The sequence below is a fragment of the Saccostrea cucullata genome, unplaced genomic scaffold, assembly GCF_032062105.1.
Source record: "Saccostrea cucullata isolate Sc308-1 unplaced genomic scaffold, CSIRO_AGI_Scuc_v1 ctg61, whole genome shotgun sequence".
NCBI lineage: Eukaryota > Metazoa > Mollusca > Bivalvia > Ostreida > Ostreidae > Saccostrea > Saccostrea cuccullata.
This window is the reverse complement of record NW_026937101.1, coordinates 293,623-365,711: the sequence shown is the minus strand read 5'-3', so window position 1 is coordinate 365,711 and position 72,089 is coordinate 293,623. Positions and strand designations below refer to the sequence as shown.

At 34.5% G+C, this 72,089-nt stretch overlaps 5 protein-coding genes across 7 annotated transcripts in view; 3 read left to right on the top strand and 2 right to left on the bottom strand.

The window, feature by feature from the left end:
- Positions 1 to 13,691: 13,691 nt before the first annotated feature.
- On the bottom strand, positions 13,692 to 16,116 carry LOC134247310 (heat shock protein 68-like). Its single transcript, XM_062729678.1, has one exon. The coding sequence runs from the start codon at positions 16,039 to 16,041 to the stop codon at positions 14,167 to 14,169; it is 1,875 nt and encodes a 624-aa protein (XP_062585662.1). The 5' UTR covers positions 16,042 to 16,116; the 3' UTR covers positions 13,692 to 14,166.
- Positions 16,117 to 18,378: 2,262 nt separating this feature from the next.
- LOC134247290 (cysteine and tyrosine-rich protein 1-like) lies at positions 18,379 to 20,986 on the top strand. Its single transcript, XM_062729656.1, has 4 exons — positions 18,379 to 18,491; positions 19,740 to 19,797; positions 20,436 to 20,617; positions 20,844 to 20,986. Exons 1-4 carry the CDS (start codon positions 18,440 to 18,442, stop codon positions 20,984 to 20,986), a joined length of 435 nt encoding a protein of 144 aa, XP_062585640.1. The 5' UTR covers positions 18,379 to 18,439.
- A 20,869-nt stretch (positions 20,987 to 41,855) lies between these two features.
- LOC134247309 (nitrilase and fragile histidine triad fusion protein NitFhit-like) lies at positions 41,856 to 46,637 on the top strand. Its single transcript, XM_062729677.1, has 11 exons — positions 41,856 to 41,914; positions 42,143 to 42,383; positions 43,133 to 43,288; positions 43,460 to 43,666; positions 43,865 to 43,975; positions 44,208 to 44,309; positions 44,485 to 44,647; positions 44,852 to 44,961; positions 45,358 to 45,543; positions 45,946 to 46,014; positions 46,311 to 46,637. The coding sequence occupies exons 2-11, from the start codon at positions 42,171 to 42,173 to the stop codon at positions 46,401 to 46,403; spliced, it is 1,410 nt and encodes a 469-aa protein (XP_062585661.1). The 5' UTR covers positions 41,856 to 41,914; positions 42,143 to 42,170; the 3' UTR covers positions 46,404 to 46,637.
- Positions 46,638 to 48,989: 2,352 nt separating this feature from the next.
- Positions 48,990 to 62,186, bottom strand: LOC134247308 (protein sll1483-like). 3 transcript variants are annotated; one of them, XM_062729676.1, is made up of 6 exons: positions 61,964 to 62,186; positions 50,417 to 50,634; positions 50,099 to 50,288; positions 49,907 to 50,008; positions 49,704 to 49,811; positions 48,990 to 49,209 (listed from the first exon to the last, which is right to left on the bottom strand). In XM_062729676.1, exons 1-6 carry the CDS (start codon positions 62,106 to 62,108, stop codon positions 49,076 to 49,078), a joined length of 897 nt encoding a protein of 298 aa, XP_062585660.1. In that variant the 5' UTR covers positions 62,109 to 62,186; the 3' UTR covers positions 48,990 to 49,075. The 3 variants fall into 3 exon arrangements, with proteins under 3 accessions (XP_062585660.1, XP_062585659.1, XP_062585657.1); XM_062729675.1 differs by lacking the exon at positions 61,964 to 62,186 and adding an exon at positions 51,695 to 51,893; XM_062729673.1 differs by lacking the exons at positions 48,990 to 49,209; positions 49,704 to 49,811; positions 49,907 to 50,008; positions 50,099 to 50,288; positions 50,417 to 50,634 and adding exons at positions 58,776 to 59,297; positions 60,256 to 60,363; positions 60,446 to 60,547; positions 60,649 to 60,838; positions 60,969 to 61,186 and having other exon boundaries at positions 61,964 to 62,181.
- A 6,489-nt stretch (positions 62,187 to 68,675) lies between these two features.
- The window catches only part of LOC134247317 (uncharacterized), a 7,949-nt gene continuing 4,535 nt past the window's right edge, over positions 68,676 to 72,089 (top strand). Inside the window, exon 1 of the mRNA XM_062729684.1 lies at positions 68,676 to 68,958. Within this exon, the coding sequence (XP_062585668.1) occupies positions 68,678 to 68,958 (281 nt within the window). The 5' untranslated portion in view covers positions 68,676 to 68,677. The remainder of the gene's footprint in view (positions 68,959 to 72,089) is intronic.

Here is a 72,089-nt window from a genome sequence, read left to right as displayed (position 1 = left end):
TTATTGTACAATTTATACATGTAGATTGAATTAGTGAAATGCAAATGCTTGATCAAGAAAATTAATGTTCTTGTCATGCACAATTTGTATTAATTAAAAAATGAGATATTAATTAAAATCAAACCTCATTTAAAAGGTAACTTGAACAATTGAATACCTGTTCCAATAATGTTACAAATATTAGGCCTAAAAAGCAAGGATTTTTTTCATAATTTCTTGAATGAATGCATTTTTATTTTTTGGCAATGTTGGGATATTAGCCACATCCTGACATCCTTGTACCGTTTATTCATCGTTTTTAAATCTGTAGTCAGAAGATCATTCATAACTTTCAGTAAAATGAATAGTTAAATAATTACCTGATGAAAATACTATCAACAATCAAACTGTCAACATCATCATTGGACATGGTCAAATGCACCGTGACTTTTCTTCCCTGTTCGGACTGCATAACTTTACAGGATACTCTCAGGTCTTTTCTTTTTTCCTTCCCATTCTCACTTAAAATTTTAGTGTAGTGGTGAAGCGAGAAACACACAACAGCACAATGCGTCGATAACTTTCTTCTGATCGGAATGGCCTACAACTTGCCACATTCCGTATCGAAAATAAACAAGTCCTCCTTTATTGGTTCATCCACATGCATCACGCTAATCTCAAAGGCTTTTAAGATTCCTATGCTTTGATTTGTTATAAGACTTTCTCCTGAAAACGTCCTTTGTTTTTAGTCCTAACAATAAGTGACAACAAACATCAAGTATGACAGAGGAAATTCGTTACCGAGATGCTTAGCATCGCTGGTTTAAAGTCGCCTGTTTCAAACGCTTTGGTGATTCGCAAGAGTTATCTCCCTGTTAACGCAAACCTTACCTTAAGGTCAAGATCTAGTAAATAACTGGAGATTACTTTTTGGTGCTAGATCCATTATGACGTCATAATCAATTTCAACTTTCTTTTTCCCGTACTTTACGGCCTTAGCATAATTCTGTAGAAAATAGGGTATTTTCATGACATTCAAGTTGAAATCATATGAAAAGTAAACCGGATACCTATATTAGATTTGATATTGATTTAAAGAATAGGCCATGAACATACTAATTACCGTTTTCTGAGAGACTGTAGGCAATCTGGATACATTTCCTTTGTCGAATATGAGAAAAACTCCTTTATTCATGACTGGTTTTCTTAATTTTACATTGAAAATGAGAGTTTAAAATACAGTTTTTCATCTTGTTTATCTACAAATTATGCCCCGAAACACCTTATTTGACCAAGCTAAAGTTGTAAAGCATCAATAAAGGAATTTATTTCTCAAGTTTGATAAATCTGTAGGCACCTTTCATTTACTAGATCTTGACCTTAAGCCTTTTGCTCAGGTAGGCTAAAAATACCACAGAGTCTGACACATGAATTTGTGGAGATAGCGAACAGTATTCAAGCTCACAAGTCCATTTAATAATTCAGAATAAGAGCAAAGCAAACAAGGACAGGTCTCCGAAACATCAGAGGTGGGATCAGGTGCCATAGAGGAGTGAGCATCCCATGTCGACAGGTCACATCCGCAGTGTGTTCCTTGTCATGATCAGGATATAACACAAAATCTAAATAGTGTTTTCTTTTGAGATGTTTTAAAAGTGAACAAGATAAAAACAGAACAAAGTACTCAAGATTACAAAAGTCGGGGGTTGAATACGATTCTTATGAATAAATAGGCTTAAAATCATCTTGGATCAAAACAATATTCTGTGGGGTAACCTTTAGAAAATTTTTTGGTTGCCTTCTCCCGACTTGGTCTGATAATATTGGGTCGGTAGGTAGGTTAGATTTTTTCTCAGATAATTTCAATTTCAATGTTTTTTTTTTAATTCTATTTTAAAGAGTGCTTTAAAAAATTAGTTGCTTCTTGGGGGTTAAAAAAGTCTCGACTAGGGCCATTCTTAGCCAGTCAGTTGGGAGAGGGTAACCAAACAATTTCTTAAAGATTGGCAGGTCAGGATTCTAAATGGAGATCATTGGTTCAAAATGCTTTCAATATTGAAAAAAAAACTATTAAGGACATACGCAACGTACCTTACCTACTGATAGCTTTCCAATATATTCAAAATTTAAACTTATAATATGATTACATGTTCATAGACAAAAAATCAGCATGCCTTACCAGAGGTTTTGAAAAGATACGGAATTTTGAAAATTTTTGCATTATTCAAATAAAAATGTACAAAGATTATAAAACATAAATTTTAGATTTTTTTCCTTCAAAAATTGTTTAAGAAGAGGTGTACAAATTCATTTATAGACATTAAAATTACTGCACACAGGTCCTTCATTTAGTGGAACTCTTCAACTCCAGGGGAGAACCCAAAAAAGTTCAAACTACGTTGCGTATGACCTTAAATACTGGTTCAAATTATTTTGAAGAAATTTGTTTGCTGGGTATGCCAGAGCATCAACCATAGCTGGAAGCCTGTGTTTGAGGTCAGTGGGCGGGGACTATTAATGTTAACATGGGAGGTCTCTTGTAATTTAAAATCTACAACATTTTAAATCTAAATTTAAAATTTATTTTTTCACAATGAATTGGAAATATAAGGAATCACCGTATAGTTTGTTGGGTATGCCGGTGTAAAGACGAATAATGACCCCCATCGAATAATGACCGGGTGTCATTTTTCAACAGCGAAAAATGATCCCCGGTCATTATTCGACGTCGAAAATGACCCTTTTGCCCGTAGAAAAAGTGTCACCACCCTAAAAATTTGCAGAACCCACGTGAAGAAAAATGACCCCCGTAGAAAAATGACTCCCTGCGGATTAAAGCTGAATTTTTTAGGGGGCAAAAAAAAATAGATAAAGAAGCATATTGGCCAAAATGCTCACCTTAGTTAATTGGGAATAAATTGAGAATGTGTTGATCTCATAACATTATACAATTATAGCTATAATTCAAAGTCAATGCGATGATTCAGAATCTAAAGGAGTAAAAGATTTATCGAGCCTAAAGGGTTAGGTAAACATTGTTTTTCGATGGTGGAAATCATCGTACTGACAGAAAAAATCAGCAGTATTATACATGATTATATCCTCCGCTTGAAAAGCGGGAGAATATATAGTGATCGGGCTGTCCGTCCATCCGTCTGTTACGCATTGGGGTATCCATCTCTTATCCGCAACTCCTCTTATATATAAAAAGATGTGTTTCTGAAACAGCTATGCCTCTGTATGGCAACATAGCGAAGATTAAACTTTTCTTAAATATAATTTAAATATATTGGTACCCAAAATAGGGTCTTCTCACAAGAAATGCAATTTCAAAATAGGAAAGCCCAAGCATCACTTGTTCAAAAGTAATGGCTTAGGATAAGTTTTTGAAAGGTAGCTCATACTCAAGGGTCAAAGGGTCAAAGTTGATGGTTTCTTAAGAAAGGTTTAATGTAACAAGGATTACATATAACTCATTCTTCGATACTGGTGATTTTTTGAAAAATATTTCTTTTCTCCTTTATTTTCCAATAAATAATGTGTATGCAGACGTAAATAATGAAACTGACTATTTTAAAAAAAAAAATAGCCCTTTGGTCACACATCTAAATTCAGTTCGGAAGAATGAGTTATATTTGAAGTATGAAAACCCTATAGCCCTTACTGTTCAAAAGTTATAGACAAGGTTAAAGTTTTTTCATAACTACGGAAATCTCCAAGGTCAAGGTCAAAAGGTCACAGTTTTTAGTATCCAATGAAAGGTCATGCCAAAAAAAATACAAATGTGATGTATGAGAGTACTAATATCTACCGTTTAAAAGTTACGGCAAAAGTAAATGTTTGGCATTTTTGTGTAAAATGGGATAAACTCCAAGGAAAAGGTCAAAAGGTCAAATTTGGTGGTACCCAAAGTAAGGTCTTGTCACAAGGAATATCAAATTAAATATGAAAGTCATAGCTCCAATAAATGAAAAGTTATGGTCAAGGTTAAAGTTTTTGCGGACAAACAGACCGCCAGATAGACAGACAGACATACAGACAGACACGATAAAACTATATGCTCCCGAATCTTCGATTACGGGGACATAAAAAGAAATAGTCTTCAATTAATTTTTCATATTATGATACAGCATGAAGAAGACGTTACAAAATTGAAAATGTTTGTTTTGATTTTCATATTAAATTCTCTGAAAAATATACTCAGAACTGAGAAAAAGGGTGGAGTAAAACAAGAATTAAGAAATGTAATGAATACTGTGTGCTAAATCAAAAGGTTATGTCTACATGTATAGTTTTTTTTTTGCATTAGAATGTGTATTTTACACTAGCCCATAGCTTTACAGAGCATATTTTAGGTGTTATACCCACCCAACCCCCTTACTTATTTAGGAGGAAGTCGATTATCAACAAAAGCAACAAAAATACTCTTAGGGGCTAACCTTTATTTTTCTATAAGGAGGGACTAAAAATAAGCTTAAAATAATGTACTATTCTACTAATTCTCAACTGTTACTTTGCCACAATACTTTCAAGTATGCCCCCACCAACATTTAAAGTATGCTTTAATCATGGCGAAGTTAATTATGATATGATAGTACTTGTGTGAAGGCTTAACTCCATTTCAATATTTTATCTAGAGCCTCTTTCAGTATTATTGAAAGGTATGGAGTTTTGTTTATGTTTTTGCTTTTCATTTATTTTTATTATTTTTTTTTTTTTTTTGATTTAACTTAATGTTCTTTTTTTTGGGGGGGGGGGGGGGGTATAAAAATTTCCTCCTCTTTCAATGTCAAATAGGATTTGCCAAACTTATACAAGCTAAAAGTTGAAATGAAGGAAAAATTAATTTTTCCTATTAAAGAGTATTTAAACCTGATTGTTGCATGGTTTGATTTCTAAAAAACAAGTGGAATATCATTCTTTAAGCAAACATTATAAGGAGGAATATTAATTAAATAGAAATTTTATTTATTTGACAATTAAAGAATCTCTTTTCAAACACAATTTTAGCATTGAAAGACTTTGTGAATCTCTTAATTGTTTCATACGAGTTTTTGTATTTTTCTGGTTACAGAAAATGTAAAAATTAGTTTCACCTGTTATAAATTTCGTATCACTTTAAAGGGGTCATTTTTCAATGGGGGTCAATTTTTTATAGGACTAACATATAAAATAATGACCCCTAGGACTCTTTTTCTACAAAAAATGATTTTTTTCTACGGGTAGGGGGTCATTTTTTGTCGTTGAAAAATGACCCCCGGTCATTATTCGATGGGGGTCATTATTCGTCTTTACACCGGCGACATCAACGATAGTTGGAAACCTGGGATAATTAATGCATATCGATCGAAGGCCGTTATGCCAGTTATCCCACGTTTCCAACTGCCGTTGATGTTCTGGCATTTCCAACAAACTAGACATCGATTCCTTAAATATGTTTACTCTTTTGGCTTTAATTTAAGGAAACTGTCTAGCTTGTTAAATATTCCAGGGCATCAACAGTAGTTGGAAACGTGGGATAACGGGTTTCGCTCGTTACGCAAAGTATCACATGTTTCCAATTATCGTTGATGCCCTGGCATACTCTTTTTACTAGATAAGATAAGATTATATTTATTTAAAGTCGGGCACATCAACAAAGAACATTAGCTCTGAAGAGCTATTTTCCGACTAATAGCTAGACAGTGATGCCTTAAATTTCCATTTTATTTCGAAATAAAATTGTAATTTTAGATTTTAAAATGTTGTGTATAAATAGATTTAAATTACACGAGGCCTCCCATATCAATTTCCATATTCCCCTTCCATATACGTCAGACACAAAGACGGACGAGGTTGACATGCATATTGGGCCTCCTTAGCTTTTTACATGGTTGCTTGGCAATATTGACATTCGGTAGAATTATCAAGAAATCAGATCAACTAACTTTCAAAGAACTATCACTGACAGTGTGACAGAGAAAACAAATAGAAATGGAAATACCGGTATAACGTTATCATACTCTCAGCTCAAAAACCTTCCTTGACTCTGTGGTTAGAAGTGGACAATAGGTACTTACTTTATTAATAAAGTTTTGAATTTAAGTAAATTTATTTGGCAAGGTACAGAAATAAATTAAATTGCAAAGCGACGTAAGGAAAAACTATTTTAAAAATTCTGCTATCCGTTAAAAACTTTCGAAAAAAAGTAGCAATTCAAATACTTTTAAGAAGTCAAAACCCATCGTGGTACATATACGCTTAACAAAACTTCTAAGTGTTCAATGTAATAAATGTATTTATTTAAAAACTACTTTTTAGAATGGAGTGATATTTTCAAATAATTAGGGGACGACCATTTGATTCTGGGTGGGGGGGTGGCAGATTTTGGAAATAAATAATCTGTCCCTGAAAATTTTGAAAATAAATTATCTGTCCTCCACTACAAACAAAATAAATAATCTGACCTTGACTTATCATATTTAATGTGAAACATACTTTTTTTTATTTACGTGTAATTAAATCTCAAAAATCTTCAATTCAAAATTTTTTTTGGCTCGCTTCGCTCGCCATTTTGGAACCAAATAGTATTTAAAATCAGATTACCAGACTGGATACTTGTAGTCAGTTTATCAACATGATAATGTGCACTTAGTAGGTGTGATGAATCACTTTAAATACAAGTCAATTCTTATACACCGCAAAAGTTAAATTTTCTTGTCAAAGAATTACACTTCCCCGATAAGTTAACATAAAATATACACTGGCGGATTTAAGGGGGACGTACATGTGTACGACCCCTCCCCTAAAATTTCAAAGTATGATACGAATAATAATGCCATACTTTGGGACAATACCAATATTTTTGTACCCAGTTTCACTCTTAAAATACACAAAAACCCAAGAGCTTTAGGGGGCTTCGCCTCTTGGGCCCTTTTCATTCAAAGTATGATATGACTAGCATTAACAATGTCATATTTTGGTACATAACTAACCAATTCCTACACAATTGTGTCTTGTTGTACTCTTTTATATACAGAAAAACCCAAGAGCTTCAGGGGGCTTCGCCCCCAGAACCCCCTTAATTCAAAGTATGATTTGACCAGTATTAATTATGTCATACTTTGGTTCATAATAACCAATACCACTATATAAGTGGCCGGTTTTACTCTTAAAATACACGAAAACCCAAGAGCTTCAGGGGAGGGGGGTTTACTCCCTTGGCCTCCACAAGGGCTTCGCCAAGGACCCACTGGGGGCCTTACGGCAGCCCCAGACCTCTTGCCTAAACGAAGTTATACACGCCCTGTCCCCAAATTCTGTATCCGCTAATGGTATATAAATGATTAGTCTTTTAGAATCAATTGATCAAGGTACCGTAAGGCAAAGAAGAAAATAAATAATCTGTCCTTGATAATCTTGAAAATAAATAATCTGTCCTCGACAGGCATGAAAATAAATAATCCGTCTCGAAAAAATTTGCCAGCCCCCCCCCCCCCCCCCCCCCCCTCAGGATCAAATGGTCGTCCCCTTACAACAAATGAGTCTTCTCAACATTTGTTGAAAGAAACTCAATGATCACTGATGAAAACTAATGTTCCGTGACGAGGCTTAAAAACAATAAATATGTACTTTGCACCACCTGTATTTCGTAATTAGCATCTTTTTGTGATCATTATCAAATTTTAAAAACTGGTTCACTAAAACCACAAAACATTAGCAAAATGACCATTGAGAAAGGAGAAGCCGTTGGAATGTTGATATTTGGATCATCCTTGTACGCCGTTTTACTCACTTTTATTTAGATTTTTAATTGTCCTTGATATTACTTTTTAAAATTAAAAACCAGTGTCAGAACCCATTTAAACACATTTTCATCGCCAAAATATGAAAGCTTTGGACAAAATTTGACCAAACCGGAAGTGACCTTAATCTTCGTATGAGGCAAAGGTTTCGCGTCATGACAGGTTAAAAGAGTGTTAAACTGTCCTGAAACAATCTTAGAAACATGAAAACAAACACTTTCAATCGTATGAAAAAATAAGAAATCGGTGCTTGTAGTAGTCTAACATCACCTCAATCAGTCTGAATTATCCTTAAAGCGGTGCACTTACGTGCTAAACGCCCAAGGACATTGACCAAAAGGCCTCTGTGTGATGAAGCACTGTCAAATCCCCGGATCTTAATCCCATTGAAGAAATTAGGGATTTTCATAAGGAATGTCAAAGCCCCCCCCCCACTTTCCACACAATTTCATCGGGTTAGGAAGATCTATGCAGTAGGTGTGGCAGCAGATGGGTCAATCTCCTATACAGGGGTATATGGTATCCAACAGTTAAAGGATATCTTGCAGTAACTAGAGCGAGTGAGGGTCTTACTCCATAGAGATTATTTTGTGTGAATTTTCATTTTTGAGGGTACACCATTTCCTTGAAACTTTGCTTAAAATTCTGACGAAATACTTACATGAAATTTACGCAACATCGAACTGAAATATACATCATTAACCATGAATTGAAGAGATTATTTATGGTTTGCATTTGTTCTTTTAAACTTAAAAAATGTTAGGTGAACACTTAAAAGTTTGGTTCAGTGTACAGCTGTTATGGATAACTGTATTATAATTTAATGTGGTTTTTTAATTTAAAAAAAAATACTAATTTTAACCAATTTTAAGACATTACTTCAACATATTAATCCTTAAATATGAATATTTACCTCAGGAATATCAAATACAAGAAGTTTTTTTTTCAAGATTTTAAAAGGTTTGTCTCTTGATAATATTTTCAAACTAATTTGAAGATTTGTTAAAAGTGATTGATTGAAAGTTGATAAATTAGGATTAACTACGAGAATTTTGACATCAAACGTTTTCTCAGTGTGACATGATAAGAAAACCCACCAGGAATCGAACCTGGATCCCTTGCCGTCTAAAGAGCAAGTATGCTAGCCTTTACACCACAGGATTTGTACATGACACATTTTAAAAACGTCGTAAAATTTAAGGACGAAAGGAAACTGGCACTTCTGTGTACACCGAACTGTAGCTTTTAATCTCCCGGGATCGAAAGACGCCGGAGGAATATTGTTTTTGTCCTGTCTGTCTGTCTGTTGTCAACTTTAACCTAGCCCATTACTATGGAGTGGGTGGAAATATGGCTTTTATATTCATATGTGTATTCTTTGTGACAAGACCTTTCCTTAGGTACCACCAAATTTGACCTTTTGACCTTAACCTTGGAGTTTGACCTACTTTTACAAAAAAAAATTCCACACTTTAACCTTGCCCGTAACTTTTGAAAAGTTGAAGCTTGGGCTCTCATTTCAGCTGGTATAAATATTTTTTACCTTCTGACCTTGACCTAAGAGTTTTATCCACTTTTGAAAAACGTTAGCCTTAGTCATAACTTTTGAACAATTAAAAATACGGCTTTTATATTTCACAGGTGTATTCCTTAAAACAAGACCTTCCTCAGGGTACCAACTTTTAACCTTTTGACTTTGACATTTGAAGTTTGGCATGCATTTGAGAGAATTCAACCCCTGTCATAAGCTGCAATATAGGGGCATCAGTGTTTTACAAACATCCCTTGTTTTATAGTTTATATCGGTACCATGTTTTATAAAGTACATTGCAACGGCACATGTTACACAAGTAAGATCATACTATTTGTCATTATTATAATGCATGTCCTAATGCTTTAAGATGTCTGCAAAAAAGGGCCGATCGTCTTTACATGTACATATCAATTTTTGCCAAAAATTATGGTAAAGATAAACGTTAGTATTTCTGGGTAATTTTGTCAAGATTTTGCACAAGTTTTTACATAAAATGTTCATTTCTTTTCCTTAAACAACTGCAATATGAAACGGTAAAATGAAATATATGGAGATAACAAATGCTATTCAAGCTCAAAAGTCCATAAAACAATACGAAATAGGAGCAGAGCAAACACGGACCTCCAAAACATGAGGTAGGATCCTGCAACCTCTCACATGAAGGTTTTTTAAAAAATATAAGAACAAGATGTGTTTGTGAAACACGATGCAACCGGCAGCAACAAAGTTCGAAAAAGCTATTTTTAGCATATAGGTCACAGTCACGGTCACAAATTAATTGACCTTGATGTCATTTGAAAGAACCTAATTAGTGGAGTATGCATACAAAATATGAAGTCTCTATCTCCTAGGTTTCAAAAGTTAAAGCAAAGGTTTGAAAAAGCTATTTTAGCATATAGGTCAAAGACAAGGTCACAAGGTCATTTACCTTGAGGTCATTTGAAAGAACTTAATTAGTGGAGTAAGCATATCAAATATGAAGTCTCTATCTCTCATGGTTCAAAAGTTTTGGCAAAGGATAAAGTTGACAACAGACAGACAAACAAACATACAGACAATCATACAAACAAACAGGCAGACAAGACAAAAACAATATGCACCCCCCGATATATTGATCAAGGCATATAAAAAGTACAATACTTTTGATCATTCACCATTTTTATTCATCCTGAGCCTTGCATTTAATATATAATACAAAGGTTTTGACAGAAATGAATATGGAATGAATGGATTGACATAATCACTGGTACATTCTACAAATTCAGTAAATGGAATATAATTTTCTCCTTTCAATTACATAATACCTGTCAACCACCCAGACATAGGGTTTTTTATTCAAAAACTTTTTACTCAGAAACTTAGACATATGATGAACATGAAGGAGGCTGGGGGTCAACAAATTAACCATCTGACATGACTTTTTTTCTACATATATATTATGATATCTTAAGCTATCAACAATCATTTGGCAAAAAAAAAATTTGTACATTTTAATTTTAAAACTTGATCATTTTTGTAAATCTTTGTATGGGCCTCTTCTTCTAAAGGATATCAAATAAAATTCCAAATTAATTTTGTAACATTCAGAGCCCCTCCCCCTTCAAAAAGAATTAAGCATTTTTTCAGAAAAAATGAGTAAAAATCAGACATACATGCACACATTGAGGTTCTCTCTCTGATGAACAAAGAAATCATATACTGCAGCAATGCAAAGTCCCTAATTGATATATCTTGAGATTAGAACATTTTTTAAAAAATATTTAATAAAATGTTCAATGGAAAAATTATGAAGAAAGTAAAATCAAATATCTATCTATATAAATATTTCATATTATAATTTATAATATCCAATATGGGGGAGGGGCTCCTGTGCTATGAAGCTTAGAATTTAAAAAAAAAAATACATGTATAATTACAAACTTACAATGCTCGAGTATCACATCAGGTTTGAATTCAAAGATGAAGGACAGATATAACAGTTGCTACCCCTGATTTCTTATTATGGAAGAACACTGAATTACAATTTCTTAAATCATTTTTGGGTTTTTTCTGTTAAAAAAAGAACCTTCTGTCTACATCATTCCTAAAATTAAATAACAGTTAATGGCCTTATAATACTGTAGATCACTAAATTTTCCTTATTTTCGCGACATTACAGTTGATTAGCGAGACAAAATTTTCACGAATTATGGTTATTGCTCTATATAATCTTAAGGAATGCTATTATACGCGAGAATTAAATTTTCGCAAGCACATTGTCTCGTGTAATTACGCGAAAATAAAGTTCTCGCGAATAAAAGGTGATTTACAGTACTTGTAAATAAATGAGCAGACGTGAACTTCATAGAAAATAAATTAACACATCAAAATTCAGCATATTGATGCATCAAATCCCTTAGACTCAATCTTACAAATACACTAACAACAACTCCCCTTGGTATGGGTATTCCACAACTTACAAAAAGTAGTTTTTTTAATTTAAATATTAAAAAGCAAACAAAAAACAAACAAAAAAACCTATAAAATTGTACAACACACATAACTCCGAGGTACCAAAAAAAAAAAATCAGTATCAAAAGATAAAGGTACTGATATCTCAAGAAAAATGTGAGGTAATATCATTTACATATGGCACATCTATTTAGCTGAACACATTTATTGGAAAAAAAATTATCATGACCTCATTTTGATAAAAATATTATTTCCAACTGACCAAAAAAAAAGAGGGAGGGTGTCTAACTGGACATGGCCATTTTTTTCTCCATACCATGAGAAAAAAAGACTAAAAATCAAAATGTGCTTTTTGTGTCCATCTGCTGAAACTTTCAAATGAAATTTCAGTTACTTTAACTGTCACTGTTATTTAAAGATCTCTTTATTTGTACATATGAAAAATGTACCGAAGATTGCTTACATCAAAAACATAATATCCATACACTGTATCTATACATCAAATAATATACTAACAACAAAACCATGCATGAAAAAATGCAAAATATAGTATATTGTTAATCATCTTAGAATATGTTTAGTTTTTTTAATTGCCCATAAACTTTCCTGAGCTTTTTTTTTTTAATTCAGTTTGTGTCTGATGTGCAGTAAGTGTTTTACTTTCTTTCAAACATGTCAAATCAGTAATTTTTCAAATGTGTTTTAATACCAAGACATTGTATAAAGGCAAAAAATTATAAAAAGAGCAAGAGCCATTTTGGGCCTTATTTGGCCCTGAGAATTTCTGAAAAATCAAAACCGCTAGGTTTAGGTTGCGAATGCAGTCTTTATCACTTGGAGTGTTGGTGACTACGTATCTATTAATCATGACATAATTTTCCCTGTAGTTAATGCATTATGACATCATAAAATGCATCATTTTCCTCATATCCTGTCAATTCCTTTGAAAAGGGCCTAAAGTTGAAGTATATTTTCTCAATATTTCATATAGAGCACAACCTCTGATCCAAAATATGCAAATACATAATGAAAGATCCGTTTCTGAAGATCAAAAAACATGGCTGTGCTCATATTTCAATTCTTTGCTGAAGGTATTCAAAATGTGCATGTTTTCTGCAAATTTCAAGAACATTGCAATTTCTTGAAGCCTGTTTTCCAATATCTGGATTCTCAAAAAGAAATTTTATTATAGGAAATTAAATAAAAGCACCAAGTGTCTACTTTATTTTGACACATGAAATGGGAAAGATAAATTTTATGCATAAAGTGAACCTAGCTCTTATTTATCTTCTCTTTATAAATGTATTTGGGCAGACTTTGACCTTTTTATATGGTAAAAAGGTTCTGCGCCTTTTCAGTTGGAAGCATGAGCAATTTTAAAAATATTGCATGAAGACAAAAATATTTTACTTTAAATTGTGGCCCCATCTTTTTATACACATTTAAAACTTTGGTCCAGTAGTTGACTTTTTCAGGGTTGAGGGAAATGTGAATTTTCTACTTGACCTGACCTCCATGCAATACTCATGCAGCAATAGTTCAAGTTGGTGAAACTAAAATGCATTTGGGAGCTTCTCAATCTAATTAAAATTAGATGTTCCAAATTTGCTACCACTTCTCAAACTGCTCACCTACAAGCCAAGATTTTGGAGGCTACGATTTCATTGGCTAATCAAAAGGTTGCTCTGACGTGACCCTGGATGGGATGTTGTTGCAGTTGTTTGAGAAGCAGTAGCGGATTCTGAACATCTAATTTTAATTAGATTGAGATCTTCTCCACTGTTGACACTTTTATCCCTCCTTCTTCCTCCTCTTACACTTCCTTCTCTTACACTTACTTAGGCAGTTAGGGGAGGAGGGGATTTATAAAATGCTTTGTGAAATCTGAAAAAAAAAAAAAAAGAGTAATGTCTCAGAAGAGGTTTTTGAAACCTCTGGACTAGCTGAATTTTTTTATTCAAACAAAATTGCTCAATCTTATTGACGAGCTCAAGGAACAAAAAATCCCAAGCATTTCTGTGCTAATTAATTTGATATGGAAGGACAAAATGAACAATCATAAAGCTACTTGCATTGGACAAATCATATTTAAAAAACGGGGGTATAGAGACGATTCTTCTCTTTCAAAAGTAAATTTTCCAAAAAATATACAAAGTTCAAAGGGAAATTAAACTCTAGTGCATCATATTCACACTCTGTAATATGTAGGACACCCTCCCACTGTCCAAAAAAAAATATATTACAACAATTACACATTATACCAAAATATTAGACTTGTACATCAGTGTTTTGGACATAATCACCGGGACAATTAATTGCTTTAGATTAATTAACAACTGTAGATAATGGCAGATTTAGCTAAGAAAAAAAAAAACAGCAAATAATATTACATTGTAACATATGAATTTTGGATTGTGCTCAAGCAAATTCTATGCTGGTAAACTGCTGGATTTGTGCCCTGCACTGAAGTTTTTCAAGGATTGGTGAGCACATTTGCTGTACGTCGAGTAACTTCTGCTGTAATGCCATTAGGTCCACTGGACCAGTACCATCCAGCCAGGAAAATGTGTCCCTATACAGTAGAGAAATGGTTCTTATTTCTTCTAAATGCACATTCCCATCTGCATTCCGTACCTGTTCCTGCACGGAAATCAAGTACGACTCTAGACAGTTTCTGATTTCTACACGCTGACGTTCAATTTCATCATCCTCTTGGTACTTTTTTGCTTCGTTCATCATGCGGATTATTTCATCCATACTCAGCTTGTTCTTCGAGATCGTGATCTGGTTTGATGTTCCCGTTTTCTTGTCTCTAGCAGTCACATCCACGATTCCGTTGGCATCAATGTCAAACGAGATCTCTATCTGGGGAATGCCACACAAAGCTGGGGGAATGCCTTTCAGTTCAAACTTCCCCACACAGTTGTTATCCCTGGTCATGGCTCGTTCGCCCTCAAAAACACCAATTGTCACCCCCTTCTGATTGTTGTAGAAAGTTGTAAATGTCTGCAATGCCCTCGCTGGAATTCTGGTATTTCTGTGAATAACCTTGTCCATAAATCCCCCTGCTGTCTCGATGCCCAGGGAATAAGGAGCCACGTCCACAAGAACAATGTCTTTGAGCAAGTCACCTCTGTCTCCAACAAGAATGGCTGCTTGACACGCTGCGCCATAGGCCACAGCTTCTTCTATGTTTATGGATCTCTTTAACACTTTAACTCCCATGAAGTCCTGAAGCATTTTTTGGATTTGTGGAATTCTCGTTGATCCCCCCACCATTACCACCTCATCGATCTGGTTTGTCTCCAAGTTAGCATCTAATAACGCCCTCTTCACTGATTCTAGGGTTTGAAGGAACAAATCATCACAAAGTTTTTCAAAAGTTGCACGAGAAATATTGCTGTAAAAGTCAATGCCCTCAAAGAATGCGTCCAGCTGGATGCAGGTCTCTGTACTACTCGACAGGATCCTCTTAGCTCGCTCACAGGCCATTTTCAGTCGTCTCAGTGACCGGCTGTTGCCTGTAACGTCCTTTCCGTGCTTCAGCAGGAATTTTTCCACGAAATGATTTACTAGGACATGGTCAAAGTCTTCACCTCCAAGATGCGTGTCCCCAGCAGTAGACAAAACCTCAAAAACAGAAATATTGTCAATTGTAACTATGGATACATCTAATTTTCCTCCTCCTAAATCATAGACCAACACATTTCTCTCACCTCTGTCATTTTGCTCTAGTCCGTATGCAAGGGCTGCAGCAGTTGGCTCATTCATAATGCGAAGAACGTGAAGACCCGCGATTGCACCTGCATCCCTGGTAGCCTCCCTTTGCGCGTTATTGAAGAATGCAGGCACAGTTATGACGGCATCTTTAACTGTTTGTCCAAGATATGCTTCTGCAATCTTCTTCATTTTCACTAGGACCATAGAGCTGATTTCTTCAGGCGTGAACCTCTTCATTTCTTCCTTGTAAGATACTTCAACTTTAGGTTTCCCCAAGTCATTAACGACCCTGAACGGCCAGAGTTTCATGTCCTCCTGGACCCTGTCATCGTTAAACTTGCGTCCGATCAATCGTTTCGCGTCAAAAATCGTGTTTACAGCATTCATAGTTACCTGACTTTTGGCTCCGTCTCCAATGAGGCGTCCCGTGTTCGAGAAAGCAACATAACTTGGTGTTGTGCGATTCCCTTCGTCATTTGCAATAATTTCCACTTTGCCGTTTTGAAAAACACCAACACACGAAAATGATGTCCCCAAATCAATTCCGATTGCTGGCATTTTTCTTTTCTCCATTGAATAAACGTTACTGCAAGTTTCACGCTGACATCTTCTGAGGCTCGTTCGGTGTTTTCCATCATGACTGTCGCTCTATATATATATAAGCTTTGATGTGTGTTTACGCGACCTTGCCAGAAAGTTCGTCCAGCTATGTAAACAACTTGTTTTTTGTTTATGTTGAAGGAAACTTCTAGAGGACTAGCGAATGATAAATTTCGGAAGGCCTTGGAAGTTAGCCTAAGCATTCGAGTGTTTTCTTGACTTTTCATCGTTTTACATCCTTTGACGTTCGTGAATTCTAGATTTTTTCGTTGTTTACGAATACTAACTCTTGACCTCATTCATTCAATAAATAACTTGTTTACAAACATAACCTGCATATTTTTTAAAGATTCGATGACTTGTTCGTTATCAATGTTGCATTAACTCTTCAATATATTATTTACTTGTGTAATAAAAAATGAAAGTTTCCACATAGGCCCTAGAATGTATTTTCTTTTTATAGAATAGAATATAGAATATCATTTATTTCCAATTTTGGGCCCATGAAGGGCATTCAAGATAAATACAACATAAATAAAATATAAAGCTAAAGAGAGGAAGAGATCCAAATGATAGTTGAATTCATATGCAACAATGAATATGTATAATATATGATAAAAGTACACAAACGCAAATATTATGCCACATCATGCATAAATTTTAGTGGATATATCTACCTTGTCTGCATATTATATCATTCTCGACTTTCAGGAACATCCTGAGACAACATTGGATCTTTTATTGTAACATTTAAATATATATTCTGCAAAACTATTTATTATATCACTACTTTCATTTGACATTAGCCATATAAATTTATTTCTATTTGAAAGGGAGGAGAAATTTTTTTATATGAAAAAAGCACAATGGTTATCCAAAAAAAATATATTTCTCAACAAACATGCACCAGCAGGGGCCTATTTATATACAAACTATAACTAGTATATAACATATATATAGGTCCCTGGTATAACTGTACGTATAACTATAAGTAGTAATTCAGTTCGTCTTCTTTTGTAATTAAGGACAGATGATACAAACAAATTTTTTCTTTGAAAAAGATTAAATATCATGTCCTAAGTTTAGAAAAGTGGATGGTTCTTAGAATTTTTTCTCCGAAGAACTGGAAAATGAAATAGATTTGGAAAATATTAGTAATATTTCAATAAAAAAAACGAATATAGAAAAATCACATTCAGTAAAGGTTTACAGGTGAAAATAAATTTCAGAATATGTTATCCTGGCGTTAAAAGTGTAACATAAACCTTAGAAAAATATACCAAGCCAGGTGAATTTTAAGAGGAAGATCGAAATGACAAAAAATTGGCAATATCACATAGGCTGATTTTTACTATTTAGCTTTTCCTAATAAAATTCACCTGGCTCGGTATATTTTTCTTACGTTTATATTACACTTTCAGCACCAAGATAACATATTCTGAAATTTATTTTCACCTGTAAACCTTTACTGAATGTGATGTGTCTATATTTGTGTTTTCATTGAAATATTACTAATATTTTCCAAGTCTTTTTCATATTCCAGTTCTTCGGAGAGAAAAAAAATCTAAGAACCATCCACTTTTCTAAACTTGTGACATGATATTTAATCTTTTTCAAAGAAAAAATTTGTTTATATCATCTGTCCTTAAAATACAATTTTATTATATCGTGTATAGGGCCATTCTTAAACGTGAGAAAAAGTAAAATCTGCTTGCATAGAACGACATATAAAATTAATGTGTTTGACGAGGATTTTTTTTTTTTTTTTTTTGAAATATTGTACACTCATACATTTTTTTAAATTAAGAAAATGGGGGGGATATCCATATTTCAGGCGCCTGTTTTTTTAAATTTGATATAGCAATTCAACTAAAATTTAATGATTACAATTTATGCGCGTTAAAAAAAAACATTAGTCTTTATCAGTTGTTTATGGGCGTGAGATCAAATGAAAATGAACTTTTCTACCTTAATTTGTTTGCAGAACTTACACAAATTAAGAAATTTTTCTTTTTCTTATTATTTTTTTTTTCAGTTTTACATTGAATAAAGTCAGGGACGTATATACTTAGTATATAGGTCCCTGATAAAGTCAAGAAAAATATGTTTATGGTCAATGAAATAAATCGATGGAAAGTCGTGTAATAAAGAATATTTTTTAACACCATCCAGATAGGCTAACGGACAACAAAACGCTAAATGAGTGAGTTAATGATTTCTAGTTAATCCCACGACAAGAGCTTTAATCTTGATTAATTCATGGCGAATAGAGTTCATATTGTCTCCTTTAACGGGTTACATGATATTGTCTCACTATAACAACTGATCATGTGTTTTGAACTTTAGAAGAGTTTAGTCTTAGTACACAAGCATGGACTTCCATGCTATCGCGGTGTTTGTTTGTTACATAGTTCTATTTCAAGGTACGTGCCTAAAATTTTCTTTTCAATCATTTTCATTATTTGAAATGAGTTTTGGATATGAACCCGGGACGGGACAAGTTTCATAATTTAACATTTTTTTCTGGCAAATGGGTCAATTACAGTGTATTCAAATAGTGTAGGAGAAACAAACATTGCTTTCAGAAGGAATTTTGATATGCATATTTTTCTACCAGGTAAATTGAAAGTCCCTGATTTTCTGGTGTAATCAGATCTAGAGAACTTGATTCTGAAATATTTTGTCTCAGGTATACATGTTACATGCGCGACCCCCCCCCCCCTGGAATTTGCAGTTATTAAATGCATATACGAAATCAAGTAAAAGTGACATTAGAATCCCCCCTAGGAAACGTGGACCCCTCCTCAAAACGGAACATCTATGTGAAATTGGAATGAAGAGTCATAGGTCTAAAACTTGAATGCCCCCTCCCCCCGAAATAGGGTTTTCACGTCTGGGAAATGAATCAAAGTTTGTTTATTTGTTCATTTATTTTTTGCTTGTCAAGAAATTTCAGGATTGGAAATCTTGTTTGACTGGAAAAAATTCCTGGATCCGTGCCTATACACATCATTTACATCCAGACAAATATGTAATCGTCAAGCATTTGAAAACGTCAAACCAGTATCTCATGGGCAGATTCATGAACTTTTAGGGAGTAGTGTCAACTTGATGAATGTTTAAAAAGTTGACTTGGAAATAACATTTCCAAAAGTATATCGAAAGGGTTGGGGTAGACCACAGGCACTTGTTTCGTATACAGGTATACGGGGTACCCCCTACCTATATTTACCAAATATAGGTAGGGTGTACCCCGTATACGAAACAAGTGCCTGTGGGTTAGACACCCGCTTTCGTATGTACATGTATACAAGAAAAGTACTTGCTTTCCTGTTTCTAGGGAGGAGGGGTCTAAATGTCGTTATACTTTGTTGTTTTTTTTTCCTTCAAATAACAAACTGAATTTTTCATTTAGTGTTGAGTTAGTTATTTATTTACATGGTTAGACGATAATTGTTCTGGTGAAAAAAAATTAATACAGATCTGACTTTATTCTTTGAGTGCATCTTCGCAATGCCAGAGGTTATGAATCAACGTGTCAATGTGAAAATTTGAGTGCATTAGATGTAAATAATTATATCTTGGGAATGCTGATAATGCTCCTACATTCGGCTTTCCAAAGTATTCCTATTTTAAGACATTTCATTAATATAAATATTTTTCTGTTCCAGCATCATCAATAGAATGCAACTACCATCTCTCTTATTCCAACAACATCACAACATCAGAGTAAGTAGTACTGTATTAATTCTCATGATTCTCCGTGGGAAAATGGCGAGCATAGGCGTCGGAAGCAAATTGAAAGTGGGGTGGCTAATTGAAAGTGAAGGGGGGGGGGGGGTAAACCAACCAAAAAAGCTTAACCCCAAATTTCAATGCCTAGATGTTATGTCTATCTTTGCTAAAAAAAATTGGGGGTGGGGGATGGGGGTGGCTAAGTCCCTCTCCCGGTTCCGACGCCTATGACGAGTGTTTATTATTTAGGTGAGAGCGTTTGCAACGTTGTTCACGACAGTTTTCTTAGGGTAATATTTTTTCTATGTTTTCTATTGTATCTGGTTTCGAAATACAAGTCAGTGATCATAGGCGTTTATCCTGTTGTGCAATCATTTCAGTGATTTCGATTGAATAATAAAAATATTTTAAATCAAACACGATTCTCGTTTTGCGAAGAGAAAATAATCAAATGAAATAATAATTTTTGAAGAAAGCTTGTGCCATATGTTCTTTAACTGATATTTTCAATGGTGGTGAGTAATATACATTTTATCTTTTTTTTTTTTATCTTGATCTGATATCTTTGGAGAACGCTTTAACTGATTACAGCTATACTTGTAATATAAGGTATAATTTTATCATATTTTTAGCCAGGAGGCTACAGTAGCCGGTATTATACTGGGAGTCTTATTTACCCTGGGGATCATGATATCTGTAGCAGTGTGTATCGCCCTATTCTGCTGTAAATCTAAGAACGGCAGTAACCGACTGGTCAGTCATAATGACGTCAGACACTCCTCCCCCACCACCGTCACTTTTGTCACCAACAACAGTAGGTGTATCTATCAGCACATTTCTATATACTGTTCATTGTTTCCTAATAATTGTCTCGGAAATTTATTTTTAAAAGTTCCGTTCAGTGATTCTAATAAAGTTAAACAATTAATGAAACAGAATATTGCGCTTCAAACATTTTGAAATCAAAGTTAAAGACATTCTTCAAATAAAAATGAATTTAATTTTGCTTATTTAATACAACCATTTCCTTTACACTTTAGGTCCTTCTAGCCCCGGTCATTTCCCGGTCTGTGCCGAGGGACCCCCTCCTTACCGCTCTTTATTTCCGAGGTCGCCACCACAAGGCACCACGCCACAGCAGACGATACCTATTTCACCACCACCAATGTATTCAGAAACATAATAAAAAATCAATAAACCACTAACGTCTCCTGTTCATGTCTTTACAAGGCGTATTACATGTATAGGGTGTTATTGTATGATTTTTTTTCCTTTCGAACTGACATTCAATTTTTTAAATAAACTCTCAAGCGCTTGACGTTTCTAACCTTTCTTTTTCATAAAAAAAATTCCCTATATACTATAATAATAGCATAATTATTATAGTATGTGGAATTTTCATCTTCGCTAGCCAAGGGTTTCCGATCCGATAAATCTTCTACCACAGAGTATATTTCGGATCGGGAACCCTGGGAATTTTCTATATTTATGAAAGGTCAAGGCTAAAGCGCTTTGAAGAGAATCTATAGATAATAATCACAGGCACTTGACGTTACTTATCTTTCTTTTAATAAAAAAAGTATACCCCCTATCTAATAATAATTTTATTTATTAGGTAGGGGTATATTTAATATAAAAAGAAAAAACAAGATGTGTTTGTGAAACACTATGCGCTCGGCGGTAACAAAGTTCAAAAAAACTATTTTTTGCAGATAAGTCACAGTCAAGGCCACAAGGTCATCGACCTTGGTGTCATTTGAAAGAACTTTATTAGTGATGCATACTAAATATGAAGTACCTATCTCTCATGGTTCAAAAATTATGGCGAAAAGTCTAAAAAGCTATTTTTAGCATATAGGTCACAGTCAAGGTCACAAGGTCATGACCTTGATGTCATTTAAAAGAGCTTTATTAGTGGAGTATGCATATCAATTATGAAGTCTCTACCTCTCATGGTTCAAAAGTTATGGCGAAAGTTCAAAAAAGCTATTTTTAGCATACAGGTCACAGTCAAGGTCACAAGGTCATCGACTTTGGTGCCATTTGAAAGAGCTTCATTGGTGGAGTATGCAAACCAAATATGAAGTCTCTATCTCTCATGGTTCAAAAGTTATGGCGAAGGTTAAAGTTGACAACAGACAGACAGACAAACAGACAGGACAAAAACAATATACGCCTCGGATCTATCGATTCGGGCGCATAATAAGTAGGCCTAACGTTAAGTGCCTGTGATAATAATGGGTACCTGTAAAGTGCAAAACGAAATAGAAACGAAACGAAACGAAACGAACTGAAACGAAACGAAATCTGCCGAAACGAAACGAAATCAACCGAAACGAAACGAAACTTACCGAAACGAAACCAATCGGCAATCCTCGGCTGACTCCGCTACGCTCCATTCAAACCTCGGACGTGATTGGTGCATGGAGGAATACGCAACAGATCCTTACATTTCTCCGCCGGAAACTGCCTTATCACTCATTTCATATTTCGCTCTGCATAACGTTCTTCGAAAATGTTTCTTAATTTATGCAATTCTTTATCGTAAACAGGTTTTGATTACATCCTCACGTTAACAGGCTTTGAAAGCCAGAAAAAACTGTTGAGTGTGCCACAAAATAAGTCCGATTTCAAATGTATGACATTTGAAAGAAATTTAAATAAGATCACATGACTGAATCAGCAAGATGGTAGATCACCGTTGACGTCCGAGGTTATGTGCGAGGTACGAGTCATCCGAGGAACTCCGAGTGAAACGAAACGAAATCACGACGAAACGAAACGAAATCAAAACTAAACCTGCCGAAACGAAACGAAACAAAACTTTAAGAATGTTAATATGGTCTATTTTTACTTCATATGAAATTTATATAGTTCAAGCACCACAGGAAATTGTTTCGCCTCAAGCTCATACATAGACATACGCGTCGGAAGGAAATTGAAAGGGGGGCTTAACCAACAAAAAGGTTAACCCCAATTTTCAATGCCTATATGATATATATATATATATATATATATATATATATCTTTGCAAAAAAAGTGGAGGGGGGCTAACACCACCCCCCCTCCCCACTTCTGACGCCTATGTCATATTTTATTAAGTATCTTACTGAATAATTTACCTACTTAAAATTGACATCGTTCGCTTTCAGAGACTTTTTTTGTCAGTTAAATTGTTTAGACGTCTCTGATCGAGCCTCTTTATTGCAAACCACTCATTTCTTCCTCGAAAATTATCTCGATAAAAATAGGACCGAATGTACATAGAAAGGATACACAAGATTCCGGTAGTAGTTACATGTATAACTGAACGGAATGGAATACTGAATACTGTAATTCGCTGATTTATCCTATGTTTTAAGCCATTCGCAATACAACAGTACTGTGACTTTATTTCGACCCGTACATAAACGAGCCTTTACATGTAACACATCAATAATTTGATAGATATGTTGTATCTAGATAAATAAGGACTGAAAATAAGAGTAAGATATAAAAATTAGAAATACTGCACATATTGAAATTACACGTGCATAGTACGCTCGTGTATATTTGCAGCTGGCAAACATATAAAAACTTCATTAGACTGAGAAGGGAGCATAACTTAAAATTTTATATTAACAAGTCCTAGAACTATATCAATTTTATTTGAAGTAAAAAACGTCCACATGCAGTTACACATATATGATTATAGGCATGTACTAGTACCTTAATTTGAAAAAAATAAATTGATAGTTCTGTTTCGTTTCGTTTCGGCAGGTTTCGTTTTGATTTCGTTTCGTTTCGTCGTGATTTCGTTTCGTTTCGGTAGGTTTCGTTTCGTTTCGGTAGATTTCGTTTCGTTTCGGCAGATTTCGTTTCGTTTCAGTTCGTTTCGTTTCGTTTCGTTTCTATTTCGTTTCGCATTTTACAGGTACCCGATAATAATATATTGCATGTATACATGGAAGTGTAGCTGCTCGTCTCAAGACACCGTTAAAAATGTCATATCACTGTGTATATATATATACACCATACTGAAACCAAGCGACTATGATTGCACCCACCCACCCAAACTAATCAAATAAGGATAATGTAGTCTGTATGAACCACAATCTAATTAAAATTAGATGTTAGATCCGCTCGCATTCTGAGCTCGCTTCTGTTAGTGAAGCGAGTAACCTCCACCCCCACCCCACCCCCGGTTTTTAAAACGATGCTAGTGCCTGTAATATACCAAAATCACCTGGAGTATAATGTACAGGCTGCTCTTAAATATCTGTTCTTTTTATATGAATAAGAGATAATCAAATCAACCTTTCAAAAACGATAAATGAAATGCTGCAAAAGAAAAAGGTACCGGTGTAACCGTGAAAACTGTCGCTAGTGCTCAGTGTCGCTCTTAATAGAATATATAGGAGAAAGAGCGACACTGAGCACTGGCTTCTGCGCATGCCTAGGGATTTCGGTCGCTTCAAATCGAAGCGGTGTCCCACTGAATTTAATTCCATGGTAATAGTATCCAAAGTCGTAGATTTTTATGTTTTCTTTGTTTATTTTAATCTTAAAAGAAGGCAAGACAAATAAAATTTTAAAATTTTAGAACTTTTCATTTTTTTTTTACCTCGTATAGAATTATTAAATGATCGTTTAAATTTCTATATTATAGAGAATAAACGGCTACACATTTAATCGCGGTAAATTGAACAGATACTTGTATTTAAAAAAAAAGAAAGAAAAAATATGCCACAGTCCCTCAGTCATTTCTTAATAGGTGTGAACCACGCCGTGGGCGTTATCTCAGACAGGTGTCAAAAATTACCTGTATGTTAATAACTAACAAACACAGCTCTCCATGATCGATTGATAATTTGATACCAATTAAAGGTGTGAACGGAGGTGAACCGAGAAGTGAAGTCTAGTAACGAACCTTAAATATCTGTAATTTATCAAAATATAAGTTGAAAATATATATAAGTTCTATCAACCAGTTTTTATTTAACAGATAAATAACGAGAAACAGGCATAATTATGAAGAATGAGCATCAGTGAAAAGTGTCGCTCTTCAAAATGGCACTTTCATATTTTCTCATACCTGATTTATATATCCTCTATAAAACAATTATACAGTAAAAATTCTCGCCGGTTTCAGTTGATATAGATGATTTAAGTATAATTTAATAATTCTAGAAGAAAAAATTGTCGAAAATAATTATTTTGAAATAGTTATGAGCATCAGTGCTGAGTGTCGCTCTTCAAAATGGCAGTTTCCTATTTTCTCACACCTGACTTATATATCGTCTGTAAAACAGGTATACAGTAAAATTTCAAGCCGGTTTCAGTTGATATAGATGATTTAAGTATAATTTAATAATTCTAGAAGAAAAAATTGTCGAAAATAATTATTTTGAAATAGTTATGAGCATCAGTGCTGAGTGTCGCTCTTCAAAATGGCAGTTTCCTATTTTCTCACACCTGACTTATATATCGTCTGTAAAACAGGTATACAGTAAAATTTCAAGCCGGTTTCAATTGATATAGATGATTTAAGTATAATTTAATAATTCTAGAAGAAAAAATTGTCGAAAATAATTATTTTGAAATAGTTATGAGCATCAGTGCTGAGTGTCGCTCTTCAAAATGGCACTTTCCTATTTTCTCACACCTGACTTATATATCGTCTGTAAAACAGGTATACAGTAAAATTTCAAGCCGGTTTCAGTTGATATAGATGATTTAAGTATAATTTAATAATTCTAGAAGAAAAAATTGTCGAAAATAATTATTTTGAAATAGTTATGAGCATCAGTGCTGAGTGTCGCTCTTCAAAATGGCACTTTCCTATTTTCTCACACCTGACTTATATATCGTCTGTAAAACAGGTATACAGTAAAATTTCAAGCCGGTTTCAGTTGATATAGATGATTTAAGTATAATTTAATAATTCTAGAAGAAAAAATTGTCGAAAATAATTATTTTGAAATAGTTATGAGCATCAGCGCTGAGTGTCGCTCTTCAAAATGGCAGTTTCCTATTTTCTCACACCTGACTTATATATCGTCTGTAAAACAGGTATACAGTAAAATTTCAAGCCGGTTTCAGTTGATATAGATGATTTAAGAATAATTTAATAATTCTAGAAGAAAAAATTGTCGAAAATAATTATTTTGAAATAGTTATGAGCATCAGTGCTGAGTGTCGCTCTTCAAAATGGCAGTTTCCTATTTTCTCACACCTGACTTATATATCGTCTGTAAAACAGGTATACAGTAAAATTTCAAGCCGGTTTCAGTTGATATAGATGATTTAAGTATAATTTAATAATTCTAGAAGAAAAATTGTCGAAAATAATTATTTTGAAATAGTTATGAGCATCAGTGCTGAGTGTCGCTCTTCAAAATGGCACTTTCCTATTTTCTCACACCTGACTTATATATCGTCTGTAAAACAGGTATACAGTAAAATTTCAAGCCGGTTTCAGTTGATATAGATGATTTAAGAATAATTTAATAATTCTAGAAGAAAAAATTGTCGAAAATAATTATTTTGAAATAGTTATGAGCATCAGTGCTGAGTGTCGCTCTTCAAAATGGCACTTTCCTATTTTCTCACACCTGACTTATATATCGTCTGTAAAACAGGTATACAGTAAAATTTCAAGCCGATTTCAGTTGATATAGATGATTTAAGTATAATTTAATAATTCTAGAAGAAAAAATTGTCGAAAATAATTATTTTGAAATAGTTATGAGCATCAGTGCTGAGTGTCGCTCTTCAAAATGGCAGTTTCCTATTTTCTCACACCTGACTTATATATCGTCTGTAAAACAGGTATACAGTAAAATTTCAAGCCGGTTTCAGTTGATATAGATGATTTAAGAATAATTTAATAATTCTAGAAGAAAAAATTGTCGAAAATAATTATTTTGAAATAGTTATGAGCATCAGTGCTGAGTGTCGCTCTTTAAAATGGCACTTTCCTATTTTCTCACACCTGACTTATATATCGTCTGTAAAACAGGTATACAGTAAAATTTCAAGCCGGTTTCAATTGATATAGATGATTTAAGTATAATTTAATAATTCTAGAAGAAAAAATTGTCGAAAATAATTATTTTGAAATAGTTATGAGCATCAGTGCTGAGTGTCGCTCTTCAAAATGGCACTTTCCTATTTTCTCACACCTGACTTATATATCGTCTGTAAAACAGGTATACAGTAAAATTTCAAGCCGGTTTCAGTTGATATAGATGATTTAAGTATAATTTAATAATTCTAGAAGAAAAAATTGTCGAAAATAATTATTTTGAAATAGTTATGAGCATCAGTGCTGAGTGTCGCTCTTCAAAATGGCACTTTCCTATTTTCTCACACCTGACTTATATATCGTCTGTAAAACAGGTATACAGTAAAATTTCAAGCCGGTTTCAGTTGATATAGATGATTTAAGAATAATTTAATAATTCTAGAAGAAAAAATTGTCGAAAATAATTATTTTGAAATAGTTATGAGCATCAGTGCTGAGTGTCGCTCTTCAAAATGGCACTTTCCTATTTTCTCACACCTGACTTATATATCGTCTGTAAAACAGGTATACAGTAAAATTTCAAGCCGGTTTCAGTTGATATAGATGATTTAAGTATAATTTAATAATTCTAGAAGAAAAAATTGTCGAAAATAATTATTTTGAAATAGTTATGAGCATCAGTGCTGAGTGTCGCTCTTCAAAATGGCACTTTCCTATTTTCTCACACCTGACTTATATATCGTCTGTAAAACAGGTATACAGTAAAATTTCAAGCCGGTTTCAGTTGATATAGATGATTTAAGAATAATTTAATAATTCTAGAAGAAAAAATTGTCGAAAATAATTATTTTGAAATAGTTATGAGCATCAGTGCTGAGTGTCGCTCTTCAAAATGGCAGTTTCCTATTTTCTCACACCTGACATATATCGTCTGTAAAACAGGTATACAGTAAAATTTCAAGCCGGTTTCAGTTGATATAGATGATTTGGGTATAATTTAATAATTCTAGAAGAAAAAAATTGTCGAAAATAATTATTTTGAAATAGTTATGAGCATCAGTGCTGAGTGTCGCTCTTCAAAATGGCAGTTTCCTATTTTCTCACACCTGACTTATATATCGTCTGTAAAACAGGTATACAGTAAAATTTCAAGCCGGTTTCAGTTGATATAGATGATTTAAGTATGATTTAATAATTCTAGAAGAAAAAATTGTCGAAAATAATTATTTTGAAATAGTTATGAGCATCAGTGCTGAGTGTCGCTCTTCAAAATGGCACTTTCCTATTTTCTCACACCTGACTTATATATCGTCTGTAAAACAGGTATACAGTAAAATTTCAAGCCGGTTTCAGTTGATATAGATGATTTAAGAATAATTTAATAATTCTAGAAGAAAAAATTGTCGAAAATAATTATTTTGAAATAGTTATGAGCATCAGTGCTGAGTGTCGCTCTTCAAAATGGCACTTTCCTATTTTCTCACACCTGACTTATATATCGTCTGTAAAACAGGTATACAGTAAAATTTCAAGCCGGTTTCAGTTGATATAGATGATTTAAGAATAATTTAATAATTCTAGAAGAAAAAATTGTCGAAAATAATTATTTTGAAATAGTTATGAGCATCAGTGCTGAGTGTCGCTCTTCAAAATGGCACTTTCCTATTTTCTCACACCTGACATATATCGTCTGTAAAACAGGTATACAGTAAAATTTCAAGCCAGTCTTACTTGATATACATCGTTTAGGTATAAGTCAATAATTCTAGATGAAAAAATCGTAGGAAATAATTATTCTGAATTAGTTATGAGCATCAGGGATAAGTGTCGCTCTTCAAAATGGCAGTTTCATATTTAGGGGAATTTCAGACTTTGCACACCGGCGTTATAATACACAAAATAATTCAGTTGATCATCTTGATAAATTACATTTCCCAAGCTTTCTTGGAAGGACAGATATATTCCTTATCAACAGATTTGAGGCCCAGTTTAGTAAATCTGCACAATTTATTAAGCAAATCTGCAAATTAGGGAACTTGTAATTTTTCTGCACTACTTTCTTCTTAGGCATGTGAATTATTGATACTTGTAATATATAATTTAATGTCATATCATTTCATACCCGGTATTCTTCCCGTTTCATTTATTGAGTTGCATTCCTGATATATATCTTACTACATTGATATCGATTATTTTTATTGAATATGGTATAAATTTAATACCTTGTAAAAGGAACGATGTATCGTCTGCAGCGTGTTGTAGGATTTTTATTCTTTAAGCACGAGTTCTTTAGTAAAGCCTATTAATTCTGGCGAATTGTGAATCTTTTTCGACATTGTTTCCACTATAAATAAAAGGAGCAGTGTTGAGACTGGACACCCTTGTGTCATTTTGCATTTCTGCCCATCTGTTACACTTTCTTTCGAACTTGTGCTGACATTTTACATAGCAATTCCCTATACATGTACGGCCTGAAGATTATTTTTAGATAGATATGATGCATTCCAGTAAAATGCGTTATTTTTATTTTGAATCTGTGTTCCTCTAAAAATTGACGCTTTCTAAATATGCTGCATCTGAATCTTGCACACTAGTAGCATAAGAAGAAAAATGGGCGACCGGTAAAGCAGGTGTACCCCAGCCTTCAATTGCATGAGGTTTTAATGTTACGCACAGCACCATATGTTACGCACAGCATTTATAAAATATAAAAATGCAACACCAAATTAAATGTTCGCAAAAATACGAGATACCACGTGTAATATCAGCAGCAAAGAATCACTTCAGAGAATTACTAGTACGTAAAAGTGAATGTAAACAGTGACGTCATCTACAGCATGAATTATCCCTAAACCTGAAAGTGTATAGGAGAATAGACTACAAAATATATACGAATGTGGTTCATGTCATAGCTTCTTCACAACCATGCAGCCTGTGCTGTATCATTTACACACGATGGACAGAAAAATGTGACTTTACAACAGCATCAAAATATAAACCAAGAATGGTACGGCACAGTATGGACAAGAGATATAATTTTTTATTTGTCAATAAATTTACGATACGTTTTTACGAAGATTATGAAATTTTTCCTAGACTGTAAGTCTGTTTCATTTTCTTACAACTTGTTAAAAGTTTGACAAATAGAGAAAATTCGGTCGAACAAAGTTGTGTCGTGAAAAATGAGATAATTTAAAGCACAATATTAATATAGCTGGCCAATTTAAAAGATGAAGAAACATTAGTAATTCAATATGAGAATAAAATGCTGTCAATATTGATGCAGTGTTCTTTAAATTACGATCATAATTTAATTATAATCTCCCTTCTAGACATTTCATAACAGAGTTTTATTATCCTGAAGAATCTAAGTTATCAATTACATAGAGTAGAAAATAGTTATTTAACCCCTTATGTTCCCCTACTCGGCTCTGATCCCATACTTTCAAAATCAAAACAAAAGCATGTTATTAATTAAATCAGGGGCTTCTTCAACCATTGCATCTGCATGCAAAAGCTGTATTATGGGAGTAATGAGTGTTTTCTGGCGATCGTGTGTGACAATTATTTTTACATTTTTAGTCTTCATGAAAATTCATGAACATTCATTACCTTGAACTACTAAGTTTTTTTCTTTAAACTGAAAATTACCAATATTCATATTTGTTCATCATTTGTTCATGAACTATGAATTATGAATGTTTTCATGAATTTTATTCATGAACTACTTTTATGAACCTGTTAAGAATCCTTTAAGAACCATTCATGAACAATTATGAACAACTCATAAAGGTTCTTAAAATCATGAATATCATTTCGCAGGGGTACCCACTGATTGTAGACTCTACCTTGACTTATAATGAACTAACCCTTTACTGTAGACTCCACCTTAACTATGAAGTGCAGTAAAACTCGATTAGTACGAACACGGATATTGCGAATTCACGGATATAGCGAAGATATCTTGGATCCCCAGCTATATAAATTTAACGAATTCCTTATACAGATATAACGAATTTTGGATATAATGAAGTTATTTCATAGGCCCCAGTGTCTTCGCTATAACCGAGTTTAACTGTATCCCCAAACTGTAGACTCCACCTTGACTATGAACTACCCTTTGTACCTTTACTGTAAATTCCACCTTTATTGTGAACTACCCGCTGACTGTAGACTCCACCTTGACTATGAACTACCCCTTGAACCTTGACTGTAGACTCCACCTTGACTATGAACTACCCCATAAACCTTGACTGTAGACTCCACCTTAATTATGAACTTCCCCTGACTGTAGACTCCACCTTGACTATGAACTACCCCTTGAACCTTGACTGCAGACTCCACCTTGACTATGAACTACCCCTGACTGTACACTCCAAACTGTAGACTTCCTTAATTGTGAACTATTCCTTGACTATGAAGTACCCTTTGACTATAGACTCCACCTTGACTATGAACTACTCCTTGAAGCTTGACTGTAGACTCCACCTTGACTATGAACTTCCCCTGACTGTAGACTCCACCTTGACTATGAACTACCCTTTGAACCTTTACTGTAAATTCCACCTTTATTGTGAACTACCCGCTGACTGTAGACTCCACCTCGACTATGAACTACCCCTTGAACCTTGACTGTAGACTCCACCTTGACTATAAACTACCCCATGAACCTTGACTGTAGACTCCACCTCGATTATGAACTTCCCTGACTGTAGACTCCATAGACTCCACCTTGAATATGATCTACCCCTTGAACCTTGACTGTACACTCCACCTTGACTATGAACTACCCTTTGAACCTTGACTGTACACTCTACCTTGACTATGAACTTCCCCTGACTGTAGACTCCACCTTGACTATGAATAACCCCCTTTCTATGAGGGGTCTTTTTTGTCCCAACACCTATTGCAACACAAGACCTCAATGCATGCTGTTTCATCCAAAGGAGCAGTCTCCACGTCCAACAGTGGGATTTGAAACCACAACATAAGAACCAACCCCTTACTTGGCAACTCTAGAAAATTTCTGACCACTGCACCATGCATGCGACAGCACAGCAATCTAGAAGATCCATAAACTGTATCAAAAAAACTTAAATTGTTGCCCAAAAGCAAGAAAATTGTATCACTAGGACCATCAAAATCATTGGTCTAGTATCTGTCTATTTATCATAATTATCATGAAACTATTAACAATAAAATATACTTTACATGCATTTCATACTCTATACTATACCTCTCATACTGGCCTATCTTGGCCTTTGAAGAACATTAAAAAAGGTATTTTTTGCTCATTTTTAATCATCTATTATTTACAAGTCTACTTATCATTAAATCAATGAAAGTTCTATTTGTGTAATAAACAAAAGGCCCATGGGCCTTATAGGTCACCTGAGCATTATGCAACAACTTTCCAGTGATTGAATTTGATCCATGTTTTAAGCCAGATGCTATAGCATTTACAATTTTGATCATCATAACTATACACTTAGCAGTTGCTTAGTTTGGTTACTTAATACCCATAGGCAGGGTAGGGGAACAAAAAATGCATTTCAACAAATCAGTAATATTCAGCAATAATCAGTAGTGCCGCTACCACACATGAACCCTTGACTCTTAGGCCTAGATCCACACATTGCACAATTTTTGAAAAGGCATCCTTGCTTTTCAAAAGTATTTGATTAATACCAAGGAGCAGATTTCAAACAATTCATTATTTTTCAGTACAGACCCCCCTCTATGGTACTACTGACCCTGGGGCCTTGAAATTCACAATTCTGGAAGATAAGGACCCTTGCTCATAACTATATAGGTAGTTCATATGCTTAATACCCAGGAGCAGAGAAGAAAATATTCAAAGATTTAATGTTTTTTCACTATATAATCAATAGAGCCCCTCCCTAACACCAGAACCCCTGACCCTGGGGCCATAAAAATTTACAATTTAGGTAGAGGCATTCTTGTTCATCATAACTATGTACTTAGTTAGTTTATTTAATACTTTGGAGCAGAGAAGAAGATTTTCAAAGAATTCATGTATTTTCACTATGTAATCAATAGAGCTCCGCCCTAACACCAGAACCCCTGACCCTGGGGCCATAAAATTCACAATTTTAGTAGAGGCACTCTTGCTCATCATATCTATGTACTTAGTAAGTTTATTTAATACCTAAGAGCAGAGAAGAAGATTTTCAAAGAATTTGTGTATTTTCACTATATAATCAAAAGAGCCCCGCCCTAACACCAGACCCCTGACCCTGGGGCCATAAAATTCACAATTTTGGTAGAGGCACTCTTGCTCATCATATCTATGTACTTATCAAGTTTATTTAATACCTAGGAGCAGAGAAGAAGATTTTCAAAGAATTCGTGTATTTTCACTATATAATCAATAGAGCCCCGCCCTAACACCAGAACCCCTAACCCTGGGGCCATAAAATTCACAATTTGGTAGAGGCACTCTTGCTCATCATAACTATGTACTTATGTAGTTTATATAATACCCAAGAGCAGAGAAGAAGATTTTCAAAGAAATAATGCATTTTCACTATATAATCAATAGAGCCCCGCCCTAACACCAGAACCCCTGACCCTGGGGCCATAAAATTCACAATTTTGGTAGAGGCACTCTTGCTCATCATAACTATATACTTAGTTAGTTTATATAATACCCAGGAGCAGAGAAGAAGATTTTCAAAGAAATAATGCATTTTCACTATATAGTCAATAGAGCCCCGCCCTAACACCAGAACCCCTGACCCTGGGGCCATAAAATTCACAATTTTGGTAGAGGCACTCTTGCTCATCATAACTATGTACTTAGTTAGTTTATTTAATACCCAGGAGCAGAGAAGAAGATTTTCAAAGAAATAATGCATTTTCACTATATACTTATTTAGCCCCACCCTAGCACAAGAACCCCTGACCCCAGGGCCATGAATTTCAAAATTTTGGTAGAGGACTCAGTGCTGATTACAATCATGCAAACAGTTTGACTGCTTGATGTCCAGGAGTAAAGAAGAAGATTTTTAAAGATTGCATTAATTTAAGTGGTTTTGGCCCCACCCCCAAGGCCCCAGGGGGGCAGGGATCATGAAATTCACAATTTTTGTTCCCCTTCACCCATAGATGCTTTGTACCAAATTTGGTTGAAATTGGTTCAGTGGTTGCAGAGAAGAAGCTGAAAATGTTCAAAAGTTTACAACCGATTGACGACGAACGACGTACGACGACGGACGAAAACAGATAGCAATAGGTCACCTGAGTGACTCAGGTGACCTAAAAAGTGTTCTTGTGCAGTTCTCTTATTCTATAAACCTTTCAAATACATGTATATTATTGTCCCTGCCTTTGCAAAAGTGGGGGGGGGGGTATCAATCTCATCCGTCTGTACTTCTGTCAATCTGTAGTTCTGTCCATCACAAAAACTTTAAATTTGGTCACAATAGTAAGATTCTCAGCCAACCTTGGTCTTTCAGTCAGGTGATGTAACCTAATTAGCGTCTGAAACTTACACAGCTTTTCATTCATGACTGAAATATAGATTTCGGCAAACATCAACAAGTTTAGAGATAATACAATGAAAGTTTGTTGTACGGCAAGTGGTGGGGCTTAGTCACATTTGGTGATGTGCCATATACCCTGGAACTAAAAGTGAGAGCCTGCCAGGGATGATCCTGGGTTGGGGTCTTTAAACCAAGACCTTTAAGAAGGGAGGAATGTGGCAGTCAGCCCAGTTAGATCGCCAGTGACCGGATAGCTCAGTTGGTTATTGGAGACCTGACCAGAGATTCAGGGGGCCACGGTTTGAATCTCAGTCTGGTCTGCATTGTTTTTCTCCTCTCTCATAAAAGGAAAAGATCCAAAGGGGACATCAGATCATTATAGTGAAATTACTCCTACTCTCAGCATAGCTCTATCATGTCTATTAACAATACTCATTTTCTTATACTTGTATTGTCTTCACTTTTTTATAGAATAATGTTTAGCAAAAAGTATAATAAATGTTAGTACAGTAAGAAAAAATGTATGTTAAGAGAAATTTTATTTGATCAAGCCGTTCAATTGAATTTCAGGTTAAAATGTAATTTCTTGAATATCTTAAACAATTGTCAATCTGTCATTAAACACTTACAACATGTGTACAAACTTATGAATTATTTGGATTTTATAGTAATTTAAAATGGATTTCAAATTTAATTTAAAGTGTAAAAAATAGATAGGTCAATTTTTCCCCAAATTCATTTTCTCTGATACTTTGATCTTTTGCTCTAGGATACAAAATCTCTTCTTTATATGATATGAAAGAAATTCAATCACACATTTTTGTCCACATAGTTTGAAATATGGCCTGTAAGAAAGTTGTGAAATCAGACATTCAACGTTTTTCAACATTATCAATTAATTTATTGAAAACTTGCATGATGCTGTTTATAAAGACAATATTTTTGTTACTGGTACTTTAATTCAATAAGTTTAGTTATAATGAAACTGGTAAATTTGAATATTAAGATATTATGTAAAAATAGAGCATACATATAAGTGTCAGAATTGAAAATAATTCACAAGTAACTATGCTACACATAAAGTTATCTCATGAGAAATTGTATAATTCAATTTTTACAAAAAAAAAAATCAACAGAATGATTCCAGTGGGTCCCAAAATTGTGTCAAATTCAGGAAAATTGAACTGATAGTGTTCGATATTTCATCACAATATTTTATCTTTAATACTTTTTATCTTTAACCTCTTGATATGACATTGACCTTTACGGTACATTAAACATCTCGTAATATATGTGTCCAAATATCAGCCCTCTACTATATATGGAACATAAGTTACACTGCATTTCGTAACAGGCTTACAGTCTGTACTGCATTTAAACAGCATTAAGCCATTCTAAAATGTAAGCTACCAAGTGACCAATACATGTATATAGAATTCTCTGATTTTTTTCCCCACAAAATATGTCAATTTTTGCTTAAGTAGCGCATAAAATATCTACCAAACTAAGCAATTTTGTCGTCAAATACTGGGCAAGTTCTTTTAATTGAGAGTTGTCTTACTGGTAGCTTGTCTAGCATTGTAGTGCATATGCAAGATGTTTTTTTTTCACTTTACTATCTGGTTTCATCTCTTTGTATGATAAATAATTATATATTGTGTGTGGACTCTAGACACAGATCATGCTGATAGATGTTTGGAGTTATAAATCTAAGTTTATCATCACTGTAATGAAAATGAACTGTCTATCCCAACATTAACAATATTTCAGTGACATTGCATCTTACTGAACGGTGTGTCGATTTACCCAAATGGAGCCAAAGATGACTCAAATGGACTTCTATAGACTTTATATCAAAAATAAAATGCATCTATATATATATAAAAATAATTATTTATTTTTGCATTTAGATATTTATATTGTTGAATATTCAGAATAATGGCTATTGAAATAAATGTGTTTTATGTTTATGACAAACATTCAATTTGAAATTATTGTATTAAAAAAAAAAACTTACTTTATTCATTACAATTAAGCAAATTATTTTAAAATATATGAGTTTATCAATCAGAAAATTTCACAAAGTTATATTCTTTTTTAGTAAATCAGTACGTAGCAACAGGGGGCCGGGGGCTTGCTCCACCACTATTTTCCAGACATAACTTTTAGTTTTACTGTATTAAAAATGTTCATTGAAAGCCCCCTCCACCACACACACTTTCAAAAAAAAGATGCTACATCACTATAAATGATATTACTATTTTATCATAATTAAGTCCCTTTGCTTAAATCGACGCAATTAACTGAATGTCACCTATCATGGATCATCATTGAACATATATAAATGAATCAATGTGAACAGAACTCATCTAACCAAAAACTATATGATGAAAAATGATTGAAAACTGCTCAGTTTTTAATTTATGACAGAGAATGTTAACACCTAAACATTAATAGGGAAAAATCCACATAAGTCTTTGTGTACAAGAAAAAAAAACTTTTCAGCATTATAGACACATTAAAACCACAATAAATAGAGGAAATTCGCGTCACAACTTTATTTGAAGTATTCTATACGGGAGCCAGTCAAAGCGTTCCCAATTAAAACCGTCCCGGTCAAAGCGTTCCCAGATTTTGGTCAAAGCGTACCATGATTTTGGTCAAAATGTCCCCAGATTTTGGTCAAAGCGCCCCCTGACATATTTTATAGAAATATGATACTACGAAACCGCCCCCTGATTTTGGTCAAAGCGTCCCCTGATTTTGGTCAAAGCGCCTCCTGACATATTTTTATAGAAAAAGGAAGTTTCCAAAGCGCCCCCAAATATTGGTCGAAGCGCCCCTGATTTTGGTCAAAGCGCCCCCTGACATATTTTTTAATAGAAAAACAACGTTTGAGGTTTGGTCAAAGCGCCCCCAAATTTTGGTCAAAGCGCCCCCTGATTGTGGTCAAAGCGCCCCCTGACATATTTTTATAGAAAAACGAAGTTTCCAAATTGCCCCAAATATTGGTCAATGCGTCCCCAAATTTTGGTCAAAGCGCGCCCCCAAATATTGGTCAATGCGTCCCCAAATTTTGGTCAAAGCGCCCCCTGACATATTTTTATAGAAAAACAACGTTTGAAGTTTGGTCAAAGCGCCCCCAAATATTGGTCAAAGCGCCCCCTGACATATTTTTATAGAAAAACGAAGTTTCCAAAGCGTCCCCAAATATTGGTCAATGCGTCCCCAAATTTTGGTTAAAGCGCCCCCTGACATATTTTTATAGAAAAACGAAGTTTCCAAAGCGCCCCCAAATATTGGTCAAAGCACCCCCTGATTTTGGTCAAAGCGCGCCCCCAAATATTGGTCAATGCGTCCCCAAATTTTGGTCAAAGCGCCCCCTGACAATTTTTAATACAAAAACAACGTTTGAAGTTTGGTCAAAGCGTTCCCTATAGAAAATTTATGTTTGAATACCACCCCAAATTTTCAAAGCGCCTCCAAATCGATTTTTAAACGGAATTTGCTGTTATAATTATGTATATTTTTTCCTGACGTCTCCGAGTCAAAATATGATAGCTCATTTTTAAAATAAATGTTGATGCTCACATACACATTTTTATAATCTGTAACTTTCTTTTCAACCTTACAGGTGTATAGATATAAGGATAAATCTATAAACACGGTGGATACGATCAAGGAAACATTTCTAATCAAGCTTATAAAAGTGGGTAACACTAAAATACGCCTGCCGACGCCTGCCTGGGGAAAATACGCATGCCGAGAAAATGTATACGCCTGCCGTGTTATTAATGGAATTAATTTGGTTTTTGTTAGATATATTACTTTTTTAGACCCTGTAGTTAATGTTTTAGGAAACAACAATAATGTTAAAAGCACAGAATGGGGTTTTTAATCGTTTTAAAGTTTGCATACGGCGTGGAGCATGCCTGACGAAAAATCTAACGCCTGCGGCGTTGTTTCTCTAATTTCTCATTACAATATTTGAAATGTTACTTTGCAAAAGTATTTGGTTAATATTTGACAAAAAATTAATAAAAAAAAATTAAATATATATTTTATTCATTTAGTGTTTGATACAAGAGTATATAGTATTAAAGGAGATAAATCTTACTCAGGAACTGCTGTGTGAAGACCATAGACATCATGTTTTTTTTTTCTTTCTTTTTTTTTTAAGAAAAATATTATTGGTTTCGTATTTATCTGTAGAATTTACAATGACTCAGGAGAACATATGCAGTAAAAACTTTGCGATTTACGGGTTACCGTAGTTGTTTTGAATCAGAATCTGAAATATAAATGTTAAACTTTTTAAACATCAATGAAATAATTATTATTTCTGATTTTCAGGTTATATTAACTTATTATATGCAACAAAGTTATAAAAATAAATACAAAATTTTACAGGTAAGAGAAATGGTATTATTTTAACTATTCCTACACATCCATGTATACATCAAGCAGCGAAGGAAATAAACGAAATGAGTAAGAAAATCAGCATGTAAATGGCATGTGTACTTATAATATCGTTTATACCTGTATGTTCAAAATCATTCCTTTTCATTCATTTAGAGAAAAGGAAGATAAGGTAAATCAAATTCTAAAGAAAAAACAAATAAGACATGCAGGCACTTGATGTTCCACACATCTCGAAAAAAAAAAAAAAACAAACAAACAAACAAACTTGGAAACCCATACCTAGTAATTCGGTATGGGGTTTTATTTTATCATTATTTGAGATATAACGTCAAAGAATAGTCTGTAGAGTAAAATTTACTGAAAGCATGATGTGTTTATACCATGTATGCAACATGTATAAGCGATCTTGGCTGTCATGGAAATAAACAAAACTTTTAATAAGTTACTTTTCAAAATATAAAACACATTAGTTTTTTTTATCTTAATTAACATTTCAAAGTTTCACAATATCTTAGTCTAGGCAAGAACTCGATGATTTAAGAAAAGTGATGAAAGTAATCTATTTTATTTATTTATTTCAATTAGAGAGAAAATAATCCATCGAAAGTTCCAAATATTCTCGCTATATACGGTATATTATTGTTCTATCAAAATTCATTATTGTTAAAATTTGTTTACAATGATATGAATGTCTGAATTCATGTTTACTGTGTATACACGGACTTCAAATCTCAATGAAACTTAATGATCGATCTTCCTGTATACCCTACCTGTGCGTAATATTATGTAGTATTACATAATTAGGTACATGACAAGTGAGAAGATTGGCACGTGCGCTATACACACTCCAAGGTGGGATATCATGAACCAGAGCCACAAAATCAGAATTAGAAAAATATTTACATATCTGATTAAATAAATGAATTTTAAGAAAATATGGATGAAGGAAATTCCGAATTTAATACAAATGCATGTTTATCAAACTATTGAAAAGATCGTCAATTTACATGTATACAACATACCACACAAACTATTTACGCTCCAGACCTGCAAATAATTTTTTTTTTCAGTTCAGTATTGTAGAAATTGTTAAAATGGTTAGTATTGTAGAAATTGTTATAATGGTTGCACAATCTGTATATCATGAATCAATTTACATGATCTTCATGAATGGTTTCCGTGGTTATTTCTTTCTTGTCTAAGATTCGGGTATTGGACATATCTAGTTTTAAAATTCATAAAAACATTTCTTTATTTAATTAATTTGTTTTACATACATCATCTTCAATGTTTATAAAAGTAAGTATTTACTTAAGTAAGTATCTTCTTTGACGAACAGAAAATATAAGGAATATAAAATATTGTAAAGTATAGGAGATATCTCCTTTAATATTTATTTACTGCAAATCTCGTGTGTAGATTTTTATAAATAATTTTCAAACATTTTTTCTTTTTTTTTCATTTGTTTATAATTAATTAAATGACAACCAAATAATCTATTAAAGTCATATAGTGTTTTAAAAATAGTACATGATAATAAAAGAAACAACACCGCGGGCGTGTAGATTTTCTCGGCAGGCGTGCTCTAAGACGGAAGCAAATTATAAAACGAATAAAGCATCGGACATGTGCTTTTTAAATTATTTTTGTTTGGTAAAACATTAAGTAAATAGTCTATTAAATTAATATATGTAATAAAATTAACTTTAGTCAATAAATAACAAGGCAGGCATATAGATTTTCTCGGCAGGCGTATTTTCCCCTGGCAGGCGTCGGCAGGCGTATTTTAGACCGCATAAAAGTTATCAGATGTTATTGACACCTAGGGGACACAATTTAAGTTCAAAGTAGCAAATGTACGTATATTTAATTGACCTTGAAATACTTCGGAAGTACTGCATGACCCCCCCCCCCACCCTTCCAATTTAATAACATCATTTTTTTTTCACACAAATTTTGACTGGGGGCGGTTTAGAAACTATGTTTTTCTATCAAAATATGTCAGGGGGCGCTTTGACCAAAAACAGGGGGTGGTTTAGAAAATACGTTTTTCTATCAAAATATATGTCAGGGGGCGCTTTGACCAAAATCAGGGGGCGCAATGACTAAAATCAGGGGGCGCATTGACCAAAATCAGGGGGCGGTTTAGAAACTACGTTTTCCTATCAAAATATGTCAGGGGACGGTTTGACCAAAATTAGGGGACGGTTTGACCAAAATCAGGGGACGCTTTGACCAAAATCAGGGGGCGGTTTTGTAGTATCATATTTCTAAAAAATATGTCAGGGGGCGCATTGACCAAAATCTGGGGACATTTTGACCAAAATCATGGTACGCTTTGACCAAAATCTTGGAACGCTTTGACCGGGGCGGTTTTCATTGGGAACGGTTTGACTGGATTTCTTCTATACTGGTGGCAAGTGGCGAGACTATAATTTAACCTTACTTGTGTCTAACATTACATTTATCGGCAAAACAAACGATAATTATTTTTATTTTATCTTGTTAAAATACTGTCTTACTTACAATAGATCGGTTTTGATTGTGAGTTTACTAATCATAATTTGTTCTCTCGAGTGCGAACAGCTGATTAAGTTGGATGCCGATCTCGATGTTTAAAAATATTAAACAGTTTATAGTAAACTTCTGCTGTCGCTTTCTTTTCCCAAATAGTTTTTTTCAGTCAATTAATAAATATCTAATTAAATTAGTCATATATTGCACTTCTTCTTATGTAATTTTAGAGATGAAGTATCACACGAAAGCCCAGATCAGATGCCGATCGCGATGCAATAGCGTCGAATGTCAAACACTTATTTTTCAAGATTTTGCTGAAAATATTCAAAAAACCAGAATTCTTTAACAGTCTTGGAACTTTATTACTTCGATTTTACTTCATTTTAAACACTAATTGCGTCTATATAAGGCGATTACAACTTTTTCTGGGTCTAATTATACGAGTGTCGAATTGCACGGCTACCGCTTTTTTCAGAGCGACACTGAGCACTAGCGACAGTTTTCACTGGTACACCGGATTTTGGAAGTTCGTGTCAGTCAGATTTTAAATTTAGTGTTATAGAGTCGTTTCCAGTATAAAAAGTAGCACGAAACCAAACAAGGATACATGAAATGATCATTTTAACTCTCAATTTAGCAAGGATATGACACTGGAGACCAAGTAAGTTGTTTTAAATTAATACAGAAAAATATGTTTCATATTTTGCTTCATGACATTGATTGTCATGAAATCGTAGAATAAACAATGGTAAACCATATTAGCCTAAAAAAAGTATTAGAGGTTTATAGAAATCGTTTTAGCCTAAAAAAATATTAGAGGTTTATAGAAATCGTTTGCTGATTGAAATTCTGCTTCACTTAACATATATAACTAACCTTGATTTTTCAGATTAATTGGTTTCAAACATTTTACCTAAATGTTATCCAACCTTCTACCCAAAGTTCTTCGGCGACAGGTCCATCACTATAAGAGAAGAAAACAGTTGTGCAAGATGTCTTTTAGTTCTAGTCAGTCAGAATCAGGAAACCCTCTAATCGGTGTATGTCAGCTGACATGTACAGCAGACAAAAAACAAAATTTCCAGATGGCAGAATCACTGATTAAAAGGGCTTCAAGCAGAGGAGCAAAGGCAAGTATACGGTATACTTCAATATAGACAATCTAAGAACTACTATAAAAGTACTTTTTTCCGTGTGGTATTAATTAATGCTATGTATTTTCCGCGGAAATTTGTCCAAGCGCACTTAACAAATGAAGGGCATATAATGACAGTTGAAGAAATCTGCATAATTTTCAACCTGCGGATTAAACAGAAATTGAGATTCCACGGAATTATGATCCCGTTGAAAAAGTACATCTACAGTATTCTTTTTTCATCTTGATTTTTAAGTGTGAAGGCATGCAATATTTATGAGTAAAATTTACAATTTTTTGAGTGAACTTATTGAAATATCTTAACTTATGTCAAATAAGTTAAAATGTGCTATTTAACTTATGTCATATAAGTTAAAATGTGCTATGAATATAATTTTGTTAAAGCTTCAGAAAATTTCAAAAAATGGGGAACCCTTGAAGAGGGATTCTCATTATACACAGACATGAACTTCAGAAGGTGTAAACATAACATCTGACTCAGAACATCTATATATTTTACACCCATATGCTAAGAACTAAAAATACAATCTGTATAGTAACTATATAGCTCAGAATTTATTACAATTTTTAGTCTGAAACTTTGACATCTTGAATCCAAGAATATTCTCTAGAAAATATAACTATCAGAGTTTTAATTTTTTTCACCTACAATAAAGAAAATTAAAAATTGATGATATGAAGTAAGAGGAATGAAAATTTTGTAAATTCAGTTTCTTTTCTCAGATGATTTTCCTGCCTGAAGCTGCAGATTACATTGGGGAGACTAAATCTCAGAGCATTGAGTTGGCGGAAACTTTGGAGGGGGAAACCATATCCCGATACAGAGACCTCGCCAGGGAGGAGTCAATCTGGCTGTCTTTGGGGGGATTTCACCAGAGGGTAGGGTCATGTTAGAGCTTTATTTAATACCTATTTTATCCAGATAATTCAATTTAAAAAGAGCATTGCTGATAAAAGTTAGATAAGTATTTCAATATAGAAACCCTTGATTTTGTCATTTTATTGACAAATCATAGTTGCTATAATGGTTTTCTTTGAAAATGTCTTTAGAGCAAGGAAGAAAAGGATAGCAGGGTTTTAAATACACATGTGATAATTGACAGTCAAGGTCAAATCAAGGACACTTATAGTAAGACACACTTGTTTGACCTTGACCTAGTGGGTCGTGTCAGACTGTGTGAGAGTGATTATACCATTCCGGGGAAAGGAGTTACTCCCCCTGTAAAAACACCTGTAGGAAATGTTGGCATGGAAATTGTATCCTTTAAAAAAGATCTAAAAAGTTTGTGTATCAGTAGTTATATAAAGTGAGCTCATTCCACTGCTTTTCCAATAACTGGTATTCAGTTTAAAGTAACCATCTTCTTAAACAAATATGTATTTACTTTTTCAAACAATACTTATAAAAGAATTTTTATGAATTCATACCAAAATCTGATAATCCTTAACTGTCAGTGTTATGACTTGAGGTTTCCTGAGTTGTCATTAGTTTTAGCCCAGCAGGGAGCGGACATCTTGACCTTTCCCTCCGCCTTCACAGTGACCACTGGAATGGCCCACTGGGAGGTGTGTAAGCTGACTATTCATAATAAATACCAGAATAGACATTGAACGTAGTGAAGAGGGACTCTGTCTGATCCCATTTGTAAAAATTAAAGGCTATAAAATAATTAAGTTAAACAGGTGATTTGTAGATTGTGAAGAAAGAGAAATAATATTGAACAAAGGGTTAAATTGCAAGTCAGAAAAGATATAAAGTTAAAATATATCAGTATGTTATTAACATTTCTTTCATTAGGTGTTGCTTCGGAGTCGTGCAATAGAGACCCAGTGTTATGTTGTGGCAGCAGCCCAGACCGGGAAACACAACAACAAGCGGTCATCTTATGGTCATTCCATGGTAAGTAGTATGGGCTTTGTCCATCAAGTTTTTTACTAATTTCAGCTGAGCCATATTTACCAGTTAACTTAAAGTTATAGTTTACATTTATCATCTGGAAAATGCTTGGAAAATACCAAATTTGTTACAATATTGAATACCAGGGAGTTTCCCAATTAATTCTTGTCACTCATAGGTTATTGATCCTTGGGGCACTGTTGTAGCCCAGTGCAGTGATGGAGTGGACGTCTGTTTTGCTGAAATCAATTTGAATCACCTACGGAAAATCCGAGAGGAGATGCCTGTAATGTCACATAGGAGGCCGGATTTATATGGAGTTTTACAGTCTTACAGCAAAGGTTTGGCTCACTGTTAGTCTGTTAGAGCATTTTATTAATAAACAGTAAAGAGGAGTGACTCAAAAATATTAAGCCAATTCAGATGACAGATGCAATGTATAAGGAATATTAACATTTTAGAAACTTTTGTAAAGATCTTTTTTCAATGTAGAAACTGTGCTTTTTGTTTTTTCATTGATGCTTCATTACAGACTTGTTTTACAGGAGATATAGATGGGACCCCTCACTATCAGTTTGGTCAGCATGCTGTAGGATGTGGACAAGTTTTTTATAAAACTGCTCTAAGTTTTGCATTTGTCAACATTAAACCAGTGCTACCTGGTCGTATCCTTTAAATGAATGGCTAAAATCGAACTTACTATACAGCTGAACTTCAGTATCTCAAACACTGATATCTTGAATATCATGGATATGCTGAATTGGTCTGGAAGTCTCAATGAATGCCAATCACTTATAATAAATCTTTTAGAATATTACCTTCATATTTGAAAGTTTTTTATCAGGCACATTGATTTCAGATGACGATGTGTAACTGTACCTCATAATTATTTTAAACTTATATAAACTTCTTCTTTGAATTTAAAATGAATTAATGTAGACCTACAAGATAAGGTATACATTGTAACTGCAAAATTAGAGAACCTTTACATTGAAATCATTTGCAGTGGTTCAACTCTGTGTGCATGTATTGATAATGTAAGTTCCTTGACTTCGGTGCATATGTCCTTGTATCTTCCCTTCGTCCAGTCAAACGTTTCAGTGACCTCACACAAGCTGAGTTAGCAGATCTGTCACTTTGTGTTCAGAAAGTAAGCAGGGTTGTAGAGAAACATTTTAATGGAACCTCAGTCACCATCGCTGTGCAGGATGGAGCGGATGCCGGACAAACTGTTGAGGTAGCCATTTTATGTTGACAGATTTTTGTTATTTTGGATAAATGTTAAACAAGAACACATTAACTTAATATCTTATATAAGTACAAGAAATGATTTCAGTTGTATTTCCAGGGAACATTAACTGGAAAGATTAGAAATATGCATTTCACCTTAATCCATCTGCTAGTTTAAAAATATTTGATGATAGACAGTGCATAAAATGGGCTTTAACAATTTGTCATAGATGTCTGAGAAAATATTACATTCAAATTCTAGGATTACCAGTCTATTCTTATTGCAGCACATGTTTAAGAGCAGTTTTTTTTTTGATTAATGAATTATGGCACATGATTAATGAATTATGGCACAAACTTTTGCAGGTAATACATGTATAACCATGTGCACTATTTATTTTCCTTGCAGCATGTCCATGTTCACATCTTGCCAAGGAAGCCAGCAGATATTCCTAATAATGATGATATCTACAGAGAGGTGAGCTCTTTCTTAATTCCTTGTTCAAAACAAGCACATTGCAGCATTTCAATAGATACTAATCTGAGATATCTATCATCTGTGTATTGGTAACATTGGTAAAGTCACTATTGTATTATCTTAATCTGGCACTGAACAATTGAGTCTGGAAACTTCTTACTGGCCACAAAATTTGCTTTTGGCATCACTAGCTGGATGGATACTCATTTTGAATGGTCTCACATAATCATGTGAATCATGTTCTCACAAATAAAAAGTGATTTACAGTATGGTTTTTTTTTGTTGTTTTTGGAAAGCTGGCTCACCATGATGAAGATATGACCTCTAACCTCCGAACTGAGGAGGAAATGAACCATGAAGCTGCAGCCCTGAGACCCTACTTCCTGTAGAAATACAACTCAAGAGAGAACTGTTGAGCAAATGCAGATTTCTTCTAAGCAGATTTTTCTTCCATTCTTACCGGCTTGAAGTAATCAGAGATCAAATGTATTCTACAAAGCAGACAATATTTATTTGCGATGTTTTTATGCTTTTTGTTGTTGTTGTTGTTGATTCATATTCACTCAGATACAACAATGTATATATTTGTACTGTAATGAACATTAAAGAGTTTTGTAAATGTACTGTTATAATTTAGGTTGTTGGAATATGTAAGATTTAAAATGAACAGTAATAGTGTGGAAAGAAGTCAGAAATGTACACAACTCTTTCCAAGCAGTGTCGTTTTCTCAATTTAGTACAAGAAGACTTGCTTAAAGCATGTGAAGATATTTCATGTTACTATGAAAAAAATTTATTTGTGGAATGATATGGATAAAACAAGTAACATGTTGTTATGGTGGTAAGGAAGATAACTCTTACAATTCTGTCTTGTAATTTTGTACAAAGTACCTCACCTCTCCACAATACTAAGTTTATCTATGGAATCTGACCACTCTTGTAGTAATGAGGGACATATATTTTAAAGCCTTTGGTTAAAATTTAACAAAACTGTAAAATTGTGTTGACAAATATCTGATAGGTAAGCTTATTCCTCATCTAAGGAATGGTCATTTTGAGAGACTGAAAGTTAGTCATTGAAACTCCTAGTTGGAGTACAAGAGGTGAGATTGATCACAAGATACTAGTATTTCATTGTGGTAAAAATGGGGATTTTGATTGGGGTCATGCATTGTGTGTTGTCCATTGGTCAAAAAGTCGCAACAAAACGACAGGCGGATCAGAAACTTTGATAGGTAGCATTTTTGTATGACTTTCCTGTTTAGAATCTGAATTACTATGATCAAACTCCATTTTCGTGTCACAATAGATATACATACATTCATACATACATACATACATACAAACAAACAAAGCTATATGTCCACAGAAAGTTCAGGTGTTTTCCTTTCATTGTAAATTACGTATTTCTGTGCAGAATTTGAAAATAAAACTGTAAAAGATGTGTTATCAAGTCAAAACAAAAGTATTGGTGGATAATGTGATTCTGCAAGATGCAAGGATAGACTTCATACAGGTATCAAACATTGTGGCGTAGGTTTACCCCCCACCCCCAACTGTCAACAGGCACGTTGCAGTATAGTCAAAGAAGAGTAAGTGGTAGTGTTTGAAAGAAAAATTTGGTACTGCAAGAAGTTCGATCCTACGTAACCCATCCCCCCTTTCACGAAATAAGATTTTACGTGTTAAGACAATCGACAAACTTTCCCCTTTTTTTTCTTTTTTTTGCTTGTCAAGTTTTTTTCTGGTTTGTTTTTTTTTCTCTTTCATATACCCCCCCCCCCTTTTTTTTCAATTTGCTTCCGACACCAATGTAGTTTCACCTTTTTTAAAATGAATTTTTTTGAAAATTCATAAATTTAAAGGTCTGAATAAATTTAAAGGTCAATAGAGGTAAATAATGGTTAAGTACAATTTTCATTAATAGAAGACAAATTTTTTTTATTATCTGAACAATGAGGTGGATGGCAAAAATACTGACTCTAATGAAAGACATTGTATCTTCTGTCCAATTTTATGATTCGTCCATAAACATTCCCAGGCTACTAAGCTTTTCACTTGATTTACCTTAAAGTACATCGCTAAAATAATAGCTATCTTTACGTGGAATAATAACCCAAATTTTAACAAACTGATTCCAACTTGATTCCGCTTAATGAGCATCTGTTAGGAACATTTTAGGAGGTTTTACAGAATCGACTTATGCATATAAATGTATTATACATTGTTCTGGTTAAAATATTTTGATAGGGATGCTATATATAGCATTTCAAGTTTATGATATGATTGAAATTCAGAAAGATATACATTTTTCGTACTTAGTATTTGAAGTACAATTGAACTTTGGTATCTCGAATTCCAATATATCGGATTCCGTGGATGTATCGAAGTGATTTAGATGTCCCAACCACCCCTTCTTCAAGTATTTTTTTAACCCGTGATATTTCGAGTTCTTGGTCCAGTCGAGGTCGACATAATGAGGTTTAACTGTATTTGCTTTGCATTATACATTCTGTCCTGTCTATAAGTAACTGTGCAGGTCACGAGGTCAACAGACACATGAGGATGATGGTCAAGTGACAACAACTTCACATAACTATGGTCTTATCTGGTGACATAACCTTTTAGCGTAACCTTGCTCCTTTGAGGACTTCCATAACCGCTTATGGTACTATAGTACATTTTTTTACACAATAGTTTTTTGGAGCTATATGTATTTTCAAGAAGGAAAGGGTAAAAAGAAAACGACATTTCAAAGTGCTTTTACATAGATAATTTGTTCTGCATAAACATCCATTTTACCCTCTCTGAAACCAATAAAGCAGCAATGAAAGGATTTTCTCCAAACCAAGCACTCTTATTAACAAAGTTTTATTACAACCACTCATTCAGTCAGAATTCCCTCATTCTGTGATTTCGATATAATTATATGTAAATAAAATACAAGATAAAATTCTTATACAAAATACCTTTATTAATGAAGGGAGTATAGCTATTTACAAAATGAAAAAATAATCAAAATGTGATGAATGAAAATAGAAAAATCCTATCTAATTCCCCGTTACGGGTGGAATCTATAGCCAGATCCATTACTGTTGTATTTTGGCGGGATAAGGACTGCGTCAATAATGTGGATGACACCGTTTGTTACTGCTTCGTCTGCCACAACTACATTGGCGTTGTTAACTTTGACACCTACAATGGATGGACATATATGTTTTATGGAGAAAATTGACAAAACCAGTGTGCAATTTAATGAAACAGGTCGTGCCCTCTTAAAGAAGCACGTAATTATAACATCGTTTTTCGATGTAGGGAGGGTGTTGACAGGGAAAAGAAATGACAAGAAAGCCTTTTTACAAATTGCAACAAAATGCGATTATGTCATTGTGATGGGATCGAGAGACAGGCATTTCTGTATTAAAGATGGTCCAGTCCAACCTACGTAGCCTTTTTTTACCAAATTGCAACAAAATGCGATTATGTCATTGTGATGGGATCGAGAGACAGGCATTTCTGTTTTAATATTTAAATAGATAAACATTACTTTCGCTACGTAGGTAGAAATAGAACCTGTTAATATTTAAATAGATAAACATTACTTTCGGAAGAAGTTGGAAGGGGTCCTTTTGCCCCCCCCCCCCTTTTCAATACCCCAATACCACGTGCTTATTCTAGTCATATTTTACCTTGTCCTACTTGAATGTTGACGCTTTTCCCCTCAACAGTTGGAACAGCCCCGGAAGTGAGTCCTGCGCTGAAATAGGTTCCGCTAACCACGTGGTACGTTAGAACGTCTGCAGGAAAAGTTAACAATTTGTTTAGGTATCTAGAGGTAATCTATTTATGTCATTTCTTGCCTAATAATTTTAATTTAATGCGCATTGCTTACCTGTAAGTGCTGTTTTGTTCTTGAGAAGGTTGTCCAGTGTTCCTGGAGGAAGGGCTGCAAATGCTTTGTCTGTTGGCGCGAACACTGTAAATGGTCCAGGGCCTGTGTGATAGAAAAACGCCAATAAAACCTGTACACAAAGTCTTCAATGAAGAAATTCAAAACTTTTGAGTAATCTAAGAATGGACAGACCTGAGAGGGTGTCAACAAGCCCAGCTGCCACCACTGCCTTCACCAATGTCCCTAACTCGCTCTGTCTCTGGGCAGTTTTCACGACATCCATAAAAGGAATGGGGAACTCCACGCGGTTAATGACATGGATGACGCCATTTGTAGCGTTCTGATCGGCCATTACTACCGGACTGCCGTCTGCTGTTACAACCTAAAATATTTTGGCAAGTAAGTCAATAATCACTGAAAGTGAAGATTCACTTTGCAAGATTTTGCTCTAAGAGGCATCGAACAAACAGATAGGTATCAATGATGAATGTCACAAAAGTATACTAGTACCTTGCCGTTTTGGTAGATGTTAATTCTACAGTTCAGAGTAGGATCTAATGTTGGAACCACGAGTTCATTTTTGAGCTGAGAGGAGTATGTCTTCCCACTAAGAACGTGGTATTTCAAGACTGCCACAAGTAATTCTTTGTTCTTCTTTAATTCATTTACAATTCTCTTTGGAAGCTTGGCAAAGGCGTCATTGGTAGGGGCAAACACAGTGAAGGGACCTAGAGAAAAACAAATGGGAGATAGCTGAGATAGCATTTTTTAAAATGTAATATAAGGAGTTTTCACATGTAAATTTGTAATTTTTCAAGAATTTTATCACAGGATAAAGGTACATGAAGATAGGAAGTTTATGCACTGAATTTTATAATGCAATTCCAAACAAAATTCTGCAGAAATTCAAGTTAGATATTTTTGCAACTTTAGAAATTAACGCGATTCCCAATTAAATTCAGCAGAAATTTATGTTTTGTATCAATTCCAAATCAGGCACGTAGCATCGTTTTTGAAAGTGGGGGGGCCAACCAGAGAAAATTTTTTTAACTTACCTGAAAAAGGTGACAAGCAAAAGAAAAAAAAAAAAAGGAAAATTATAAATTGCCCAAACTTCCTATTTCGTGTACTGGCCAACTTTTTCAAAGCCAACTTACTATCACTTCTAATTTTTTCCCTACAATCCTTGATATCAATATATTATGGTTATAAAGTGGGGGGGGGCAACCATCCTATCAATGAACATTTACTACAGTCAGTAAAGGTTATGTGGGGGAAAAGGGGGGGGATTTGCCGTGCTAAAATTCAGCAGAAACTTAATTGCAACCGTACAAAGATATATGCAATTCCGTAAATTCATTGCTAGATACATGTATCATTGCAACTGTATAGATTGCAACGTTCCAAATTAAATTCCGTTCCAAATGAAATTCAGCAGACATGCAAGTTAAAATATCATTGCAACTGTATTAACGCAATTCCAAACGAAATTCAGCAGAAATTTAATTTAGCTACCATTGCAACAGTACAAGATAAAGTTGAACGCAATTCCGTACAGAATTCAAAAGAACTTAAAGTTAAATATCATTGCAACCGTACAAGACTAACGCAGCCTCAAACAAAATGCAATAGAAATTTAAGGTATTGCAACCGTAGAGGATTCTAAGAATAGTGTCACTTTTCTGGGTTATGGTACATGTAACTAACAAATTTTCACGTTCTGGTTTTCATTGATTTGACATCAAATCATCGACTTCAGACCAAACTGAACTCGATTCAAATTTTTACCTCCGGTAGACAAAGTCGGTGCTAGGCCAGCTTCCGTTGCCAACTCCAGCAGGGTTGTTGCACCAAGCTTCTGTGCAACCTGTACGATGTTGCCTTCCTGGCATACAGCAATGCTGACCAAACAGAACGCTAGGGCGGCTCTTATCATTTCGCTGGCTGTGTGTATCTACAGTGTCTTGACCACAATCGCAGGGCCTTTTTATACAAATCTTGTCACGTGTATCTATAACTCTGAAGATAAAGAAGTTACACAATGTTTATTTCTTGGTCACCTGTCTTAAATCTTGTGACGAATTGACCTATAAGATTTTCAGTGACACAAAAGAAAGCCTGAAGAAAACTCGACATATTTATAAAGTACCAGAAGAAATATTTCGATGATAAAATGAACATCTCTCAAGAAATGATAAACCATAGTTTTGACTGTTGCTTCCGGAATAAGATGGAAGACACTTTGGGGGAGCGAAATTTCCATAAATTTATCAAACTGCAACCTAATTATCGGCGATTTTCGAGCTCTTCACCATAATACCTTAAGGCGTGTAATTTTTTTGTTTGCTTTTAATATTGATCATTTATACATTTTTTTTATTAACATGCAATTCAAACACTCATTTAATATACAAACAATAATGTTATATTCTGAGAGCATATTTCAGCTCAAATCACATTTATAACAGAATATATATTGAAGACAAAGAATTTTAAAAGGAAACGGTTCATAACCCAAGATTCTGGAAATGCTTGCATTTAATAATTTTTCGTGATAGTATTGCTGTGGTAGAATATCTATTTTTAACCAAGACAACGGTATTTATATCCCGCAATAAACTGTTAATTTTGATGCTACTAATAAACTGTAAAAGTCTTGATATCTTCTCTTAATTAAAGGCAACTTAGTCTATATCAACACCCATTTTAACCTTAATTTTTGAAATTGTGCATATTGATATGTATGTACTTGAAAAAAAGGTCATTCTAAGATCATATTCTTTCTCTAAAAAGGATTTTTTTTTCTATGAAAGAAATGAATGCACTTTTGCTTAGCTTGAATTTTTCTTATTAATTGATTCAATTTTGATGACTCAGTGAAATAGACACGTTTGCTCCAAGTTCAAACGTTCTGAGGGGGTCTTCACATAAGCTGACACGTGAGCGCTTTAAGGAGAACACCTTGACCCAGAATTTCTTCACATATCCTGGTCTAGCCCTCTCCGACCTGTATTATCTGGAGACTGTGTGATAATATTACATGTTCCGTTATCTGGAGGCTCAACTGCATGCAAGATTATCTGTGTTTGTAAACATTGCTAACAGTAAAAGTCTGTGAAGTTTTGAACTTATAAATTCGACACCTAGATGCATAGACATTTCATCATTTTGTAAAACAACTTTTCGATTCAAAATATTCCCTTTGAACTCGAAATATAAGACACAAAGGAGTCTGTCTTATCTGTTTCATACTTGATTGTTTTAAATACTGTAGGTGTTAACAGCAAAACAACAAACCTAACTTAATGATACTTTTCTATCGTCACATTCCTATATCGTATACTAATGTAGAATTATGTGTAGTAACATTTCACTATCTTACTTACTACATGTGCGTATAAAGCAAGATTGCTGGTACACATGGTGTTTGTAACTCCAAACTAATTCGGAACGTGAGAGTTTAGTCAAATTTTTAGACCGAGACAGGCTACCGACAAACAAGTGGATGTTACACGGTTGGCTTTCTACAGTTTTGTTAGTATTGGAAAGTTATATAAAAGATATACAGTGTATTAAACTTTTTTGCAAATACTGTTTGATTGCCCGTGAGTGTGTACGTTTTTTAGATATAAATTAAAAATTTCCTCTTCAGTTACCTGATTAGAAATCATAATCTTTATAACATATTACGATAGAGAAGCCGTTTTCAAATTCGTATATTTTAAATAAAGTTCAAATATGTAAAATGGAATGGTTATCAAACTTGCCTTTACTTGTTTTTTTTTTTTTTTGTTTGTTTGTTTGTTTGTTTTTTGAACACATATAAACTGCCCACATTCGAACCATTCTAAAAAATATTTAGAGGATGTGCGTTTATGATTGAACATAAGGTTCATTTGTAGTACGTATTTGTTAAATATATATAAATATCTGTACAATGATTATAAAAGACTAGATGAATATAGAAATAGGATAAGTCTGCATGCAAGGAGGATAAAAGATTAAATAATGAAGTAAAACAGGGAGTATCATTTCATATGTCTCACTAGCAAGGTTGATACAGGAATTAAGAGAAAACAGGCACTTGTTTCGTATTAGGGCATCCCTTCTTATTTTTACCACCTGTGGTTGAGAGGTGTAAAATTCACCCCAATAACCGTGTACTCGTTCGGAGAGTATAATTAAACTAGTAACTATTTGCTAAAAATCCTCCAATTTGACATCACTTATTTGGGAGATTTGGGTTATTTTGTGGCTGAAGTCCCTAACGAGCAAAAATATCACAACAACAGCAAGCAGAGCATGATCCCCTTTGCAAAGAGAATATGTAGCACTCGACATCGATCCCGATGCAGATTACTTCACTTGAGTTTCGCACGACTTAAGTAACGAACACACCCTAACATACACCGTTGCGAGGGGATAATCGATCAAAATACGCAAGACTTGATTTCAAACAATATGTTTTCCGAAGACAAAATTGATATTTTTTTCTTGACTTCATCTTAAAAGTAACCATTGGGATTTTCCTGTACTGGGACGTATAGGTGATTGTAAAATCGTCAAACGCAAAAATGAAAATTGAACATACAGGAAAATTTAAAGCTAATAGCACTAAATGAAAACTTCAAGCATTTATAAATATTTCACTATTTGGCGATTTTTAACATTATTGTTTGAGAAAAAAAATCAAAGTACTCAGAAGTACAGAGAGCCGGGCTCATTTACAGAGTAGAATGAATTTCTTACATGAATCACGTTTATATTCTGATGAAAAAATTATTTTAAAACTATCAATATAAATTATAAGACACTGCCAGTGAGTTTTTCAATCCTAATACCACGGTCCGATTTTAGAATTAATCTGGTACCGCAGCTAAATGTAAACAAACAGACCAGTCTGGTTCCCTCTCCTGCTTAACCTCGTATGTGTAGAGAACTACGATAACACTGATTATCAAAAATCCTTACGCTAATGAATTATGTTCTTTGACTTAGGACTGAAGTTTTCAGTCATTACCACTAATGTTTATTTATATAGATAAAACTTCGTTTTAGTTTTGTTGCTTTATTTAGCGTTTGTATTATCTCAAAAGCGGTTGAGAGTAAGAACTGTATTTTTGCACGTAACTTTAAAATGGCGACTATGGGGTTGACTTCCTGCCTTGAACAGGATGACATAAGCCTGCAATTGCTCTTTGAGCAATAAGCCCGGCTAAAAACAATACAAAAATGGAGATTAAATATGAAACGGTTGCTTTACATATCATTTTTCGGGCACTTGTTTCTGAAAGAACAGTTTACCCGTAATTATGACGGTGTTATTAATATACTTACGTTTGTTGGACAATAAAAGTACGCGAGATTTAGTAACAATACTTTAAAGTTACTCATTCTCTATCTGTGCATTAAGAAAAACAAAACTTTGTTGAAGGCGAGGGGGGTATAAGGGCAATAATACATAACTTTCCGTCATATGTAGGACTTTCATTACCATTTTACATAGTGTTCTTGTTTTCTAGAGGAGCTCCACGGCCATTTTGGTTTCTTTGTTACATAAATTGTTTGAATCGGAGAGGGGAGGGGATGTTCTGGCCATTGACACCCGCTTATCTGCGCATGTCTTCTCGTTTAATATGAAAAATGTTAAGCTAGCGGAGCTACCACCAACATCAGCTTAGGATACACCTATAGCAGTCTTATTTTTTTTTTTTTTTTAAAAGAATTTTCCCAAAATAAGATAAAATGAGATTCAAGTAAATAAATTATATAAATATTTTATTTTTATGTTATAGACATTTTTATGTTATATGTTTTCCTGGCATGCACGTAAAATATCAATATCGTTAAAACCCTGAAAAACGTCAAATATTTCGGACTATATATAATTTTGTGTTTTGAAATTCCTTTCTGGGCCCAAAATTTGTTGTATCATGTAGACAATATTGTAATATCTTTTTAGCTCTACTGGTCAGAGACCAGAAGAGCTTATGCGATAGTAATGCGTCCGTCGTCCGTCCGTCTGTCTGTTTGTCTGTCTGTCTGTCTGTCCGTCTGTAAACAATTTTTCAAAATGCTACTCCTCCTACAGTTTTGGTCTGATTTCAATATAAATTGGCACACAAGTAGACTACACTAAGATACACAATTCTGTGTATCGGTTTTTGATTTCAATGAACGGTGTTGCCGTTGTTACTAAAAATAGAAATTTTTGTGAAAATCATTCAAAATGCTACTCCTCCTACAGTTTTGGTCTGATTTTAATATAAGTTGGCACACAAGTAGACTACACTAAGATACATAATTCTGATTATCTGTTTTTGATTTCAATGAATGGTGTTGCACTTGTTACTAAAAATAGAAATTTCTCTGAAAATCATTCAAAATGCTACCCCTCCTTTAGTTTTGGTCTGATTTCAATATAACTTGGCCGACAAGTAGACTACACTACATAATTCTCTTTATCGGTTTTTGATTTCAATGAACGGTGTTGCCGTTGTTACTAAAAATAGAATTTTTTGTGAAAATCATTCAAAATGCTACTCCTCCTACAGTTTTAATCTGATTTCAATATAACTTGGCACACAAGTAGACTACACTAAGATACACAATTCTGTATATCGGTTTTTGATTTCAATGAACGGTGTTGCCGTTGTTACTAAAAATAGAAATTTTTGTGAAAATCATTCAAAATACTACTCCTCCTACAGTTTTGGTCTGATTTTAATATAAGTTGGCACACAAGTAGACTACACTAAGATACATAATTCTATTTATCGGTTTTTGATTTCAATGAACAGTGTGGCCGTTGTTACTAAAAATAGAATTTTTGTGAAAATCATTCAAAATGCTACTCCTCCTACAGTTTTGGTCTGATTTCAATATAACGTAGCACACAAGTAGACTACACTAAGATACATAATTCTGTTTATCGGTTTTTGATTTCAATGAACGGTGTGGCCGTTGTTACTAAAAATAGAATTTTTTGTGAAAATCATTCAAAATGATACTCCTCCTACAGTTTTAATCTGATTTCAATATAACTTGGCACACAAGTAGACTACACAAAGATACATAATTCTATACATCGTTTTTTTATTTGGATGAACGGTGTTGTCGTTGTTACTAAAAATAGAAAAATTTGTGAAAATCATTCAAAATGCTACTAACAGTTTTAATCTAATTTCAATATAACTTGGCACACAAGTAGACAACACAAAGATACATAATTCTATATAGCGGTTTTGGATTTCGATGAACGGTGTTGCCATTGTTACTAAAAATAGAATTTAAAAAAATACTTTCAAAATGCTACTCCTCCTACAGTTTTGGTCTGATTTTATTATAACTTGGCACACAAGTAGACTACACTAAGGTACATAATTCTGTGTATCGCTTTTTGATTTCAAAGAACGGTGTTGTCGTTGTTACTTAAAAAAGAAATTTCTTTGAAATACATTTAAAATGCTACTCCTCCTACAGTTTTGGTCTGATTTCAATATAACTTGGCACACAAGTACACTACACTAAGATACATAATTCTGTATATCAGTTTTTAGCTCTACTGGTCAGAGACCAGAAGAGCTTATGTGATAGTAAGGTGTCCGTCGTCCGTCCGTCTGTCTGTCTGTCTGTCTGTCCGTCTGTCTGTAAACAATTTTTCAAAACGCTACTCCTCCTACAGTTTTGGTCTGATTTTAATATAACTTGGCATACAAGTAGACTACACAAAGATACATAAAATAGTGCATCGGATTTTGATTTCGATGAACGGTGTTGCCATGGTTACTAAAAATAGAATTTTCTGTGAAATTCCTTTAAAACGCTACTCCTCCTATAATTTTGATCTGATTTCAATATAACTTGGCACACAAGTAGACTACACTAAGGTACATTAAATAGTGCATCGGTTTTTGATTTCGATGAACGGTGTTGCCATGGTAACTAATAATACAATTTTCTGTGAAATTCCTTTAAAACGCTTCTCCTCCTACAATTTTGATCTGATTTCAATATAACATGGCACACAAGTAGACTACACTAAGATACATAAAAAAGTGCATCGGTTTTTTATTTCGTTGAACGGTGTTGCCATTGTTACTAAAAATAGAATTTTCTGTGAAATTCCTTTAAAAATTTACTCCTCCTACAGTTTCGGTCTGATTTCAGTATAACTTGGCACACAAGTAGTCTACACTAAGATACATAGAATAATGCATCGGATTTTGATTTCAATGAACGGTGTTGCCATGGTTACTAAAAAAAGAAACAAAAATTTCATGTGAAATTCCTTTAAAACATTACTCCTCCTACAGTTTTGTATTGCAATATAAGTTGGCAAACAAGTAGACTACACTAAGATATATAAAATAGTGCATCGGTTTTTGATTTTGATGAATAGTTTTGCCATTGTTACTAAAAATAGAAATGTCTGTGAAATTCCATTAAAACGCTACTCCTTCTACAGTTGTGGTATGATGGCAATGGCTTCTTTTCTCGTCCTTTGTTATAAGTATGTTGACAGTTAGGTTTTTAATCGTATAAATACAATTATTTCTTAAAATGTCACACATTAATGTTTGGTGGAAGAATATATAAAACTTAATCAAAAGGTTACATTGCAAAAATATAACGTTGCATTTGTGCATTATTTTACGTTCTTGTGACGTTAGAAGCGTAACGTAAAGTATCACCAGTATCTTGCGCGACGTCTACCTGTCGTAAGGTATAATGGCTTAAATTTTTCATACCATGTCACGATGCTACATCACTGAGTTATGTCCAAGGGAATTATTTTCTGACAGATTGACTATTGAATACTACATATGATCTAATTTTCACTCTTTTGCGAAAACGGGTAAAGAAAGAGTTAATGTTGTTTTAGCAATTTATTTACAAAAAATCTAAGGATTTCATTATACATGCATTACAACAAAGTAAGTTCAGTTGTTTAATTGAAAAAAAAAAAATATATATATATATATATATACTATGTTAATGAAGTAAAAAAAATTAAGTTACATTTATTGAGAACCATGCAAAACAATTGAGCAAATAACAATAGTTAAGACAGAAATAGTATACGCACAAGCAACAGATGTACAAATGAAATGACATATTTTATAAAAGTTCATCGAGGATGTTATTTCGTGGTTGTGAGATTCCCATGAACTTAAAGAAAAATTGAGAGCCACCTGAAAATCTAATCGTTTCACAGAAATATTATGACAAGCAACAAATGTATCCTAGCTCAACTAAGGTTGAAACCAATAACCAAATTTGAGGAGGTATCTGTACTTCGGAGGGATAAGGACGGCGTCGATGACGTGTACGACGCCATTAGTTACGGCTTCATCGGCTCGCTCTACATTGGCCCCATTCACTTTCACACCTACAACAAAAATTAAAGGTGATATATTCATCATTATTGACATGTACATGTATATTTTTCGATAGTGACGATGTCTCCGGTCCCTGCGACCTGCAAAATGTTGTAGTTAGCATTTAGCAATATCAAAATTGTCACAATTTGTCATGGTACTAAAAGTTTTTCATGTTACAAAGACTTTTGTTTTAGAATGTGCAGGAAATTTTTGAATCAGAAACTAATAAGCGAGCAATATAATACAACTTGGTGAATAAACAAGAGAAAAAAAATGTCATGATATATACTTTTGATCCAAAAAGATTTACAAATATATAGTATATCAAAATTTCTTTATACATGTATACCAGTTAACAAAGGAAAGCTTGAACAAAAGCATTATCAAAGAGATTTGTGAACGGAACTTCATTCTACATGTAGGCTTTGATTTTCAGATTTCAAGCTTCTTACACTTTAAACTAACAATAATTCTAAGTATATGATAGAAATCTAAACTTAAAACATTCTAAAAGGACCTTCTGTCTATCTTCTCTCTTGACTGTGACAGTCATATGCAGAACAAGTGACGCCCTGTGTAGTCACTTGTCCTTTGAAGAAATCAATCCTATCTCTACCAGACAGTTTTGCTTTGCTTGCAAAATGTATTTTTTAAAAGTCCAATCTCTACATCACAAAGTTTAATTTTCTTTGCTAGAATTAATGCATTCAGAAGAAAGTATATATGCCGGCCGTTGTTGATCGAAATGCAAAATTCATATCTAGAATATTTCGGAAGATTTGCTATACAATGTATAACAAAATTTAATGCCTCCTCCATCATGGTTAGCGCATGTAATACCGGTATATATGTAGCAAAGCTGACCTAACATCCTCAGTGATATTTTGTCTGTATAATTTATTATGCCATTAGACGTTAATGTTTTCAGCTCTTTTCCAAAGACAGCATGAACATAGACTACCGTACCTTGTCCAACAACAATGTTGACATTTTTACCCTCGACAGTTGGAACAGGCCCGGAAGTGAGTCCAGCGCTGAAGTAAGTTCCGCTAACCACGTGGTACGTTAGAACGTCTACAAAGAAAACAACTCCTATTCATCTAAAGGTATGCGGCAATAATGCATCAGATACATCATTCTTTTATACAATCTGTACCTGTAAGTGCTGTTTTGTTCTTAAGAAGGTTGTCCAGTGTTCCCGGAGGAAGGGCTGCAAATGCTTTGTCTGTTGGCGCGAACACGGTAAATGGTCCAGGGCCTAGAGTAACAGATAATTTTGTACCTAGTACATGTGTTGTCTGAAGCATTCTTTGGTATATTTCAAAGAAATGCCTTGACAAACTTATTGTTAGAGCAAACCTGAGAGAGTGCCGACCAGTCCGGCTGCCACCACGGCCTTTACCAATGTCCCTAGTTGTTTGTCTTGCTGGGCCAGCTTGACCACGTTTGTGACGGGGATGGGGTATTCCACACGACTGATCACGTGTATGACTCCATTGGTGGCGTTCTGGTCCACTTTAATGATCGGGCTACCGTCTGCTGTAACCACCTATAGAGCATTTTGTATTTATATGACAAGAATGACCCAAACATAAAAACTACAAACTGTATTGAAAAATATGCACGAGTATGCTTGTCATTGTCGCATTGAAACATGACGGTGCAACAGGAGGACGTACCTTGCCTTTCTGGTAGATGTTAATTCTACAGTTGAGTTTGGGGTCTAGTGTTGGTACCACCAGCTCGTTCTTGAGCTGACTTGAGTAAGTCTTGCCACTGAGAACGTGGTATTTCAGGACCGCCACAAGGGCTTCCTTGTTCTTCTTTAAGAAGTCCAATACTTCTGGTGGAAGCTTGGCGAAGGCGTCATTGGTTGGTGCAAACACGGTGAAAGGACCTGTAGAGAAAGGAATCAACGATATCAGACGGAAGCATTTTTTAACTGAAATCAAGGAATTCTCTTTTTGGAAGACACACAGCAGTACATGAAGTTTGTTAACTCCAACGATATTGAATCTGCAGGTGTGCGACTCATATGATGCCGCACACCACATCTAAAACAAATTTTGAGATATTATCAGCTAAAACTTGTTTGGTCATTTTTGTGAATTCGTCCTATTGACATGCAAAAGGCATATATTGTCAAATGAGATATCTTTTTTTTAAAAATCCCCTTGTAATGTATGTTGATTTTTTTTTTTTTTTTTGGGGGGGGGGGGGTTCTAAAAACATTTGATGGTACTGTGTGATGTCCCCATAAACAACAAAACAGCTAAATAAACCATTTTAAATTCAGAAAATGCCTTGAGAAATTAGCAGCCAATTTACCTTGATACCTATATATATGCTATAAAACTGACAATGCAATGCAAAGACTTGTGAAATGGGACCTTGACAATTCATCTGCCACCAATAAAATCGATATTAATACATATCGAATAAAACGATGGTGAGATTAACAATTATTTTAAAAGGATTCGGATACTAGGCTAAAAATCTGACATCGATCAATTTATACGAGTTTTCTCGGTTTTTATTATGGGTATACTTTCCGAAATTCTGTTTAGAAGTTTCCCAATAATCGACATCCCAAATTGCTGAGGGATTCGTGATTAATACATAATTTAAAGCTATTGCAAAACCCTTAAATACATCTATATTACAGTATACATACCTCCGTTTGCCAAAGTGTCTGCCAAACCTGCTTCCGTTGCTAACTCTAGCAGAGTTGTTGCACCAAGTTGCTGAGCAACCTGTACGATGTTGCCTTGCTGGCATACAGCAGAAGCAACCAAACATAACAGCACCAAGAATTTCATCTTACTGCAGCACGGGTTTACTCAACTATAACAATGAGCCTTATGGCTTTAAAAGAGGAGACTTGTCACGTGTATGAATAAAAGGAAAACAAGTTGTGTAATGTTTTTTTTATGCACGGTCTGCAGAAAAAATGCTCGTCAGTCTACATGCTTTATGCATGATACAATTTGAAATGAAAGAATTTTGAGTAACTGATTAAAATTTAAAGGTTTTGTAAATAAATAAAGTTTGAGTTGGGTCAACCTGGATTTTATTACCGGAAACGTGAATCCGTCACGTGCCAGTGCTTATTCATTGACCACTATTGACCCCTCCTCATATTTGCAGTACTTAACTATAAATTGTGACTTTGTCCATTAATATATTCCGAGGCATATTTTTCATTTACTGTCGTAGAATAGCTGTGATACAGTTCAATAAAATCATTTAGATTTGTTATTTTTTCCATAATTTCACTATATGGTTCTTGGCCATAATTTTTGAAAAATATATAAACATGATTAATTCATGTAACCACGGTATAAAGAGTTCGTTTGTTTGGGCCAAACAGTTGGTGATATCTATTGTAGGTTCCTATTTTTGTTTTTCAATATTTGATTAAAGTTAATTTTGACTCGTTAGTTATGCATTGGTATATAGCTGCAAAATTTAGGACATATTTCATAACTTATACCCATACATAAACGTCAATCAGTGCACTTTCATAACGCGCCGAACAAGTGCGCGTGCACTTTATCCTAGCTAGTACTAGACATGTGATATATTTTAATTTCTTGACAAATCGGAATAGACTAAATAGGCTTACATGTATCTGTAAGATATAAGTGTCCGAATTTTTATCTATAAAATGCATTAAGCATCAATCAAAGTACTATGAGTACTGAACTGCTAATAAGTCGAGACTTGAGCCAACCCGTTTTTATGGAGCTAACAAGGACATTTATGTCATTTGGTAGAAGAAATTTTACAACGGGTCTTCTTGTAGATAAAACGATATTGCACTTGCAATCAAAAATTCTATAGCCTTCATTATGAGGGGATAATATTTCTCCCTCTGTAGACCCAACAATTATCCCTAGGGAATATACATGCACTAGCCTCTAACGTAGAAAAGGACCAAACAGCAAGCCCCGGGATCATGTAGCATCTTAAAGCTTACGTCAAAATCTAAATGTTATGTTGTGCTAAAACAAAATTATGTTGTAAAAGTTAAACTATCAAATTATTTACCAACAATGCATCATAAAAGTTCTATGAACTACTAATTTTGAAAAATAAAAAAACTAGAAAACTGACCAATGAGCAAGGGCCCCACTTAGGTGTAGAAATATAAGGGTGCACTTACGGAATGAAAATTAAACTTGATTACAATTTTTTTAAATATATGAAGACTATAAGCAACAACTGTATTTTTAAAATTTCAAGATAATTCCTGAATGTCCAAAAAAAAAAAAAAAAACCCTGTAAATAGTAACCTTGTATTTAGATAAAACAGGGAAAACCTCAGGTCTTGATATGATAACTCAATTAAATGTGTATTCAAAAAAGATTTAAGCAGGTGTTTTATAAAATGCTAGCTTTCAGTGAATGCAAATATCACCCAGGGTTGACCTCAACTTCAAAACAAACATCAGTTGAAGACAAAGGTCTTCATGTGACAGATGAAGATAAGCCTAAAAATTTTCTGCAGCAAACAAAATAATTTATCCTAGGGGACTTATTGTTCTGCTCTCTCATCCTTTTCTTCTAAAAGAATTTTTTTCAGCAATGACAGGATGGGGTTATTATCTGATTACCTGTTAAAATTAACAGCATTAAGGCGGCAAAAATATAAAAATAATTAAACAATAAATAATGCTAAAAAAGAATAACTTAAAGGTGCATGGACACAGATTTGAAGATATATTTTCTATATAATATCACGACTTATTTATTTTAATAGCATTTCACACAAAAATATATTAAAAATTGTATTTTATCTTTAAGTTATTGAAACTTCAAATTTTTGGATGGGTTTGATTGACATATCCTTGCATTCTCACAAATTTTACTTTTATTCGTATTGCGTACAGAGCTAAGCAAACTGATAACACCCGTGGAACGTACACAGTTTTCGTAAACAGGGCACGAGCTCTGTTATTGTTGATGTTTACAATTCACCGGGTGCGTTCAATTATTAAAGTCTGCTCACCACAACTGAACGGACTGACAATAAATTGTGTGTATGTTTTGCTTTCGAACATTTCTACCCTGAATTTTTTGGATTATAGTTTTAATATTTTTCTTTTATACACAACAAGATTGCCACTTTTCCTAAGTATTAAGAATAAAACTAAAATTTGTGAAATTGCAAGGATGTGTCAATTAAACTCGTCTAAAAATTTGAATTTTTAATAACTTTTAGATGAAATAAGATTTTTAATTTATTTTTGTGTGAGAAGCTATTAAAATTTATAAGTCGTAATATTATACAGAAGATATTAACTTCAAATCTGTGTCCCAAAACTTTTAATATGTATCTTGTTTTTGGAATTCAATAAATCATAGCTCAGTGTGTACAGTGCTATAACCAAAATAAAGTATGCATATTATTTAAATTTATATTTCAAAGAATGTACACATAATTCAAAACTGACCTTAACTTCAAAACAAAATTCATTTGCAGCCAGAGGCGGTTAATTAGTCTCAATGTGACAGATAAAGACAATGATTATGATTTCTTTCTGGTGGATGGTTAATTGATCCCAAGGGACTCATTGCACAGCTTTCATAGTTTACAATAGGAACATTCTCAGCAGTTATCTCTCTTTGCACATTTATTATTATGCACAGTTAAGGAATCTACCCCACCATCTCAGCACCAAACCAGAAGACAGAGAGAACCAATCTTAACATTAAAATATGTCTTTCTGCCTACTGAACTACCATACCAAATTTGAACTTAATTGGGAAACCATAAAAAAGTTATTAGAAAAAAACAGAAAATTTGTGGACGGAAGAATGGTAGACGGACAGCTAGACAGACAGACAGACAAACAGAGTGATTACTATAGGGCACCCGCAAATCCTTGCGGGGCCTTTATTAAATTGACAATTATAAATATTTTACAGCATGTTTAAAATTTGACTTAAGTCCAAGTTTGTTTTATGATCCAGGAGCCAGATGTGAACATGATTACTGTATCAAAAAATATTGATATGGAATCTCAGAATGTATATATGTAGTAAACTATTGATATATTGTCAAGAAACGAATCATCAGTAAATCAAGGTTGCACAAGTGTTGCAAATTTGTGCAAGTTTCAAATTTCCAAAAATATAGAGCTAGTAAATATACAATGCGTATATAAACAAGATTTTGTGTTGCAATTCTTAGAAAATTAAGCATGAATATTTTTATAACGTATTATCAATTAAAGACAATTCTTACAAAAGTTAACACACCTATGCCAAAGGCTTTAGTGAGATTTCTTCTCGAGAACCATTAAACCAGTTTCAACACATCTTGTCACACAGTATCCTTGGATAAAGGAGATTCAATTTTGTTTAAATGAAGGGCTTTTCCCAAGGAGAGATAAAATTTTACAGATTAGTGGAAAAAAAATTCAAGCATCTTTTAAAAATCTTCTCAACAACCACTGGGCCAGAAGACTTGAAACTTATTTGGTAGCATCCTCATCGTCAGGTAGTGCAGATTCAGATTTGTACAAACATGACCCAAGTTAGTTGATGAATTATTGCTCATCTTTAAATTGTTAGACAACGTCAAATTTCGGTCAAGTTATAAGTTTTGTGAAAATTTCGGGAACACTCTGACTTACCGGTACTACGTACTGCTAAAGGCTGGGTTAAAATGCATTCAGCAACTGGTTGTACAGTGGTAAGTATTTTAAGAAAAACAGAACTTCAATGGAGGTTGATTATTGGAGTGACTGTCTTTTGGAGGGTCTGAACTTCCTGTAATTAATAAAAGAGTTCATGCGCGGATCTAGAGGGGGGTCGGGGGAGGGGGGTCAGGACCCCCCCCCCTGGAATTTACAGGGTTAAAAAATGTATATACTAAAGCAAGAAAAAGAGTTACCATGGACCCCCCTTGGAAAACGCTGACTTCCCCCTCCCCCCTGGTAAACGCGAATAGGTGATTGGGTGGACCCCCCTGGATAAAAAATTTTTGGATCCGCACCTGAGAGTTGATAGATGTTGACCGCTGGCGTACTGTGTTTGACATTGCTACTGGAATTGCAACATAATATAGAAAGATGGGGAGTATTTTTGAAATATGACAGTAAAATGAAGATATGTCGGAGCGAGAGGATACTTGTACCCAGGCCTTTTTTTTAGAAAAAGAATGGAGGAAAGGGCAGCATTCTGTAGAATTACTTAGTAGAATTAGACATGAGGGTGGGATACTCCTATTACGTGACGTGACATACTTAACTTGACGTTACATCGAGTCTCCCCCGGATTTTACAACTGTCCATGTTCAGAAAGCTTGTGTGACCGTATTAGTAATTGGAACTTGGTAAATTTTCAGTATTGTTGCATAATAACTCTTTTATTATAAATATGTCTATTATTTGCTTTCATCGACTCACAATAAAATTTAGTAAGAAATTCAAAAATTTTGGATCAACCCTCGTATATATTACTTAAAGGGATAAAAAAAAACGAGAGAGAGAGATCGATGATGGATGAAGGGAAGAAATAGTTGACACTTGCAAATCGATTCGACTTACGCATGGTATTCGAGATATTAGTGTTTAAGATACTGAAGTTCAACTGTTAAGATATATGTAAATCAATCTGCATTAACCTACGTGTTAAATTACGTACCATCATTTTTGATAGATTTGGCACCTTGTGCCATCAAAAATATTCTTTTTTTTCCTTAAAAACAATAACAAATGAAAAGAAGATTAATTTTTCAATGACATTATTAAATGTACGAGTAAGACTTCATTTTCGATCTCCCAAAAGACACGTGTATAAAATTGTAATTTGGGAAATCTAATGAGAAAAATATATTCAGTAAATATTGTCTCTGCAAAATTCTGTAGAATTACTTAGTAGAATTAGACATGAGGGTGGGATACTCCTATTACGTGACGTGACATACTTAACTTGATGTTACGTCGAGTCTCCCCCGGATTTTACAACTGTCCATGTTCAGAAAGCTTGTGTGACCGTATTAGTAATGGGAACTTGGTAAATTTTCAGTATTGTTGCATAATAACTCTTTTATTATAAAGGAATTTTTTCTAGTCATTTTTTAGGGGATCAGACATTTTTCATATTTTACGTAATTTTAATCGGAGCTTGTGAGTCTGATCCCCATTCTGTTGTATAAAGTATTTTCTTTTATATCGTCATTTAAATAAATAACATTATTCATCTCTTTGAATGTGTTTGAGTTAATCTATGGCAAACTAAGCAAAAACTAGCTGCGGTGAGCCTGCCGAGCACTTGAAGACATAAATATGTCTATTGTTTGCTTTCATCGATTCACAATAAATAGTAAGAAATTCAACGAAATTTCGGATCAACCCTCGTATATATATTACTTAAAGGGATAAAAAAAAACGAGAGAGAGAGATTGATAATGGGTAAAGGGAAGAAATAGTTGACACTTGCAAATCGATTCGAGATATTAGTGTTTAAGATACTGAAGTTCAACTGTTAAGATATATGTAAATCAATCTGCATTAACCTACGTGTTAAATTACGTACAATCTAATGAGAAAAATATATCCAGTAAATATTGTCCTCTGCAAAATTTTGAATCTTTATACCCTCGTAATCGAAGATTTGGGTGTATATAGTTTTTGCCCTATTCGTCCGTCTGTCTGTTTGATTGTTTGTCAGCAAAAACTTAAACCTTGCTCGCAGCTTTTGAGTGGGTGGGGTCATGACTTTCGAATTTCACAGCTGTATTCCTAGGTACCACCAAATTTGACCTCTTGAAGTTTGACAGGATTGCAGACAATTCTAATCAAGCGAGTTTATCGCTTTAGAGACGACTATAAAGTTTTGGAAGGTGAATAAAATATACAGATGAGTTAAATAATGTTCCTAGAATAAGGTAGCGAAAGGTTATTGGTTGACGAATGCTGGAAAATGGAAAAAAAATCTGCCAAAACCTTGCGCCGTAAATCTGTAACGTGAACTCGTCCGAGAGTAAACGTAAAAAAATTCCCGCGTAATCTCGCACAATATTTATAGATTTATATGAATCAAAAGTTATGCTGGAAGACATTGTTTATCCAAACACCGCATGCAGAAAAGTGCAATCAGTAAATTTTATTTTTTTTATGTTGTAGTGATCTGTCCTAACACGAAAAAATTTGAAACAGGCTTATTTAGGCACATTTTTTAAGTTGAAAATATTTTCGTTGAATTAATTCCCGATTTAGCATAAAATTTATATAAAGTGACAATGCGCTGCTACAATAACATATATACATTTATTGACCTTTTAGCATACATACACAGATAATCGACAACTTATCTACCGAAGACTGTATGACAAACGAGAAACTTATAATAAGGACTTGAAGACCTAGCTATTGCGATGGCAAATATAACACTTTGTTCTTTTATTTTGCTTCTTTGTAGTTTAATTGTCTTTGCAGATGAAAATCTCGTGATACAACGTGTGTTAGAAGAGCTCTCGGAATTAAGGTCTCGGGTTGATGAACAGGATCTCGAGCTGCATCAGTTAAAACAGGTTGTAAAGTCCCAGAGTGCAGAGATTCAGCTCCTTAAGGGCGAGCGCCTTGCTGATGACGTCAGCGATCATCCTGAGTTTGGAATCAATTCTGCCAATGAAATTATCTCTTCTACAAAATCAAAGTAAGCTTTTAGTGTTTTTACGACAACACTAAAATTAATTTTGATCGGCATTTTTTATTGAATAAAAAAGACATGCAGTCTTCGGCCTTCACAGGATTTGATCACGTGACCGACCCACTTCAATTCCCATTGAAGTTTATAAACTTGTTATTTATTTCTTAATTGAAGGAATCGGCCACCGACGCATACAAAATTATAACTTGGACCGATGGACACAAAATTGGTCGGCCGACAAAAAAAGAGGTCAAAATCGGCGAACACAACGGCCGATGAACTGACGACTGTCACCCGAAGAATCCCATTTTTGCTTCAAAACCCGTCGGCCGTTGGTCTTTTTTGGAAATGTGACTGGGGTTTAAGGCGAGAGCGATATTCTAAATGACTTGTGACATGACCTTTCTTATGACCTCACTAATTTATATACATCTGTAACATGTGTAATTGGGTACGTATCTCATAACCAATTAGATGATTTTGCAGAAAGTTAATTTAGTATCCCTTTATTTCGGCTGGGGCTGCACGGCTAGGAGGCACGACCCCCGGGTGGCAGATAGGGGATCACTAAGTGAGGGGTGCACCAGATAGACTAAAGAAGGTGCCATGGACCAACGCAGCATAAGTGAGGGACACCCTGACAGAAAACCACTGGTCCTCCAAGCTTCGGGGTTGGGCAGGAGGCCGCTACGTCCTCCCGGGAAAAACACACTTACAGAAACAATGGACATTAGCAAAGAAGACCGGGTGAAGCGGGGAAAGCCAATAGTGGCAGTAAGACGACGAGGAGTGAAAATCTTAGGAAACCAAGCGTCAGACTAGATATCTTGTGACAGCCAAACAAACGAAAACTAAGAAAACTTTGGGAATTCAATCAGACCAAAACTTGTAATCACAGGAACATTGTTCCCCCACAAAGGCATACACAAAGCAGCATGGGTGTCTGCTACTGGAACAGTGAAAAACCAGATCCACCATCTTCTAATCATGAGACAGTGGAGATCTTCAGTTCTTTACACCAAGGTTCAGACTACCTGGCGAAGACCCGAATCAGGCTACGGCCCAGCATACACAAGAATAAGAACAAGTTGAAACCAAGACTGGATGTGGAACGACTCAAGACAACGAAGTAAAGCAAGGTTCAATGACTGTTTCACAAAGAAATTAGAAGAGCACATGGAAAAGACGGAAGATATCAAGAAAATCTGGGAACAGCAGAAGATGGCATATGTGAACTCAGCAGAGGAAGTACTAGGGAAGGCAAATGACATCAAAACAAAGATAGAGAGCACAAGATCAGAAAAGTCAAGGTTGAAGGAAAATTACAGGGAGAAAGACTTAGCAGTCAAGAAAAATGCTAGTGAGGACAAGAGGAGATGGATGGCAGAGAAAGCTGAGCGAGCACAGAAAGCAGCCGAGAACGGGAGGCAGAAGAAAGTGTACAGCATAGTAAAACAGCTGACAAGAAAGAGTAATAAACAAAAGTAGCGACGAAGAGCAAAGATGGAGAGCTGCTGAAAAATAAAGAAGCGGGATTTGCCAGATAGAGGGAACATTTTGAGGAAGTACTCAACAGAGACACTCCAGAGTCACCATCACAAGATGAACATGAGGAGGAAGAAGAGCTAGACATCTTGGTTGAGCCACTCGCCACACAGGAAATAAGGGCTGCACTGAAGACGCTTCAGAATCGGAAGGCCCCTGGAGTAGAATAAATAATTGCAGACATGTTAAAGGCAGGCCTTGTTAAGAGCAGCCAGGAATTGAAGCACACCTTTGACCAGATATGGAAGGAGGAAAAGGTGGCCAAACAACGGACCAACAGACTGATCTGTAAAATTCCCAAAAGAGGCAACTTACAGGACTGCAGCAACTAAACTGGCCCCCTAGCCAGCAAAGCACTCAGCAGGATCATCATTAACAGAATACAGGCTGGAGATTACCGCACCCTGAGGAAAAAGCAGGCAGGGTCTCGGAGAGGGACTGTCTACCAGATCTTTAATCTCAGGAATATCCTGGAACAAGTCAACAAGTGGATTGCTACACTGTACATCCATTTTGTGGACTTTGAGAAAGCTTTCAATTCGGTGCAGAGAGACAGCCTTTGGGTAATCATGAAAAAGTATTGAATACCCAGAAAAGTGATTACGATGGTCAAAGCACTGTGTGACAATTTTCAGTGCTCTGTGATTGGTGACAACGAGACCACATACCACATACCCTTTTCCTGTGATGACTGGTGTCAAGCAAGGATGCTGCATATCAGTCTTCTTGTTCCTCTCAGTGATATAGGGTGATGCAACAGACTGTCAGAGAAAAGGAAACAGGAATGAGATGGGACTTTACCACTATGCTTGAAGACCTTGACTTTGCGGACGACATTGTACTACTGTATTTAGCAATGAACCAAGTTGCCTCAGACAACAAAACTGGAGGAATACTCCACAAAAGTTGGGTTGAAGCTTAATGCCAAGAAGTGTAAAGTGATGAAGATAAATAGCAGGACTGACAGTTGGAAACAGCTAAGCCGACGAGGTGGACAGCTTCACATACCTCGGCGCAATTGTCACCAAGGATGAAGGAGGAACTGCTGACATCAGGAAGAGGATAACTATGGCCGGTGCATCCTTCAGGAGGCTAGCCAACATCTGGAACACTACACACATCAGCAGAAAGAGCCTGGTCCTCTCTGTATTATTATACGGATGTGAGACTTACAAGCTTACCAAGACAGAGGAAAAGAAAATTGCACTTTCAGACCAAGTGTCTCAGAAGGATCCTTAAAGTCAGATGGTAGCAGCCTATCCAAACAAGACAGTTTTGGAGATGGCAGAAGCAAAAAGCATTAGTGGCGAGGTGAGGAAGGGGAGATAGAATTGGATCGGCCATATGCTTAGAAAGAATTCCACGGATGACTGTGTTGTTGCCCTCGGATGGACGCCTGAAGGGAGAAGGAAGCGAGGTCGCCCAAAAATGACATGGCGGCGGATGGTGCAGGTGGAGCAGAACAATGCCGGTGGAACTCCTGGAACACGGTACGCCATGCAGCCTCAGACCGACCCCAGTAGAAAAGAGATGTCCAGGTCTTGTATGCCTCCTTGCGCGGAGAGAAATAAGGATAGGGGTGATTTAGTATC

Excerpts from the sequence above, each read along its gene's own strand:
- LOC134247310 (XM_062729678.1), bottom strand. The coding sequence starts at position 16,041 with ATGGAGAAAAGAAAAATGCCAGCAATCGGAATTGATTTGGGGACATCA.
- LOC134247290 (XM_062729656.1), top strand. The coding sequence starts at position 18,440 with ATGGACTTCCATGCTATCGCGGTGTTTGTTTGTTACATAGTTCTATTT. Across the intron at positions 19,798-20,435 it reads AACAACATCACAACATCAGA|CCAGGAGGCTACAGTAGCCG; the intron begins GTAAGTAGTACT and ends TCATATTTTTAG. Across the intron at positions 20,618-20,843 it reads CACTTTTGTCACCAACAACA|GTCCTTCTAGCCCCGGTCAT; the intron begins GTAGGTGTATCT and ends TTTACACTTTAG.
- LOC134247309 (XM_062729677.1), top strand. The coding sequence starts at position 42,171 with ATGTTATCCAACCTTCTACCCAAAGTTCTTCGGCGACAGGTCCATCAC. Across the intron at positions 43,976-44,207 it reads CTGGAATGGCCCACTGGGAG|GTGTTGCTTCGGAGTCGTGC; the intron begins GTGTGTAAGCTG and ends TTCTTTCATTAG. Across the intron at positions 44,648-44,851 it reads TTTACAGTCTTACAGCAAAG|GAGATATAGATGGGACCCCT; the intron begins GTTTGGCTCACT and ends CTTGTTTTACAG.
- LOC134247308 (XM_062729673.1), bottom strand. The coding sequence starts at position 62,108 with ATGAAATTCTTGGTGCTGTTATGTTTGGTTGCTTCTGCTGTATGCCAG. Across the intron at positions 60,839-60,968 it reads ACATCTACCAGAAAGGCAAG|GTGGTTACAGCAGACGGTAG; the intron begins GTACGTCCTCCT and ends AATGCTCTATAG. Across the intron at positions 60,548-60,648 it reads ACTGGTCGGCACTCTCTCAG|GCCCTGGACCATTTACCGTG; the intron begins GTTTGCTCTAAC and ends CTGTTACTCTAG.